The 70,991-nt window shown below is 39.8% G+C and overlaps 2 protein-coding genes across 2 annotated transcripts; one reads left to right on the top strand and one right to left on the bottom strand.

Moving 5' to 3' along the window:
• Positions 1-35,317: 35,317 nt before the first annotated feature.
• Positions 35,318-36,350, bottom strand: LOC122011679 (protodermal factor 1-like). Its single transcript, XM_042568053.1, has 3 exons — positions 36,155-36,350; positions 35,886-36,084; positions 35,318-35,821 (listed from the first exon to the last, which is right to left on the bottom strand). Exons 1-3 carry the CDS (start codon positions 36,294-36,296, stop codon positions 35,491-35,493), a joined length of 672 nt encoding a protein of 223 aa, XP_042423987.1. The 5' UTR covers positions 36,297-36,350; the 3' UTR covers positions 35,318-35,490.
• A 33,149-nt stretch (positions 36,351-69,499) lies between these two features.
• LOC122012745 lies at positions 69,500-70,193 on the top strand. The gene has a single exon (XM_042569386.1). It carries the CDS (start codon positions 69,505-69,507, stop codon positions 70,084-70,086), a length of 582 nt encoding a protein of 193 aa, XP_042425320.1. The 5' UTR covers positions 69,500-69,504; the 3' UTR covers positions 70,087-70,193.
• The last annotated feature ends 798 nt before the right edge of the window (positions 70,194-70,991 follow it).

Here is a 70,991-nt window from a genome sequence, read left to right as displayed (position 1 = left end):
ATTTAAATTTGGCATATTCCTCAAATTTTGACACAAATAACTCTTTTAAAGAGTAACAAATGTAAAATAAGGCTTAGACTTGCCTTTAACTTCCCAATAAAATACCAACATCTCAACTTGGCATTTCTTTAGACTTGATTTCTTGTGCCAACTAAGATTATATCAAAAAGCTCAAATTTTTGGCACATCTTACTCTTTCCAAGAGTAAGCCATTAATCCTTATCATTTTCAAAGGTTAACAATAACCTTGAAAATGCTCTCAGAGTGCCAACTTTATCATGATTTGGTTAACTACCCTTTCAATTAGAGTTGACACTCTCTAACCTATCTATGGGGTAGAGAAAATGCTCCTAGGAACCCAAAACCTATTGGTGCTCCTTGGATGCTCTAGGTACTCGCTAGGGATAACTTCCCTAGATACCTTCCTAGTGACATTGTTAGGCTTCTTAGAAGTCTTGGTCACATTTTCTAGATCAACTCTGGAGATTTCTTCCCTTGTTACCTTCTTTGTGACTTTCTTGGACTTCTTAGAAGTCTTAGTCACAGTTGTTGTAAAAATACTCTTAGGGATGACTTCCTTAGTATTTTTGACTTGACCATTTGACCTAGGGTTGGTTCCATAACTATATGGAATCCTATGGTAAGAAATTACATCCTTCTTAGCCTTAGGTTTGTATCCCAAACCTCTATGGCCATTGGATGGATTTTGTACTCCTAGACTTAGGCTATGCTCATTTTGCCCTTTTAGGATATTTTTCATCCTTTTTAGGGTCTTTTCCATGTTATCAAGTCTTAACCTCAAGACTTGATTCTCTTCCCATAAATCCCTAGATTTTGATTTTTCACTAAATCCTTGAGCATTTCTATTTCTAGGCTTATAACTAAAATCCTTAGAGTTATTGCCTAAATTCTTATCTACCTTCCTAATCCTAGGTGTGGTAGTTTTAGCATGAAGAGCCATATGATTTCCCTTAATGCTATCATGCTTCCTATGTTTATGGTAAATAGCATTAAAATGATATAAATTAGAACTAGCATGCTTTTTACCATTATTCAAAGGAGTAGACTCAATAAATGATACCTTTCGTTTTACCTTGGAGGCTCCCCCTTGACTTGTGCTTCCTTCTTGAGCCTTGACTGCTTTCTTCCCCTTGGGACATTGGCTCCTATAATGTCCCTTTTGATTGCAAGAGAAGCACACAATGTGCTCCTTGCTCTTCTTTGTTGTGGGGACGGTCTCCTTGGGCTTCTCCTTGCCCTTTGGTGTCACTTGGCTCTTTTTCTTGGCCAATTTAGGGCATTTACTCTTATAATGCACATGCTCCCTACACTCAAAACATATGATATGTTTTTTATTTTTATTTGAAACATTTATACCTTCATGTGTAGGGATGACATCTTCTCCTTTTGATCCAGAGGTAGAGGCTTCCTCTTGATCCGATAATGATGCTCCTCCAATAGATTCGACTCGACTTGTGGAGGTGGAAGCTTCTTCATCATCTTCTTCTCTTCACCCGAATGTGGAGACTTCTCCTTCTTCTTGATCCGGTGTCGTCGAAAATTGCTCCCCCTCAATCCTAGAGGCGGGGGCTTCTTCATCTTCATCTTGTATGTGAAACAAACTGTATGCTCCCTCTTTGCCTTTTTCATTTAATTCCTTTGAAGATGAAGCTTGTTGGACTTCTTCTTCGGAAGTTGAGCATCTCTCAACTTCGGAGTCCTCCTTCTCTTGGTCTTCCTCCAATGAGTCACCCTCTTTGAATTTTTCTTGTATTGGTACAGTGGAGGGGATCTCATGAATCTTGGCCAATTTTCTCCATAGCTCTTTGGCATTTTCAAAATTTCCAATTTGCTCCAAGATGTTGCTCGGTAATAAATTGACCAAAAGCTTGGTCACTTTGTTATTGGCCTCACATCTATGAATTTGGTCTTGGCTCCACTTGCTCCTCTTGAGAATTTTGCCCCTTGAATTCTTTGGAGCTTCGAAGCTTTCCATTAGAGCAAACCATTGCTCTATCTCCACCATTAAGAAATTCTTGATCCTTGATCTCCAAAGATCGAAGCTCATCATTGTGAATGGTGGAGGCACCCTTGTGTTGAATCCAAGACCATCTTGGAATTCCATTTGAAGTTGAGCTTGATGATGAAGTCTTTGACTTGATAGAATTTGCTCCAACTTCTACACCCTCTAGCTCTTTGCCCCTTCCGGCAATGATTCCGGTGAAGAGCGACCTTGCCCTGATACCACTTGTTAGGACCGATTATGTAGCTAGAGGGGGGCGTGAATAGCTCGGTGCGCTTGTCGTGCTTGACGTTGCTTGTTTCTTCAAAGATATGCAGCGAAAATACAAAGAACCAAAATACACAACGCTAACAAGAGGATTTACATGGTATCCACCTCACAAGAGGTGACTAATCCAAGGATCCACACACTCACGCGCCCTCCACTATGAAAACTCTTCTTTATGGTAACTACCAAAGGTGGAGAAGCCCTATAAGTTCACACTATAAGAAGAAAGCAAAGGGAAAAACAAATACACGAAATCTTACAGGTTTTACAACTGAAAACCCTAACCCTAGCTTTTCTTTCTTGCTTTTGATCCGCCTCTTGACTTGGAAGACCTCCAAGAACCTTCAAGGATTGGCGATCTGAACTTTTGGAGAAGCTGTGGAGTTACTCTGAGGATCTGAGATGAACAGTAGAAGTTCTGCCGAAGGAATCGAACGCCTGCAGCTAAATACGATGCCAACGGTCGGATCCCGATCGATTGGATTGCTCCCAATCGATTGGGGAGGCTTTGGATCGATCAGTGGATCGATCCAGAGTGCCTCTGTGCTCTCAAGAATTGCCTGGATCGATCGGCTGATCGATCGAGGGCTTAACGCGCAGAATCGAACCTCCCAATCGATCCACTGATCGATTGGCGGCTCTGGATCGATCGACCGATCGATCCAGAGACGTTATGTTCGCGCGATCCTTCTCCCCAATCGATCCACTGATCGATTGGGAGAAGACTTGTCGTGGGGACTCTCCCAATCGATCAGCTAATCGATTGGGCATGAGCCAATCGATCGGTTGATCGATCCAACCCTTGGTTTTTTCCCAAAACCAAATCCAAAGTCCCCCCAAACCAACATCCGGTCAACCATGACCTGTTGGTACATCATGCCTAGCATCTGGCCACCCTTGACCTGCTAGAACTCGCTCACCAAGTGTCCGATCAATCCCTTCGACCCACTTGGACTTTCCTTCTCGTGCCAAGTATCCGGTCAATCCCTTTGACCTACATGGACTTTCCTCCTCGTGCATGGCTTCACTCACCAGGACTTTCCCAATTGTCTGGCTTCACTCACCAAGACTTCCCATACTGCCTAGCTTCACTCACTAGGACTTTCCATACTGCCTAGCTTCACTCACTAGGTCTTTCAATCTGCCTGGCTTCACTCACCAGGACTTTCAATCTGTCTGGCTTCACTCACCAGGACTTTCAATCTGTCTGGCTTCACTCACCAAGACTTTCAATCTGCCTGGCTTCACTCACCAAGACTTTCCATACTGCCTAGCTTCACTCACTAGGACTTTCCAATCAAGTATCTAGTCAACCTTGACCTACTTGACTCTTCTTCACAATCTCACCACATGAACAATTGCACCTGCAATCTCCATGTCTTGTCTCCATGTATTGTCAAACATTGAAATCCAAACATCAAGACTCGAGCTTGAACCAATTCTAGCTCAGTCAAACAGACCAACCTTGACCTAGGGAATATTGCACCAACAGCTTCAAGGCGCCTCCATTCACATGGGAGGTGCCTCTGCGCCCTTCCGCATGGGGACTTCGACCAAGGCATCTGAGGCGCCTCCACTTGAACAGGAGGCGCCTCGAATCACTGTTCATCCAAGGCTTGAGTCACTTTTGGTTGGATCGAAAGCATGTGAGAGGGGGTGGGGGTGAATCATATAGTTTAAAAAACTTGTCTTTTTGAACTTTTAAAAACAAGGTATGCAGCGGAATTAAACACAGAAAAAGAACACAAGTACGTGAACTTTGTTAGTTTTACTTGGTTCGGAGCCTTCGACAACTCATACTCCAAGACCCAGGTCTCACGGACCTATCGACGGGTAATCCACTAAAGACCTCTTCTAAAATCGTCAGAAGAGGGGATCGAGTATAAAAAAGAATAGAAAAAGTAAAACAATCTACATTTTCCTTTATGCAACAATTAAGTACAAAATGAAACTTCGTTACCCAACACTTGTAGTTTTAACAAATCGAGCTCGGTGTTGGATTGCTTCTTTGTGGCAGCTGAGCATAGTAGTGTTATAGCAGAGAAACAACATGAAGTTGGAGCAGTTGGACCGTCGCACAATTGCATAGAAACTTGTAAATGAGGTGTGTTCAATGCTTTGGTCAAGTAGCCCTTTTAGAGGGGAAGGAAGGCGCCTTCAACACCACTGAAGGTGCCTTCAACTGCAACCTCTATCCCTTAAAAGCTGGCTCTTATTGTCGACAAAGTTTTCTATGTTATCCGACTGAAAACGCCTTCCAAACTCTCGAAGGTGCCTTCAATAGCCCTACTCATGGCATGTTCCGTCGCCTGGAAGGCGCCTCAGGCACTGTTCACCCGAGATATTTTGTGTTCCTTTACCCTGTAAAATGTGTTAGTCCAACATAAAATATCTAACCTATAAAACAAAGTTAGCAAAGTAATAAAATAGTAGTAATATTAGTTCCCGTCTTTCCAAGACCAGGAACTAGTCAATGTCTCAGTTTTGAGATCTAAAATGGACCTAAACTAAATTGACGCATATTGTTCCCTCAAATGGGATGCGTCCTCACTGCATCACTCTCCTCCAGTGACTAACCTCCACTTACCAAATGTCAAGTTACCTCCTTAACGTCCAATCTGACCCACCAGGTCTTCCTGCCAAAATCACACATCCTGGACTTCACTAATTAGGAATCGAACATCTCGATCTCCTGCTAGCATCGTACATCCGGACTTCAACCCATTGAGAATCGAACATCCCGACCTCCTACCAGCAACCCACATCCAGACTTCGCCAATCAGGAATCACACATCTTGACTGGACTTCCTGCTTGGTGTCTAATCCTCTTGACCCATCAAGTTAGTCAACCATGCGAACTCGGTAACAAGGTTAGATCAACAACACATTTAACTTTTATCCACTTATCATTCATCAAAACTTAGATTTGATCATTGGTATCAGCTGCACCAACAATCTTTCTCTTTTTGATGCAATGACAAACTGAGTTAAAGTTAGAAAAAAATATACAAACATATATAGAAATTAACTTTAAGAGAAATCTAACATGAAATAAGTTTTAATTTCTTGATCATTTTAGGGTTAAGTATTTTAGTTTTTCTTTGATTTTTCTAGCCCCAATCCTTCCCCTTAGCATTCATCTAAAAAAATATGCATTTAAGTATACCAAAGTATGAAATATTTAAATACACAAGTATATAAAATTTTTGAAGTATAAAAACTTACATGTTTATGGTAGAAAAGAGTAAATGATTTTAAGAAAAATATTCAAAGTAATTTGAAAGGAATTGTCAAAATTTACAAATGACTTTTAAAATTTCAAAAGTTAATTTTGTAAAAATAAAATATTTTGAAAACTAAATTTTACAAGAATTCTTTAAAACACTTGTCAAAAGTACTAAAGTGTAATTTTACAAAACAACTTTTGAAAAGAGCTTTTTAAATTATTTTTAAAAAAATATTTTTAAAGTAATTTTAAATAGAATAATTTTTCAAAATATTTTAAGTAATTTTTAAAATAAAGAAATTTTCAAAATGATAAAGTAATTTTCGAAATATTTTTTTCCAAAATATTTTCAAATAAATCATCAAAAAGTTTTTAAAGTAATTTTTAAATCACTTTTCAATTATCAAAGTTTGCAAGTACTTTTTAAAACATTTGCAAAGTATTTTTGACTTTTCGAACTATTATTTTTTCAAAAAAATTAAGTAGCACAATATTTTTTTAAACCACCCGTTTACAAACAGTAGCAAGAAAATTTTTTAAAATACTTGTAAAGAAAATTTCAAAACACTTGTAAAGCAAATTTTAAAATACTTTTCAAAACATTTTTGAGAGCATCGTTCAAGTATAAACGTTTTCAAATATTTTCAAAAATATTTTGCAAGTATTATTTATTTTTTAAAAATGGGGTTTTTAGAATAATTTTCAAAATGTTTTTTGATGCATTTTTCAATGAAACACATTAAAGCAATGGTGTTCCAAGGGAATTGTTTCATTAAAGCAATGGTGTTTCAAGGGAAAAAGTATTTAGATATTTTCTAAGATAATTTTAATCAGTTTTTAAAAATAGGTCCTCCCACTAAATTGACATCCCCTTAACCTGACACGTATGATCATCAAGGAGCTATCTAATTGTTTAAATGACTTGGTGTTGGAATACTAATTTTCAGAAGATATGCAATTTTGAAAAACTAAATAAGTTAAGTTTGATTAATTTAAGATTGTTTAAATTAATCATTAATTAAGTATTCTTGGAAGATTAATTTAGGATTTAAGTTAGTCAAATTAAGTTTTAGACTAAATGAAACAATCAATTACTAATGATTTATTAATTAAATTAAAGAAGTTCGATTTAAGTGTATTTAGTAAATTTTATTTTTTGATTGATAGTTTTCTTGAAACTAAATTGGATTGTTTCTTAACAATATTAAGTATTATTTAAGTTTTAATTGTATTAATTAAGTTAGGCTTAATTACATTGAGGTTAAATTAAGGAATACGTAGTAATTAGTTTAAGTATGAATTAATTAATTAATTTTCAATATAATTAATTGATCCGATCCAAAATCGGTGAAAATGGTAGGCTGAGAATGTGACGCTCTCTTTTACCGATGAAGATTTTTTGCGATCTGCATAATAGGGAACGTCAGTGCCGGGTTGGGAAGGAGTTCTCAGTATTGGTCCTCCGACGCTCAAGTCAGTTTCCAATGATGTGTAGAACAACAAAATCTATAGCGTAAGTGTGTATAAATGAAGTTGTGAATACCTCTTCCTATAGATGAGAACCCCCTTTTATATCGTCACTGTAGTATTCGTGCATGCATCCTAAAGCGTAAACACGTTTTCCTTGATATCTTAGGAAAAGACAAGTCTAAAAGTATCCCTGACAACATTCCTTAAGTAGCCATGCAGTCCTCTAATGTGACAGTTTGGAAGCTTCTAAAGTATGATTGTCTACTGGACATGCCTTGCTGTCAGCAGGACAAACTCCCAAAATGATATGATAAGATATTTGGTGGGTCATGCGCAGCCGGCCAGAGTCCACTCTGTTGGGCTATCTCCGCTCGACAGTATCCTTAGGGCCTACCAACCCGTCTCTTTCCTTGCTTCCCGACCCTTGTTGGTTATCCCCCTTTGACCAAACGTGAAGCCCGGTTGGCGAGACCGCCTGCTGCTTAGCTCTCTTTATTGTCGGAGGGCAATTTTATCCGGCCAGGGAGAGCCTGGCATACTTGTCTCCTGAGTTAGTACCATCCGCTCGATAGTACCCGGTCTGCTCGGCCATACCAGGTCAGCTTGGCCGACTTGGCTACCCCGCTTGATTTTGTCTTCCACGTCAACTGGTCTTCCTTACTTTGACCTATCTCTTGAAGGACTCCCCATTATTACTGGATCACAAACCTCCTCTTCAAGTTTAGTCGAAGGAGGCTGCAAGTCCAATTGACTGGACCATTAGAATATTCCTGCGCCTCTCTCCCGGATCAGACTCTTGTCCACTTAGGATCTCCCATAGACTTTGTTGATGTCCTTACATGATTTATAGTCGTTGTTCAACTACTGATGGATAAGACATTCAGATTAATAGCCGCTGTTTAGCTGCTGATGGCGTAGACATTCGATTTTATAGTCGTCGTTCTATTCCTGATGGCGAAGACATTCGGTTTTATAGCCATCGTTCGACTACTGATGGTGAAGATATTCAATTTTATAATCATCGTTTGGCTCTATCATGCGTGATACTTAGCCAATTTTCTGACTTTTTGTTGAACTCTACTTCTATCTCAAGTGCTTCCTAATTACCACTGATGTCACCATAATTTCTCGAGAATCGTTCAAATCTTTACCCATTAATGCAGAGTATGCTTAGCCATGCCCTGTAATCATGCTTTCTATCTCATCATTAATGTCACCTGTAATAGAATGCCACGTGGTGTCTCTACATGTCGCGACATGCGTGATGTGACAGACGACTGTTTGGGATTGATGTGACTACTATCTTTTGAATTCAACGGTCGCGATGAACCCCCATTTTCCCAAACCCTGGATCAGACAGTCCAGAGCAGTTGTAGACGGGGTTTTTAAGCCCATACCTTTTCTTTTGGCTCCATCGTTTTCCTCACTCTCGCCTTCATCCTTCTTAATTTGTTTGCCAGCGACGGTCTCCACTTCTCCCTAAGTTCCTCCTCCTTTTCCACTCTTGATCCTTGATTTCTATTCGTGATCCCATGGCCCATCCTACTTCTCCTTCTCAAGCCATTGTCAGCTTGTGGTATACTTCCACAGAATCTGATTTTAACGGGGATGAGATTCTCTAAATGCAAATAACTTACTATATCCCCGATGACTACCAAATTACTATCCCTTTCGCCTATGCGCGTCCCCACACTCCGCCGGATGGCTTCCTTCCCTTTTTTAAAGATCAATTTTTGGCTGGCTTGCATTTTCCAATCCACCATTTTGTTATGATGTTTGTAGATACTTCCATATTCCTCTGCACCAATTAGTGCCTAATTTGTTTAGGTTACTGTGCGGTGTAGTAATACTATTCATTCTATATGAAATTCCACTCATGCCCCACATTTTTCATTATTTTTACTATCCCAAACTATCCAAGCCGGGCACCTTCCTCCTCTAAGACAGCATGGGCTCTGTATTTTTTGATAAAATATCTTCTTCTAATAAGCACTGGAAGGAGCATTACTTCTTTGTTTGTCTTCCCGACTAGCCCTCTTTCCCAACCGGTTGGCAAATGGAGTTTCCCAAGCCACCTGCCTTGAGAAAATATCATTGGGAGTCATCCTATCTCCAAGCAGCCTCTTGTCTAGCCGATCAGAAATATTACATCCAGAAATTGATGGTAGAGGGAATTCTGAACAATTTTGGGCTAAGTCCCATCAGAACCCGACTGGCCGACACTTTAGGTAAACTATCCTCTGCTCTACTGCTTTAGGGGCTAACTGATTTCATTTTTTTTTTTGCAGCCAAAGTCATGCTAAGAGCACGACTAAGTGGCAAGAGCAAGCTTGCCGATGTAGAGATCAATGCTTGAGGTGCTGCCGAGCTGGAAAGTCGAGGCTTGATAGCAGTCAAGAAGTTGGAAGAGATAACCGGTGAGGCAGGAGGAAGTCGTGTGGCAGCTAGCGAAGCAGGAGGCAGTCGGGTGGCAGCTAATGATGTGACAAACACAAATGGAGAGCTGCCTCCTGAGCGACAATGCATAGCGCCGATTGTGGTGCCATCGAAGTCAGCCACATCAGGTGAGCCGTTAATCCAACGCCGCAAAAGGCGCCAAGGGGAAGCTTCTTCCCACTCGGCAACCTCCGCTCTACAGACCTTTGCACCTACCACCTCTCGCCTTCCATCAGAACAGGGTGAGGATCCATACATCCTAGAGGCTTCTCTTCCAACGCCTCCATCTTCCGATTGAAATCCTTCACTGTCCATGCTGCCGACCGAGAAGATATGTGTGTCGCCGGTCACCTTCCCATTGCCTTTGCCAATCAACTCGATCAGCTAGATGTCCCTCATTCGCTCCTCCCTAATGTCCAAGTCCAAGGGCCCAACCTCTTCAGAGCCATCATCCCCGAGCGACCGGTGAAGCATCAAGGCCATTCTTCGCCTGCCCACTGATGAGTATCGTCACCCAGAGAGTGCCGAGCCACACTCCCCTCGGCACCAAATAACTATCGAGGGTATGCTTGCCCAAATGTGGGTAGATGCCTAGGCCAAAGCGGCGACCCTTCCGCCCGGGGAGATGGCTGACGACTTCACTTAAAAATCCACTCAGGTAAATTTTTACTAAGTCTTCCCTTTTCATTTCCTGATTGGCACCAATCCTTCTTCGAGTTTGCAGTTATGGATGGAGAGCTTGGCACTCTACCAGCAGCTGACATTTTTGGAGTACAAGAACCAACAGTTGTGCACACCTCACAGGCACAAGTTGAGCAGCTCACAGTGGGTGTTGGAACAGTTGTTGGGCTCCGAGCAAGTGCTCACCATGGAGAAGAATAAGAGTCAGGAGCAGGCCCTGCAGCTTGACCGGCTGACCAAGTAGGCCCACAATTTTGAATCGAAAATAAATTTTGCCAATGCTTGTAAACTTCGAGCCATTGAGGACTTTGACATTAAAAATAATGAGGCTCGGGTTTTGACCCAGTATCTCAAAGAGGCGGAAGCAACTCTGGCCATCGAGCGGGATATCCGAACTGCGGAGCAAGCAGTGAGCAAGCTCTAGTTCGAGGAGAAAGACACTGAGCTGGCTGCCCGAAAGGCTAAATTAGAGGCGTCCAAGGTGGCTTTCCATAAGTTCAAAGAGGAGGAACCCAGCTAGTTGGAATCATTCAGAATAGACTACCTCTGCTCTGACGCCTTCAACGACATGTTTGCTCACCATACTATATATCTGCCTCTTTAATTATGACATCGATGGGACCAGCAACGCAAGGACAATGACTATCTCTCACCGGATCTGATGAACATAATTATAAACAGGGATAAGATCACTGAGTCGCTACTAGATGAGGTCCTTGATTACTTAGCATAGTTTCCTCTTTAATTTTTCATCAACTTTTTGTACTCCCCCCTAGTTCTTTGTAAAAATCTCTAAGTATGAATGAAGGAACACCCATTCAGCACTTTTAAAGTTCTTTCGCCATAGTGTCTTGTTTAATATTCAAAGTATCATTTGATGAGCCTTCGCTCGGCACTTTATGATTATCCGGTTTACTGTTCTATAAAATTGTGGCTCCTCGTTAGTGTAGTCTACAAAAATCTTCTAAGTATGAATCCCCATGCTCCTGATCGGCGGTGTAAATCTTTTTGGCTACAGCAATATGCTTAACTCACCACTTGATTCAAGAGTCTCTGACACTTGGCTTGAGGAACTCTCTCGCTAATCACACAGTCGAATGGCTTGTGAGTTTTATCCACGCCCGATCTGTGGTTGATTATTTTCAAGGGCGAGAGAAATGCTTGCTTATAACTCACCTGATTGGGTCAAGAGTTTTTGACATGCCCGGTCTGCACCCCGCGTCTAATTATCTTCAGGCGAAAGAGCAACGCTCACTTATAACTTGCTCGATCGGGTCGAGAGTCTTTGACACGACCGATCTAGACCCTGTGGCTAATTATATTCAAGCGCGAGAGCAATGCTCGCTTATATCTCATCTGATCAGGCCGAGAGGCTTTGACAAGCCTAGTCTAGAGCCCATGACCAATTATCTTTAGACGCGAAAGCAATGCTTACTTATAACTTGCCTGATCGGGTTGAGAGTCTTTGATCCTTGGTGTGATAGCTAAGCTGCCTTATAACACGGCTGCTCGACACGTGAGTCTTTGACACTTGGTGTGAGGGATAAGCTCACTTATAACACGTCCGCTCGACACGTGAATATTTGATACTTGGTGTGAGGGCTAAGTTCACTTATAACATGACCGCTCGGTATATGAGTCTTTGACACTTGGCGTGAGGACTAAACTTACTTATAACACGGCTACTCGACACATGAGTCTTTGACACTTAGCGTGAGGGCTAAGCTCATTTAAAACACGGTCGCTCGGCATGTGAGTCTTTGACACTTGGCGTGAGAGCTAAGATTACTTATAACATGGGTGCTTGGCATATGAGTCTTTGACACTTGGCATGAGAGCTAAACTCACTTATAACATGGTCGCTCAACACGAGAGTTTTTGGTACTTATCGAATTTTTGTTTAAACTTTCTTGCATTCATAAAACAAATGGTGTTACAATTTACATCAGTTCTACTATCAGCTTACTATCCTGCCCGATATGGTTGCAAGTGGTTTGCGCTCCACGGTCGATCGAGCTTCCTTTCATTTTTGTCTTGCAGATATTATGATCCTGAGCTAAGCTTCTGTATCACCTTGTAGGGTCCTCCTCATAGTGCTTCCAGCTTGGTCACATCGTCAACCGATTTCACTCTCTTCCAAACAAAGTCGGTGACCTAGAACGATCTAGGAATGGCTCGCCTATTGTAATTTTACTTCATCCATTGCTGATACACCGCCAGCCAGATGGTAGCTTTATCTCTAATTTCTTCTATCAGGTCTAGTTCCATAAGCCGCCGCTCGGGATTATCTTCGTCATATAGCTGTCGTCGACCAGATTCTCTACCAATCTTGACCAGCACAACAACTTCTCCTCCATATAATAAGTGGAATGGGGTTACACCGGTCGCTTCTCGAGGCGTAGTGCAGTAGGCTCACAACACGCTCAATAATTCATCCGCCTAACTTCCTCCAACATGGTCAAACCTGGTCTTTAGTCCCTGGATAATTTCTCTATTGGTGACCTCTGTTTGGTCGTTGCTTTAGGGATAAGCCATTGAGGTGAAGGCTTACATAATACTGTAGCTAGCACACCATTCTTTGAGTCTCCTTCCTTGAAACTGCCTTCCATTGTCAGAGACGAGTTTATGAGGGATGTTGAACCGACAAATGATATTCTGTCCCAGAAACTTTATAACCATCTGTTCAGTTATCTTGGCTAGCAGCTCGGCTTCCACCCACTTGGGGAAGTAATTTACCACTACAAGGAGGAATTTCTTTTGTCCGGTCGTCGTTAGGAATGGTTTTACAATGTTCATGCCCCATTGGTCGAATGGGCAAGCTACCACGGATGCCTTCAGCTCTTCTGTGGGAATGTGGGGAATGTTTTGATGTTTTTAGTAGGACAGGCAAGTTGCTACTGTCTGTGTGGCGTCAGCTTACAGAGTAGGCCTAGAAATACCCTGCCAATAGGATTTTTCTAGCCAACGACCGGTTGCCCGGATGGCTGCCGCATGAACGGTGGTGGACTTCTTGTAAGATGTATTGAATATTCTCCTATTTGACACACTTGAGCAGTGACCTCGAGAAGGCTCTCTTATACAAGTGGTCTCCAATTAGCATGAACCGTCCGATCCTCTTTTTCAGTAGCCGAGCTTGCTCCCGGTCGGCTGACGTATTGCCCGATCAGAGGAAATCGATAAATGGTATCCTCTAGTCCCTCCTATAGTCGATCTCTCGATATGAGGCACCAATAGTACCTGCTCAATTGGCCCATCGAGTACTGCAGGGGCTAAGGAGCTTGCTAACTTTGCCAGCTTGTCCGCATATTGATTCTCCACCCAAGGGATTTTTTGGATACATATTTCTTGAAATCCAACCTTCAACTTTTCAAACGCCTTAGCGTATAGCCCAAGCCTGACATTATTTATTTCAAAAGTCCCCGATAGTTGCAGTGCTACCAATTGAGAGTTTGAAAGGATAAGGACTCGAGTGGTTCCTATGCGTCGAGCCACTTACAGCCTGGCGATCAACACTTCATACTCTGCTTTATTGTTTGTGGCCCTATAGTCCAGTCGAATAGACAACTACATTCGATCTTCACGTAGTGATATCGGAAGTATGCTCACGCCGCTGCCTTGTCTAGTGGACCGTCCCTGTAGATCTTCCAAGTTGCCTCCAGCTCAGTGTTCTGTGCCTCCATCACAAAATCGGCTAAGGCTTGCGCTTTGATCATTGATCTGGGTCGATATTGTTAGGACCCTTAGTGGCTGGTCAGAGGGAGATGTGAATAACTTGAAAAAGAAAACAATATCTTTCCTGTTCTTTCAACTCAAATTAAAAGCAACAATAATAATAACTTAAATTAATAACTAAAGAGACAAGGCACACTATTTACTTGGTTATAACTTAGGTGGTTGTTAATCCAAGGGCAATGAAAAGCTCTAAAAGATCTCCTTCATGTAGGTGGAGAAGCCTCTTACAATCGTTAAACGTTTAGACAGTTGCTAGGAAGAGAATGTAGGAGTTGATTATCTATTTCCTAGGTCTAGGGGTCTTTTTATAACCCCTAGAAAATCTTATCCATGGCTTGATGGTGCCTTCCATAGGACTAGAAGGTGCCTCCAGCGAGGCGCCAAATGATAAAGTTTTATCCTTTGGCAATGGCTAAAATCAGCTTGGTTGAAGGCACCTTCCATAGGGTTGGAAGGCGCCTTCGTACTATTCATCGAAGGCGCCTTCCAGCCATGGAAGGAGCCTTCCATAGTGAGGCGCAGAGGCACCACGGAAACGCCTCGGAGGCGCCTTCAATTCCCTTTGAAGGCGCCTCTAGCAACATCTTCAGCCTTCTTTCGTTCTTTTGCTGCTCCAATCGCCTGGGTGATCGCGGCTATCCGAAATAGAATTCACCCAGATACATTTTTCGGCCTTCTCCTCGAGCAGGCTTCCGCTCCAGCTTCTCGTCCCTCGGAACGTCGTGCACGTCGTTCTCGTCCACCGGTGTACTCTTCCGCAACACCTCGTCCCTCGAATGCACCGAGCCCATCAGCTCCCTTTCCGTGCCATCCTTCTCACTAGCTTATCTTCCGCTCGACTTCTTATGTTCCTAAGCTTCTACACACTTAAACACAAGGATCAAACAAAACAAGACATAACTTAACCTGGTTGATCACATCAAAACTACCACGAGATTCCAACAATCTCCCCCTTTTTGATGTGCATCAACCAAGTTCAAGTTAGGGAAAAAAATAAAAAAATTGCAATAATATAAGTTTTGTAAAGAAATTACAAAATTAAGTTAAGCATGCATTAAAAAAATAAATAAAATGCGATTTTTGTCCCTTACTCCTTACCCCCCCTAAACTTGTACATATTTCTCCCCCTTTGATCACATAAAAAATAGGAAAAATAATATAAGAAGTTAGAATATTTTGAAATTAATTTTGAGGGGTACTTTAAAAAAATAGTAAATAGAATGGTTAAAAATTTTCATAAAGGCATACTTTGTATTTAAAAAAAAATAAAAGAGTAAAAACAATTTTGAAAAAAAATTCTAATGTGTTAATAGATTATAACAGTAAATCATTTTAACAGTTAGTCAATTAAATATTTATTTCAATAATAGCCTTCCAGGCTATGGCGAAGCACTAGGTCTTCTTGGATATTGGAGAAACAACCACTTTCTTAGACAAAACTTTTAAAAGAAATTAATATTTAATTTTCTTTCTCACATTCAACCCTTTTAAAAAGAATTTTACTCTAATTATATTTTCAGAACCCAATATAAGTTCCTACTTACTGAGTTAATTAAAAATTTAGGGGGTACATAATTTTTAGGAATATTCCTAATTTACCTCTGGTGATGTCTAATATACCGGTTTAATCTATCATACTTTCTAGATTTTGGTTTCTGACAATTATTCAAATTCAAGTATGCATGGTCATTCTTCAAACTTTTGACTTGAATTTTCAATTTATCATTTTCTAATTTTAGTTTGTCATACATTTTTAAGGAACATGAATTTGCTAAGTTTAATTTTAACTTAGTATTTTCTTTTTATAATTTAAGAAGTTTTTAGAAAGCATTTTGATAAAATTAAAAGACTGCTCGGGAGATAGTGCATGTACCTCACTTACCTCATGATCTGACGCTTCCCCTTTGTCGCAGCTTTCCTCTAAGAATCATCCCCCTTCGTCAATGCTCATTTCTGAGTTGCTTTCATCTTCTTGATGGCTTTCCATTAGGATAAGTCCGGAGAAAGCCTCGATGTCAGACTCAGAGGATGATGATTCATCCCATGTGACCTTCAAGTTCTTGTACTTTGATCTGTTTCCCTTGTCTTTTTCCTTCTCTCGCTTCTTCAATTTTAGGCAGTCATCCTTGACGTACCCTTCTTCGTTGTAGTTGCAACATCAAACCTTCCTTTTGTTCCAATAATGCTTTTTTGATTGCGATTTAAATTTATTAGTTTTAATGAATTTATTAAACTTTCTTACCAGTAGTGTCGCTTCATCTTCGTCGATCGACGCTTCGAAGTTAGGATCTTCCATCTTGGCTTCCAAGGCAAGATCGTTGTTTGACTTTTTGATTTCTTTAGAATCTGCACATCGAGTTTTATGAAGTTCAAAGGTAGAAAACAAATTCTCTAGTGTACTTATCTCGAAGTCCTCAGAGATGTAGTATGCATCTACTAAGGATGACCACTCTGAAGTTCTTGAGAAGGCGTTGAGCGCATACCGAATTGAATCTTGATTCGTTACCGTTTCTCCGAGATTGTTGAGTTAAGTGATGAGCTCTTTGATCCGTGCTTGGAGTTGCGCTACCTTTTCTCCATTGTTCATTCACAAGTTTATCAGCTAGGCTCGGAGGATGTCTCACCTTGCCAATTTTGCTTCAGAAGTGCCTTCATGGAGTTCTAGGAACTTCTTCCAAAGATCTTTGGCGGAGTCGTAGCTGTCGATTCGATTTACTTCCTGGGGTGAAAGGACGCTGAGTAGATGGAATTCTGTTTTACCATTCGCCAAAAAGTTGACTTGCTCCTTCTTTATCCACTGATATTCTTCTTTGTCTTTCGGAACTGCGAAACTATATTTCATTATTAACAAAATTTCAAAATCCGTTTTAAAGAATACCTCCATCCGGCATTTTCATTGCACGAAGTCTCCCTCGAATTTTGGTGGGTGAATGCTTGCACCGACCATCATCTCGTTGCTTAAGTCAGCGGTTAGTCCTTCTGAGGCGTCTTGGCTCTGATACCACTTGTTAAGACCCTTGGTGGCCAATAACAGAGAAATGTGAATAACCTAAAAAAGAAAATAATACTTTTCCCGTTCTTTCAACTCAAATTAAAAGCAACAATAATAATAACTTAAACTAATAACTAAAGAGACAAGGCACACTATTTACTTGGTTATAACCTAAGTAGTTGTTAATCCAAGGACAATGAAAAACTCTAAAAAATCTCCTTCGTGTAGGCGAAGAAACCTCTTACAATCGTTAAACATTCAGACAGTTACTAGGAAAAGAATACAGGAGTTGATTATCTATTTCCTAGGTTCATGGATCTTTTTATAACTCCTGAAAAATTTTATCCGTGGTTTGAAAGCGTCTTTCATAGGGCTGGAAGGCACCTCCAGCGAGGCGCTTGATAACCATAATTTTGGCTATATTATCTTGATTCATAATGCAAGTTTTTAATGATTTTCTCATAGATTGAACTCATATCTGCATCACATTTCATAATTGCATTTAATCTTGAACTTTATTGCAAATTGTCTTAAAATCATGGCATTAGATGCTAATATTCGTTATATTCTTTATAGGCATCAAGAGGGTCATGGACCCGATCAGATCATACCACATTTGGGCTCAAATCTAAGACTAATCAAGTCGATCAAGCCTTGGAGCGATTTGGACCGTTCATTGAAGATCAGAGAGATCTGAGCCATCCGTCACGGATCTGGCCCATCCAAGCCAAGAGGAAGCGCATCACAGCCGTTGATGAAGATCCAACGGTTTTGATCCAGATTTGAGATGTATTCACCGTTGATCAAGACTCGACGCAATCTGGACCGTCCGATTAGATGTGAGGTTGATTTAAATCGCGTGAGAAGCTACAATGTTACCTGAGCTCGACATTTTCGTGACATCGGCATTGTTCTTCTTCTTCAGCGACGTCGAAGCTTCCACTCCTCATCTAGATTCAAGATCTACTCCTCTTCATCGACTAAGAGAGCTGAGTTTCTGGCGATCAGCAGCAAGGGTTTAGAGTGCGGCAGAGGGTGTTCCCCAGCTCACAATTTTGGCTTTTGCATTCATCGGCGGAGCACAATTCAGTGGGCGCTCCCCGAATTCAGTGGGTGCAGAAGCCAAAATCGTGAACGCCCACTGAATTGTGCTCCGCCGATGAATGCAAAAGCCAAAATCGTGAGCTGGGGAACACCCTCTGCCGCACTCTAAACCCTTGCTGTTGATCGCCAGAGATGTGCCAGAGGAAGCCAAAATTGAGAGTCCCCAAGGATGTGCCAGAGGACGTTCCCCAGCATTTCCGACTCCTCTACATCTTCGCATTCCTTCGTGACTCCAATCGACTGATGAATCGATCCGGATAAGCATTTGTAGACTCCAGTTCCTCTTAGCCTTGTGAGCTGAACGTTTCAGTTGATCTAGTGTTTGAAGGGCGTTCCCAGGAGCATTGTACATCTTCTGTTACTAGCAAGGAACGCAAATAATCTTTGTTGAGTGCTTGATGGGCGTTCCCAGATGCATCTCTGCTTCACGACAGAGAGGAGAGGTTCGTTTGCAGATTTTGGATTGTGGAGTGTTATTAGTTAGTGTTTTCTTTTAATTTGTCATTCCTTTGCTCATATCTGGTGATCTAATTCCTTTCTTTACCATTGTGATTTGTTAGAATTTTCTTTTCTGTAATTCCGTTTTTGATTTCTTACTTACAACTCTGATTTCTTTAAATTTCTGCAATTCCAACCATGTTCAGCTACTAACTTAATTTAGCAATCTATTTCCTATTTTGAATTCCTTATTTCAGTTTATACCAGCTAGTGTTTAAGTTACTTCTTGAATGTTTGAGGAATTCTTGCTTAATATTTCAAATCTAGTGGTTGTGGACTGTTTGAGACATTGAATGGTTACTTGAATTATGTTCACAATTTTCCTTTGTTTAATTTTGTTGAATTTGATTGAGAATTGAAGACTTGGTGATTGAGTGAGTGTTGAATTTGATTGTGATTGTGAAAGAAATGTAAATTTCGGTTTTGCAATTGTATTGAGTTCTTGAATTTAATGGCTACTGTGAATACGAATGATTAATGCTTGAATGTTTGGCTACTATGAATGTAATGGAAGCTATATTAATTGATTCATTGATTCAATGATACATGAGAATCAGATTTAATGTTTGTTTACTTGATGAGATAGAAGAGGATCATGTTTTGAGGAGAACAACATTTCTTTGACTCAATTAGTGATTTTATTAGATGACACCAATTTGTAATGTGAATCAAATGGAAAAGCTTAATTGACCTTGTTGATGAAATAATTTAATTTGAATCAATTCTAGAATTATCACACACACTAATTAGCTATCCTTGGAAAAATACGACTCGGGACTCGTTGCTACATCTCTTTTATTAAGTTTACTTTGGTTCCCAATCTTTACTAATTTGGAGCGCCTAGTGACATGTGAAAAAGGCTAACACCAAATTTTGGCGTTGTTGCCAGGGAGTTAATTAGTAGTGTGTGTTTATTTTGGATTGTGTTGGCTCTGATACCCACTTGTTAGGACCCTTGGTGGCCAATAAGAGAGAAATGTGAATAACCTAAAAAAAACAATACTTTTCTCGTTCTTTCAACTCAAATTAAAAGTAACAATAATAATAACTTAAATTAATAACTAAAGAGATGAGGCACACTATTTACTTGGTTATAACCTAAGTAGTTGTAAATCCAAGGACAATGAAAAACTCTAAAAGATCTCCTTCGTGTAGGTGAAGAAGCCTCTTACAATCGTTAAACATTTAGACAGTTACTAGGAAAAGAATACAGGAGTTGATTATCTATTTCCTAGGTTCAAGGATCTTTTTATAACTCCTGAAAAATTTTATCCATGGCTTGAAAGGGCCTTCCATAGGGCTGGAAGGTACCTCCAGCGAGGTGCCAAAGGATAAAGTTTTATCCTTTGGCAACGACTAAAATCAGCCTGGTCAAAGGTGCCTTCCATAGGGTTGGAAGGCGCCTTCGTACTGTTCATCGAAGGTGCCTCGGCTGGAAGGTGCCTTCCACAGTGAGGCGCAGAGGCGCCACGGAAATGCCTCGGAGGTGCCTTCAATTCCCTTTGAAGGCGCCTCTAGTAGCATCTTCAGCCTTCTTTTGCTCTTTTGCTTCTCCGATCACTTAGGTGATCACGACCATCTGAAATAGGGCTCACCGGACCGATTTTTTGACCTTCTCCTCAAGCAGGCTTCTGCTCCGGCTTATCGTCCCTCGAAATGTCACACACGTCCTTCTCATCTACCGGTGTACTCTTCTGCAGCATCTCGTCCTTCGGATGCACCAAGCCCGTCAGCTCCCTTCCCATGCCATCCTTCTCACTAGCTGCATCTTCCGCTCGACTTCTTATGTTCCTAAGCTTCTGCACACTTAGACACAAGGGTCAAACACAATAGGATCTAACTTAACTTGGTTGATCACATCAAAACTATCACAGGATTCCAACAGGTATTGTATGTCAAATTCACTTAGTTTTATGGTTCATTTGATGAGCCAACTGGACACTTCAGGTTTGAGAAGAACTCGCCCTAGAGCGCTGTTGGTTAGTAGGATGGGACAAGAAGTATGGACGTAACGTCCGAACGACGTGGACCAGCCAGTACGCCAACTTTTTTGAGACAAGTGTAGCGACATTCAACATCTTTCAATTATGGTTCAAAAAGTACATCGATTGTTGTTTAGTGTCATTCTGTCACACCAATGTGGAGCCAATCACCCGCTCCATGGATGACAATTACATCCAGAATGGTTCACCAGCGATGGGCTTTGTTAATATAGGTAAGGAGGTTAGATAATTCTTGAGCTCCTCCAACGCGTTATCGCACTCGATGTCCCACTAAAATTTTGTAGCTCAGTGTAGAACCTTAAAGAACGGGTGGCTCTAATCGGACGACTTAGAGATGAACCTTGATAATGCTATGATCCGTCCAATCAATCTCTGGGCCTCTTTAAGGTTGTGGGGAGGGGGAATGTCTTGGAGCACCTTCATTTGCTTGGATTCATTTTGATCCCCCTCTTGATCACCATATATCCAAGGAAGCGTCCACTCCTTGCTTCGAATAGGCACTTGTTTGGATTGAGCTTGATGTCATACTTCCTTAGCATTCAGTAAGTCTCCTTGATATCTCCATGTTCCTGCCAATCTGCCCTCGGAATACCTTGTTCATCAGCCTTTGGTAGCTGGCTCCATTACAAGAAAAAAGCTAATAGACAATGCTTTAAAAGCGTTGTCTATGTGGCTGAAAAAGCGTTGTTAAAAGCACTGTTGTTAAAAGTCTGCTCATATACAACGCTTTAAAAGCGTTGTCGTTTGTAGCAAAGACAACGCTTTTGCAATACTTTAAAAGCGTTATAAGTTTTTACAAAGACAACGCATAAAAAATGTTGTTTTTTTGTTAAAGACAATACATAAAAAGCGTTGTCTTTGTTAAAGACAACGCATAAAAACCGTTGTCTTTTTTAGCAACGACAATAGTTTTACAATGCATAAAAAAGCGTTATTTTTTTAGTAAAAGATAAGAAGTTTAAACTATTACCTTTTAATACCAAAGACAAATAAAAGATAAATGAAAATAAATATATTTTAATCAACAACATATTAATAAATAAACAACTAAGATCAATATAGAAATATCATCCTTACACTTCTATAACAAACATAATTACTTGCATACAAAGAAATTTTCATTAGGAGATACTCAAAACTACTCCTATCGACTACATCTTATTGCATGAACTCAAAGAATCTTGATAGATGCTACTTATCCACTTGACTTGAATGTTCTTTACTCATTGGCTTTAACCATCTTCTCGTTTAAATCCCAAAGTCTTCTTAATAGTTCTTCATTGAAATACTTTCCAGCCACACCCTTCAGGTTTGGATGCAGTGCCACATAGCATGTAGTTGTTGCTCCTATAATCATCCATATCCGAGCTGTTTAGCTGGAGTTTCTGAATACCTCCATTCACCATTCAAAATTTCTGAAAAGACACTACATGTAAAATTTTTTAAATCTCAATATTTAATGAAAGTCAACAGGAATAAGCAAACGACATGTGAAATTTTCACAATCTCAACTTCTATCATCCAAGAAGTCAAAATATTATTTCAAAAAAGTTAAGAAATTAATGCATCAGAACAGAGTCAACTAGAATAAAACTATCAACTAAACATAAAGGCAAACATAGGGAAAGTAAATACCTTACAGATGACATGTAAGATTGTTTCTGTAGTCCACATGGCAAGGTCTGACTAGGATAACTAGTATCTCTTCTATGTAGTTGTTTATAGATTCACAATGTTGAGATACAGACTCAGTCAAAGTTCTGTCACCCAAAAGTAACTCCAGCAGTGATGCAAATCCATTCCGTGGGGAAAGAAAAGAATATATGAACAAAGAAAATTCAAGTATCAGATAATAGACATGAAATATGAAATAAGAGAAAAAATAAGATTCAAAATATAAACCAATTCAGTATTCTTACACAACTTCTAGAAAAATAAAAGAACTAACAGATTCAAGATAACAAGAATTTGAGCAGACTGAATTCTTAAAAGAAACCCCACTATGAGATAATCATCCAATGACAAACTATATATGCATGTCAACAATTTGCAAGGGAAAGTAGGAAACTCACTTGTTCGTAGTCTGGATGTTTGATCCAATCTAACCTAGAGCATGGAAAGTAAAAACATATCAAGTAAACATCTAGTGAAACAAAAACTAGAGCATGTAACAAAACCTAAACTAATTGCATTCAAATAAAGAACAAATATCATGGGAACATAAATCACTAAACAAACAAGCATTACATGAAATTAAACTAAAGAAATTGTATCAACTAAAATATATATAATGGAAGAGACATTTAATCAAACACTTGATAGGCATGAGTCAATGAAATCATAATGTGTGCAAATTGAAACATAGGAGGTCAAATTAATACAAGCACTTAACATTCACATAAAACATGACTCAACATGAAAGACAACATGAAGTAAAACATAGAACGAAACCTAAAGCATGACATGAATTCTAATCTAACCTAACAACATCCAAATGAAGAACGAGGACTTAAAGAAATTGAAAGAACAAGACAAGAAAGAATTAAGCTAAGTAAAATGCATCAAATTAAACCTAACTACTTGAAGAGACATTTCACTAAACACCTACTATGCATGAAACAAATGAAGCAAGATGAGTGCAATTCAAACAGGGGGAATTAAGTTCGATACAAGCATTTAAACAAAACTCTGCTGGTAGCTGCACACTTCGACACAATGATGGTGAACGACTCTACACTTGAAGAAACCCTCTCCAAATGAAGTTGGCAAGCTGTGGAAATGCACTGTGAAATGGGATGAACAGTTGGACCTCTCTCTGCTCTGTTGCTTGAACCCCAAGTGGTGGAACTTCGAAAGGTTGCCGGAAGATGGAGGTCACATCGAAGAAACCCTCTCCGGCGAGGTGGATGCTCAGAGTCGTCGTCGCTACTTGCTGCCCCCACCCAGAATGTTGCTGCCGTCGTCACTAGAATCAAGAAGAAGGGTGGGCTGTGGAGGTTCGGTCGGCGACAGTGAAGAGAAAAAAGAGTCGCTGGCCGATGGTGAGGAAGAAGAGACGGCCAGCGGTGGGAGGTCGCGAGCCCTAGCTGCGCGAATGGAGATGTCGCGAACAGAAGAGGAATCGTCAACACTGTGTCATCGCGTGGGTAAAAGAAAACAAAGTTTTCTCCTCCTTTAATCTAGGTCGTCCATATTGTGATGAAGATGGATGAAGATCCAGCCATCATATCTTGACATAAGCAGTCCAGATCACTTAAGATTAACTTGAGATTGATTCTATCTTTAGTTCTGACGGTCCACATAGCTTCAAATCTTGATGGAGGGCTACATGACTAGATCTTAGTGAAGGAACAAGAAGCGTTGTCGTAGACACTAAAAAATTGATAATAGACACTTGACAATAGACAACGCTTTTTAAAAATCGTTGTCGTAGACACTAAAAAATTGATAATAGACAACGCTTTTCAAAAAGCGTTGTCTTTAACCCACAAAAATCACTAATAGACAACAGTTTTTAAAAAAATGTTGTCTATTAGTCAAAAAATAAAGAGATAAATATTGTTAGATGTATACTAAAAGTCTAGCTTTTTGTATGAATATTTATTTTGAAATGAGAATCGCATTGGTCAAATATCTGCATTTAGTAAAATGTAGTTGTCCATTTAATTTATATTATAGATAACATGGTATGTGGTGTCACACAGAAGATCATGTTATCAGTTCCTTATAAATTATAAATAGAAGCTCACGACTAAGATGGATAGGGACAAACTATTGGAACGGTCGTAGTATAATTTGGTATTAGTTTATCTTGACTATAAAATTATACTAGTACACTATGAGTGCATTGAGCAGGACTATTTGAGGTTGTTCTTTTTATACTGACTGCAAAAAGAATAGGACCTCTGTTATTATGGAAGTGTGTGCTCTTAATCCCAATATAATAACAATCACATATACTTTATATTTATTTCTTTAATTTATCAATGGGTGAGATTTATTCAGTTGGATCAATAGGCCCGATAAGTTGGGAAATAATATTATTTATATGACGTGTTGTTGATTATAGAAGGAACCTGTGTGCTAGTAATCTAGGTTGATGATGTCCCCTTGAGGAGCTCATAAGCATTATCATGTAAACCCTGCAGGTGGACCTAGTCCGGCATGACAATGTGTTGGTGCAGCGGAGGCCGGCAAGAGGGGGGTGAATTGCTGAAAACACAAAATAAAAATACCCTCCTCGGATTTGAACTCAATTAATGCAATAGTAAATAAGTAAAGACAGAAATAAAATTAAACTAAGCAAGGAAATAGAAATTAAGTAGAAAACAGGATTTAACCTGGTTACAACCAAGGAGGTTGTTAATCCAGGGCAATAAGAAAAAGCTCAGTAGAAAAATCTCCTTTGCTGAAGGCGGAGAAGCCTTTTACACTTTGGAAGCTTAGAACTATTGCTAGGAATGGCTACACAATGATTGCTTGAGTTGTTGTTGAATTCCTAGCTCCAGGGGCCTTTTTATAGCTCCTGGAAAGTCTATCTCGAGGGTCCAAGGCGCCTCCAACAAGGTTTAAGGCGCCTCCAACTCAATCTGCGGATAAAACTTTATCCGCAGCGCAAACGGTCAAACTGGACTGCTCAAGGCGCCTTAAACAATCATTCAAGGCGCCTTCAATGTGTTCAAGGCGCCTTCAATGTGTTTAAGGCGCCTTCAAGGTTACTGCTACAGTAATTTCTGCTACAGTAATTTCAGCCTCTTTTGTCTTCTTCTCCAGCTCGGCTGGGTGATTGTGACCAACCTGAATAGGGCTCACCCGAACCCAATTCGGCCTTCTCCTCGAGCAGCCTTCCGTCCGGCTTAACGTCCCTCGAACGCCGCACACGTCCTTCACGCCCACCGGAGTACTCTTCCACAGCCTCTCGTCCCTTGGACGCACCGAGCCCGTCGACTCTCTCCCATGTCGTCCTTCTCGCTAGCTGCGTCTTCCGCTCGACTTTTTGTGCTCCTAAGCTCCTGCACACTTAGACACAGGGATCAAAAAATAACAGAACTTAACCTAACTTAGTTGATCACACCAAAAACAACCTTGAGGTTCCAACAATCTCCTCCTTTTGATGTGCATCAACCCAAGTTCAAGTTAGGGTTAAAATAGACATAAAAGTAATTTTAAAGAAAAATTACTAAACTAACAAGTTAAGCATAATTTTTGCAATTAGTAAAATTGCAACACTTTTTATAATAATGAAATTTCAAAATTTTCTAACTCCCCTAAACTTGTATTTTCTCTCCCCCTTTCATCACAGCAAAAAATGGGGTTAAAAAATATAAATTAAATAATGTTTAATTTAAAATTAATTCAAAACGAATTTTTCCAAAAAAAAATTCTAAGTCAAATTTTGAATTTTAAAAAAATTCTAAGTCAATATGAATTTTTCTAAAAAATTTCTAAGTCAAATTTTTGAATTTTAAAAAATTCTAAGTCAATAAAAATTTCTAAGTCAAATTTAAATTTTGAATTTTCACAATCTGACTTTTTAGAATTTTAAAAGATTTAAGAACTTTTAAAGCATTATTTAATTCTAGTTTAATGCATTTTCGAAAGTTAATTAAACATTTTTTTTCAATATTTTAGCTTCCAGGTCGTGGCGAGGCACTAGGCCTTCTTGGTTATTGGAGCAACAACCACTTCCTTAGACAAAGCTTCCATAAAGAATTTCAATATTTAATTTTCTCACTTTAAGCTTTTAATTTTTGAAAAATTAATTAAGCACAGATTTTGGAACCCAATAGAGGTTCCTACCTACAGGGTTATTCAGATACTTAGGGGGTACATAATTTTTGGGTATCCTTCTAAGCTGGCCCTGATGGTTTCTAATATACCAGTTCAATTTTCCATAAACTTTAATTTTTGAATTTGGAAATCTATTTAAACATGTACTATTTCTTAATTTCTCAATTTCTAATTTTAGATTTTTATTTTCAGATTTCAAATTTTTATTTTCTTTTTCTAATTGATCTAATTCTTTAGACAAAGCTTTAATAAACTCAAAAGATTGTTTAGAGTTTAGGGCACGTACCTTACTTACCTCATCTTGCGATGCTCCCCCTTCATCATTGCTTTCTCCTTCTGATGTTCCTCCCCCTTCATCTATGCTCATTTCTGAGCTAGACGTTTCTTCTAGCTGATGGTTGGCCATCAGTGCTAGTCCCGAGAATTCTTCGATGTCTGACTCGGAGGATGATGAATCTGACCAAGTAGCCTTCAGGTTCTTGTGCTTGGAGGATTCTGGTTTCTTGCTTTTTGATTTTTCCCTTTCTTTCTCCTTTCTCTTTAATTTCGGGCAGTCATCCTTGATGTGCCCTTCTTCGTTGCAGTTGTAGCAGCGAACCGTCCTTTTTCTTTGTTGATGCCTCTTTTTCTGCGGTCTAAATTTATTAGAATTAAAAAACTTATTGAACCGTTTTACCAGTAGTGCTGCTTCGGATTCATCGCCCGAGGCTTCGGAGTCAGAACCGATTACTTTTGCCTTTAGAGCTATGTTCTGACCGGTCTTCTCTACTCCATTTGGCTCTGAAACTCGAGATTCGTGAAGTTCAAAAGTCGAAAATAACTGTTCTAACGTACTTACCTCGAGGTCCTTAGAGATGTAGTATGCATCTACTAAGGAGGCCCACTCTGGAGTTCTCGGGAAGGCATTGAGCGCGTACCGGATAGAGTCCCGGTTGGTTACCTCTTCTCCAAGGTTCGTTAGTTGCATTATCAGCTCCTTGATTCTCGCTTGGAGTTGCGCTACCTTCTCGCCTTGGTTCATCCGGAGGTTCGTCAACTGGTTCCGGAGGATGTCGCGCTTTGCTAGCTTCGCTTCGGAGGTACCTTCATGAAGCTCCAGGAATTTTTCCCAGAGATCTTTCGCGGAGTCATAGCTTCCGATCCGGTTTACCTCCTGCGGCGGCAGAACGCTGAGTAGGTGGAACTCAGCCTTTCCATTGGCGACGAAATCTGCTTGCTCCTTTTTGCTCCACGTGTTTTCTTCTTTGTCTTTAGGAGCTGCAAAACCATATTTCATAGTAATTAAAATATCAAAGTCTGTTTTAAAAAATACCTCCATTTTGCGCTTCCATGTTGCGAAGTCTCCGTCGAACTTCGGGGGATGGATGTTCGCTCCGGCCATCGTTTTGATCGTAGTGCTTCAGTTGGCGGTTAGTCCTTCTGAGGCAACTTGGCTCTGATACCACTTGTTGGTGCAGCGGAGGCCGGCAAGAGGGGGGTGAATTGCTGAAAACACAAAATAAAAATACCCTCCTCGGATTTCAACTCAATTAATGCAATAGTAAATAAGTAAAGGCAGAAATAAAATTAAACTAAGCAAGGAAATAGAAATTAAGTAGAAAACAGGATTTAACCTGGTTACAACCAAGGAGGTTGTTAATCCAGGGCAATAAGAAGCTCAATAAAAAAATCTCCTTTGCTGAAGGCGGAGAAGCCTTTTACACTTTGGAAGCTTAGAACTATTGCTAGGAATGGCTACACAATGATTGCTTGAGTTGTTGTTGAATTCCTAGCTCCAGGGGCCTTTTTATAGCTCCTGGAAAGTCTATCTCGAGGGTCCAAGGCGCCTCCAACAAGGTTTAAGGCGCCTCCAACTCGATCTGCGGATAAAACTTTATCCGCAGCGCAAACGGTCAAACTGGACTGCTCAAGGCGCCTTAAACAATCATTCAAGGCGCCTTCAATGTGTTCAAGGCGCCTTCAATGTGTTTAAGGCGCCTTCAAGGTTACTGCTACAGTAATTTCAGCCTCTTTTGTCTTCTTTTCTTCTCCTCTTTAGCTTCCGAAGCTCCGTTCTTTTGGGTGATTGCGACCAACCGGAATAGGGCTCACCCGAACCCAATTCCCGGCTTTCTCCTCGAGCAGCCTTCCGTCCCGGCTTAACGTCCCTCGAACGCCGCGCACGCTCTTCACGCCCACCGGAGTACTCTTCCGCAGCTCTCTCGTCCTTCGGACGCACCGAGCCCGTCGGCTCCCTTCCCGTGCCGTCCTTCTCGCTAGCTGCGTCTTCCGCTCGACTTCCTGTGTTCCTAAGCTCCTGCACACTCAGACACAGGGATCAAACACAGCAGGACCTAACCAACTTGGTTGATCACATCAAAACTACCACGGGGTCCAACACAATGAAGTTGAGTGGTACTACTCTTGGAACTAGATGTTAATTAAGTGAGTGTCAATAACTCATTTAATTAATGGACATTCGAATCTTAAACACAGGAAGATTAACACACTCATAATAAGAAGGAGCCCATAATGTAATACGAGATTGGTGCGGTAGTTCAATAATAACTCTTTAGTGGTATGAGTTATTATTGATGAACTTGAGTTGGGTGTTCGGGTCGAACACAGGAAGCTCAAGCTCGTCGGTAGATCAAAACCAATTCCTCCTCTCAGTCCCTGTTGTAGTCTTTATAAAACCTTGTATCCACAAAGTTCACTTCTTACTTAAGTAATGGGTCGGACACATCCTTGCTTGGTGCAAGGGGGTCGACCAAGCATTTGCTTGGAGCCCAAGAGGTGGTCGACCAAGCTTGGTGCCCAAGCAAGGGGCCGACCACATAGGATTAAAAGGAGAGATTTTATTTTTTGTTAAAATCTTTCCTTTTATAGTCATCCGCATGGTTTTAAAAGAGAGTTTTAAATTTTAAAATATTTCCTTTTATAGCTATCTACAAAGGTTTAAAAGAGAGATTTTAATTTTGTTAAAATCTTTCATTTTTTTGTAGTTATCTATAATGTTTAAAAAGAGATATTTTAATTTTGACAAAACTTTTCTTTTTTGTAACCATGATTTAAAAGAGAAGTTTTAATTTTAATCTTTCCTTTTTTGTAGCCTTCTACATTGTTTAAAAGAGAGAAATTAATTTTAAAACTTTCCTTTTTTTAGTCATCACAATAGGAAATTTAAAAGAGAAAGATTTTAGTTATTATTAAAATTTCTTTTTTTGCCATGACCAAGAATTATAAAAGAGAGGTAGAGGGTGCCTTAAAAATATACACATATCTCTACAATTTCTCTCCTCTCTTTTCCTTGGTAGCCGACCTCCTCTCCCTTTCCTCTTCCTAAGGCCGACGGCACCTTGTTTCTTCTCTCCCTTTCTTCTTTCTAAGGCCAGCACCCATCTCTTCTTGGTGGCCGAAACTTGAAAGAAAAGAAGGAGCACTTGGTGGTCGATTGCTTGAGAGGAAGAAGAAGAGAAGAAAGTTTCCTATTTTGGTATTCCTTGGTGGCCGAAATTTCTTAGAGGAGAAGAAGTGGTTCGGGTGGATTTCATCTTGGTAGATCGTCGCCCACATGATGCCCAAGAAGAGGAGAGGAATATAGCAGAAGATCAAGAGGTCTTTGTTTACAAAGAAAGGTATAACTAGTTCTTAATTCTGCAGCAAAACTAGTTTTTCTTTGTATGGATCCTGAAATACCAACATAAGATGCTAGTGATTTCGTGTTTCATTTTTATGTTTCGATTTAGTGTTTTGATCTTGTGCTTCTGTTGAAGTCTCTGTAGTTAAACCTAGGGTTACTGTAAGAAGTTTAAATATCCAATTTCTTTGAAAGGCTTTGTCTAGGAAGTGGTGGACGATCCCATACCAAAGAAGGTTGAGTGTCTTGCCATGTTTAACCTGGAAGCTAATCCTTGAAATAGATATTTAATCAACTTCTGTAACATGGGATGAACTTGGATTAATGATGTTAAGTATCGTTTGCAATCCAAGTTTTAACTACTGAAGAACATATGAGTTGAACTTGAAGTAAAAATGTTAAGTTCTGTTTCCAATTCAAGTTTAACTCATGAGGAACACATAGGTTGTTAGGAAAGGTCTGTGCTTGTACAAATTTTTGTACAGGGGAAGCATAATGGAATTCCAAATAGTGATCAACAGCTTTTCACTAAAAGCGTTGTTAAAAAAACAAAGACAACGTTTTTAAAAAAATGTTGCCTTTTAAGTGTTGTAAAATCTCAATTTTCTTGTAGTGCTCCCGTATTCTTTAATCTGAATGACATTACATTATAACCAAAGGTCTTGTTGACTGTAATAAAACTGACCTTCTCTTGATCTTCTTTGGCGAGCAGGACTTGATAGTAGCCCTGGTACACCATCCAACATGTAGATCAGCTCGTAGCTTTTCGTCGAGTCCACCATCTGATCAATGATCGACAGTAGGTAGTAATCCTTTGGACATGCCTTATTAAAGTTTCGAAAGCCCGACTTAGAGACTAGTACTACATTATCTAGCTAGCTCAAAAATTGTACCTCAAGTATGTGGCCGACTTCCAGTATCTTTTCTACTTTTGCTTGGATTATCTGATTTTGCTCTAAGCTGAAGTCTTGTTTCTTTTGTTTCACTGGCCTTGCGTCTGGCCGGACATGCAACTCATGTTGGGCAATGGCCGGTGAGATGTTAGGTAACTCGTGCGTTGCCCGTGCGAATACATTATAATTTTTCCTTAGACAGGCAATGAGTTCCTTCTTCTATTCCTCATCTAGGTCGGTAGCAATAAAAGTCGTGGTTTCTAGCCGGCTGGGATGCACTTGGACCTCTTCCTTCTCGTCATACACCAGGGCGAGAGGCTCTTACAAAATTGTGTTTACCTCTAGCAGTGGAGCCTTCCGTGTGGCCAGTGATTCCGCCCTTACCATCTTGACGTAGCGTTGCTGAGCCGTCAATTGGTCGCCCTTGACCTCTCCGACCAAGTTATCCACAGGGAACTTGATCTTCTGGCAGAATGTGGATACGACTGCCCCGAACTCATTCAACATCGGCCGACCCAAAATGACATTGTAGACAGACGGGACATCCAATAAGATGAAGTTCGTCGTCCTTGTCCTTTTCAGCGGCTCTGCTCTGAGGGATATGGCTAGCCAAGTATGGCCAATTGGCAATACCTCATTGCCCATGAACTCGTATAAGGGAGTCGTCCTGGGCTGCAGCTCACTCCGATCGATTTGTAGTTAATCGAAGGCTTTCTGAAAAATGATATTTACCAAACTGCTTGTATCTACAAAGGTATGGTAAATATTGTAATTAACAATTACTACTTTGATGATCAGGGTGTCGTCATAAGGGACTTCCACTCCCTCCAAGTCTTGAGGACCGAAACTGAATTTTAGTCCTTCCATAGCCGCTTTGGTGCATCTGATGGCGTGAATCTTTAACTACTGGGCGTGCAACTTCCGAGCCCGGTTAGAGTCCTCTCGTGATCATGCCAATATCACCCTGAGCGACATTGTAGTGATTCTCTTCCTCTCAATCTGATTGATGCGACCGCTTTGCTGAGGCTCGCTCATGCCCCGATTACTCCCAAGTCGAGCATGTGAATGATGTCGCTCGGCTGAAGCCTGACTTTGTCCCTGCTATCTCTCCGATCGATGATAGTGATAGTGATCGAGAGATGGTGATCAGTGGTGAGTTGTCGTCGATTGGCGCTGCTTAGGATTTAGATGATAACAATCCTTGGTATTATTCGTTGTCGTATGGTGGAAAAAACACAATAGAGGAGTCCATGGTCGAGAGGCTCCTTCAATTTTGCCCGGTCGGCTTCCACATGCTGGACGGCTTGAGCTCGAGGCTCTTGGTGCTATTGAGCGGTCCCATTTCAGGGCTCCTTTGGTGGTTGATGGGCGTGCACTGTTTGGTGCTCCGAGACGACAGTTAGCTCAGGGACTGCTTCCTTTCTCCGAGCCAATTGTGCTTCCTCCACGTTCATGTACTTTGTGGCTCTCTTGAGCAATTGGTTGAAGTCCCTTGGCGGCTCCATAATAAGGGACCTAAAGAATCACCCTCGGTAAGTCCTTGGGAGAAAGCACTTACCAAGATTTCCTGAGTGGTCGATGAGATATCTATGGCCACTTGGTTGAATCTTTCAATATAAACCCTTCACCCTTCCTTGGGTCCCTACTAGATGGTGAATAGGTTCAAATTCGTCTTCTCATAGTGACGGCTGCTAGCAAAGTGTTGTAGAAATGTCACTTGAAAGTCCTTAAAACAGCAGATGGAGCTGATCGATAGACGCTTGAACCACCTTTGTGCTAACCCGGACAAGGTGGTGAGGAAGACTCGACATTTAACTCCATCAGTATAGTAGAGTGCAGACATATTGTCAAATTTGACAAGGTGGTCTTTGGGATCGGTTCCATTGTATTCTCCAATTGTCAATAGACGAAAATGTGCAGGAAGCTGATTGTCTAGAATCTCCCGGGAGAACTGCCTGTTGACCCACTTATGCGACTCGTCTGATCGGGGCACTTTACCTTTTCGCCTATCCTGAATGAGCACCTCCTCTGAAGATGACCCCTATGTCTTCTCCGCCCGACCATGCTCCTCCAAGGGCGTACAAAATAGCGCTCGATGATATGGGATTGGAGAGTTTGGTGCTTCCTATGGAGCATCCGTATATTGATGATGCGCTCGTCTGTCGATCGGTTCCCCGATTCTCACTCCTGGGTCAGCTTGTTGTCATGTCGCTGACACAACAGGGTCATGCGGCGCCCCTCCGTCAACAACAACCTCCATTTGTTGCTATATCATCATTGTAGCCCGGGCGTTTATTAGCATCTCCAGCTCCTCTTACGTTAGCATCATGGTGGAGAGTCGTCCAACGTCTTCTATCTTCATGTTTTGGATGCAGATGAAGTTTCCACAAACGACACCAATATGATCCTATCCAAAATCGAAGAAGATAGTGGGTTGGGAATATGACGCTCTCTTTGACGATGAAGACTTTTCGCGATCTACAAAACAAGGAATGTCAATGCCGAACTGAGAAGGGGTTCCCAACATTGGCTCTTGGATGCTCAAGTCAGTTTCTGGTAATAGGTAAAATAGCAGAAACTATAGCTAAGTGTGTAGAAATGAAGTTGCATATACCTCTCCTTGTGGATAGGAACCCCTTTTTATAACGTCACTGGAGTATTTGTACACGCATTCCAAAGCATAGACACATTTTCATAGGTGTCTTAGGAAAAGACAAGTCAAAAGGTATCTCTGACACCATTCCTTAAGCAGCCATGCAGTTCTCTAATGTGACAGCCTAGAAGCTTCGAAAGTACTGGACATGCCTTGCTATCAGCGACACAAACTCCCAAAAGGATATAACAAGATATTTAGTGGGGTCATACTCAGTCAGTCGAAGGCCGCTCAGCTGGGCTATCTCCTCTCGGTAGTAGGCTTAGGGTCTGCTGGCCTGTTTCTTTCCTTGCTTCCTGGCCCTTGTCAGTTATCCCCCTCTGATCGGACGCAAAGCCCGATTGGCGAGACTGCCTGCTGCTTAGCTCTCTTTGTTGTCAGAGGACAATTTTATCCGGTCGAGGAGAACCCAGCGTACTTGTCTCCTAAGCTAGTACCATATGCTCGACAGTACTCGGTCTGCTCAACCATACTCAGTTCGCTTGGCCATACCCAGTCAGCTCGGCAGATTTGGCTACCCCGCTTGACTTTGTCTTCCACGTCAGCCGGTGTTCCTTATTTTGACCTATCTCTGGTGGGACCCCCCATTATTACAGGATCATTATTTATTTATTTTAGATTAATAATACTTAGTTTAAATTAGGGTATTAATTAAATTTAGTTTTCAATTAAGATTATTCCAAATTATAAATTTAGGTTAGATTAATTAAAGTTAAGTTTATGTTAAGTTAAATTAATATTTTGACCTACAACCTCCTATAGTCTTTTATCTCCATTGTTAATCTTTTCTTGACAGGTACTTTTAATTATAACCTCCTACGGTCTTTTATTATCGTCGTTGATGAGCTTTAATGATGGGAATCACCCCCTTAATGACAGAAAATCCCATCATTAAAGGGTCCTTTTTTTAGTAGTGAGTCAAATAGCACGGGCATATTAGAATATCGGGGAAGTTGAGCTCGTGAGTTAGGTGGACCGACTGGAGGGATTGGAGGACTTGATTTTACTGAGCGGAGCACTGAGTTGGAGGAGTTGAGCCCTTGGAGTCGAATGTACCTTTGAAGGTCATTCGTAATGTCTATTCATCTAGGAGGAGTTGGGGGAGTGGAGCCCTTGGAGTCACTTGGATTAACTAGAGGAGCTGAGTGAGCTGAGCCCCTGGAGTCGGACGAGCTGATCTAACTGAGCAGATCATTGAGTCGGAGAAACTGAACCCTTAGAGTCGGATGCACCTTTGAAGGTCATTTTTAATATTTGTTCATCTGGGAGAAATTTGGAAAGCTAAGTCCTTGGACTCGGATGGATCGACTCTAGGAGTCAAGCGAATTGATCTGACTGAGCGGAACATTAAGTCAGGGGATCTAAGTTCCCAAAGTCTGATGTACCTTTGAAGATCATTCTTAATATATGTTAATCTAGGAAGAATCGGAGAGTTGAGCCCCTAAAGTCAGATGAGCCATCTAGAGATGGGCAAAGAATCGTCCCGATTTACCTGAACCGAAAGCCACTTCTTTTGTCTCGGTCTCTTATACTTCTCGATCATATCAACGATCTTATTCATCTACTGAGTAAATTTAAACTTCAATTTATACACATTTAGAAGTCGATTTAAAGAAGTGTTCGAGTCGCTGTAGCATAACTCTTCATGATGATGCAAATTAAATGTTCATGAGAATAGCTATAACATGGGTAAAATTTAGGCTCTCGGACGATTTTATGTATGGACATTTGTGTCCACGTGGCTTTAACTTGAGCAAAATAGAACTAGATAGATTTGGAAAACTATCCAGCTAGCAACACAAAATAAATGACAAGGATTAGCTAATTTAACTGAAAGTATATAAGATTTTTTTAACACCTTCCAACAACCCTTCAACCTTCACCACCTCACCACATTTAATTTAACGACATTAATTCAACTCATCAAATATAGATATATAACGACCACCACCACCGATTCTCACGCGCTAGCTATTCATGATTTGGCAAACACCTGATCACTTAACGTAATTAATGCATCATGCATGCATGCAATAGAAAATTCAAAGCAAAGCAAACAAATCCGACGATGTTGGACCGATATTCCGGCCGGCGACGATACGATTAGCTTAAGACCTTGATCTTGCCCTCGTTGGCTTGCTTGAAGATGTCGGCCTGGGCCTGCGCCATGCCGTCGGAGGCAATCGCGCCGGCGAAGGCGGACTTGACCTGGGGCGTGGAGTAGGGGAACTTGCTGTTGGTCATGGAGTTGAGGAAGGAGGCGGTGCCCTCGCGGAAGAGCGCGCCGTACCCGTCCTGCCTCGTGTTCGTCAGGGCCGCCGGGAGGCTGGGGTTGCTGCCGAAGATGGCGGCGCAGCTGTGGCCGAAGAGGTCGCCGATGCTGCCCCATGAACCCACGACGGCGGTTATGACATCGGGGTGAGACCCCCAGTACCTGCACCAGATCATCCCATTCATGGAATAGCCACGAGACCACCAACTGAAATGGTAGAACTCACTTGCATGTGCCGGTGAAGAAGGGAGAGTTATGCGGGTCAAACGCCGGCGTGGAAGGCGAGGGGTTGACGGCCGGACTACTGCCTCCTCCAGTACTGCTCGGAGGCGAGTGGTATGAGCCGCCGCCGCCGCCGCCGCTGCCGCTGGGAGTGCTCGGCGCTCCATGCGATGGCGTCGCAGTGCCGTGGGAGCTTCCGGAGTCTGCAAAGGCGAAATGCATGAGTGATTCGCTGCAATCCAATAACAGGGAACACCAAACTGTCCAGCCTACGAGATGGAGAGCCCCCAGTTGAGGGAGGATAGTAGTTCTTCTGCTCGGCGAACTCCTGCTCCGGCAGACTCCGACTCATGGCCACATTCTGAGAAGCCAACTCCAGTACAAGAAAGCAAACCAGAAAACCCTTCCACTCCATGCTCCACCAATTCGATAACAACAGAGGAGGAGGAGAAGAAGAAGAAGGTGGTGATGCAGTGAAGAGGAGCAGTGTGACTGCATGGGCATAAATACCCGGAAGCAGTGTTCAGATCTGGCAAAGAACATTGATGAGCATAAAGTTTGGCAGCAAGTAGTTGGAAGACATTTACTTTAAGCCATTGGCCAGCTGGTCTTTGCCGATAACATGACATGCTAAGCGTTCATGTGATGCAAAAAGTGAAAATATATATTCCTACTTTGTATCTCTAATAGTGGTAAAAGATGAACATATTCATCTTCAATACTCTCGTCAATTTATTTTAGGATTAACACGGAGAAGTACTTTGTCCATCTAAAGATCTTATGGAAAGAAAGTAAATTATTGTACTAAATGATCTTCTAGACAGGAAGAACTTATTTCCTAAGGGAATAAATTACAAGACATTCGAATATGTGATGTAAATTTATCGTCCGAATACCAACAACTTAGCTACGCCCGTTGTAGCAAAATATGATTATGCTTGTTTTAGACGTCTCTTATAATCCATCTTTATATTATGTGGAGGGAGATAAATCACGGAATCAATTTAAAGTCGACTGTCAAATTGATTAAGGAACATTCATGGTGACAAAAGACGAATATGTTTGCCCCCAGCTCAAACCTCGTGGTGACAATACCTCTTGTGTTATCCACTAAATCGTCCCGAGGAGACGATTAAGGAGCGTTCATGTGGCAAAAGGCGATTCGCTCGCCCCCAGCGCCCCCGCTAACCCGTCCCTAGGCCAACACGGAGGAAATAAATCACGGATGACTACTAGCCATTAGTGCAAATGGCCAAGACATGGGGGAGATTATGCTCGGTCACGCCGAGTTTCGACTCCAATACCTCATGTGACAACACCCCATATTTTAACCATCGCACAGTCCCGAGGGGACAGATTAAGGAGCGTTCATGATCATTACGTGAATGCAGTATTTATTCACATTAAACATACCTAAACCTAATTATTTTCATATGTTATGGATTTAGAGATCAGTGTGTTGTATCCAGTCTGCATTCATTCATAAGTTGAAAGGTAGTGGAAGCGAGATCAGAATGAGGAAGGCAGAAAGGAGGCATTAACTGCTGCAGTTGGCGGTGTGGGGTGGTGTGGTGTGGGGTGGTGTGGTTTACAGCAGTACGTACTTTGAATGATGTGAGTTGGCTCTCGAGGTTCACAGTGAGCAGCAGGAGAATGATGGACTTGCCTGTGCAGTAATTAACTTCCAACAACGAACTGATTTAGTGTCTGCTTTTATATCATCAGTTCCTTTATTGTGACATTTATTGTCATTTTGTGTTCTTAATTTGAAGTGACGAAGCCAAAACAATCTTCACCTTGTTAACTGCTACTTCATCTAAAACCCTAGTTAAAGTGATATTACACAAACTATAATGTGATTGGGCAATAGAAGGAGATGCCCTGCATCATTCCACATATTGATAACTTGTAGATTTGCTTTTTAGCTGTTTGGTGTTACAGTGTATCTTGCTACCATTTCATTGTTTGTAATTGATTCCCACTTTGTACATAATCAGATTGTTAATATCCTTACTAGCTATTATTAACCTACGGTGAGTTTGTGAAGAGTACAGTCAAGAGTACGTACAGTAGGATAATGGCCATGAAAAAGATAAAAGGCAAACAATAAAGTTTGCCATATATATCATATTAAGTCTTTTAAGTTACTTTCATTACATCTTTATTGTGATTGGAAAGACTGTAATTATGGTTACCACATTTAGAGCATCTTCATTAGTGGATGTTATAACACCCACCACTTAATCAAAGATACATATTATATTAACATCTTCATTCTCTCACATTCATTTTAACATTAACATTAATTATTTATAAGTCTCACTGTCTATTCATTCATCTTTATTTTTATTATACATTAAATGAATACAATTTCAATTTTATTTACCCAATTGAAATGATTATTATTTAAAATAAATAATAATAATAATTTTAAATATATTTAAAATGAATATTATTTTTTTACGTAAAATATTTTTTCCTTATTTTTGAGTAGCATTTATTAAGATTAAAATATTATTATAAATTTGAAATGAATGAGTACAATATATAAAAAAATTACATTTGCATAAAATTAAAATACAACACTTTCAAGGATTGTTGTTATATTGTGACCAAATATATTCAACTAAGTCTGCATGAAGCTGGTGATGCACATGATTGTCATGTAGTTCGGAATTTATCCGGAGATAATCATGAAATCCTCAATTTAAACCCTAGACAGGTTGTGCAGGTTCGTTACCTTCATCGTTATATCAATTTATCATTTGACCTTCTTATCTTTAATAATCATGTTGTGTAAAATAATACATGTTAACATAATATGTTTTAACTTTTTTCTGTACCAATAACGAACTGGACCTTGAACAATTGTCCATTGAGCTTAGAGAATCCCAAATGATCGTTCAACATCTTTTCTTGCAGCCTCTTGCCTTTCTTTAAACAACCTCCTCTTAGGATCTTCTAGGCAAGGAAAAGTCTTCACGAAAGTAGCTCATTCTAGATGTATTTCATCTATTAGATAATACCCCTTCGTATATTGAGTCTCGTTGACTATGAAATTAATCTCCGAGACATTTCCTTGCAAGACGTTATTAAATAGGGGAGATTTGTACAACACATTAATATCATTATGTGAATATCTACTACCATAGAATGCATGACATATCCACAAGTCTTAAGACGCGACTACTTCAAGCACGATTATTGGTGATCCATAATCTCTTGTAAATTGGTTTTTCCAAGCAACTGTACAGCTTTTCCATTCGAACGCATGCAATCAAGGCTGCCCAACATTCTAGAAAATTATGCCTCTCATCATGCATTTGAAGAAGACGTTGAACATCGTTAGCATTCAGCCTTCTCAAGTATCGATTACCAAATAGTTCAACTACATAACCGCAAAACTTGAAAAGACACTTGATGGAGGTTGATTCACTCATGTGTAGGTACTCATCAAGATGGTTGGCTAGGACTCCATAAGACAATTGATGAATCGTAGTCATGCATTTTTGTAATGGTGACAAGCCTTCTCGCAACATCGTGCCTTTGCTGAAAATATGAAGAACGACTCTCGAGTGCATTCACTATACGACAAAATAAATCTCTTCGCATGTGAAATCATCTTCGAAATAGTTGATCTGGATACACTGGATTTGTGGAGAAATAATTATTGAAGAGCCTCGTATGCCTGGCTTCACGATTTATTTAGATGAACTTTTTTTTCGCTGCATCTCGTTATTACATTAATATGCTCAACTATTTGTCAGCATTGTTAAAGTATTAATGACATTAGCTCATTCCCCGAATTATAACCTTCATCAACAATTTCAACTTGGACTTCGTTTTCACTTATCGAATCAGAGATGATGCTACTTGAATATTGAGACATTTTGGAGGAAACTAGTTAAAGTCTATGTTTAGAATGAAGAATTGTAAAGCACTTTATTTATTTATTTTTTCTTGTCAACTGCCATATTAAAATGAATATATTTCAATAGCTACTTTCCATTAATCGAATTGTACATTAATTGTACACATATATTCCAATGGCTATATTAATAGAATGATTCTCATGAATTGTGGATACTTCTCAATTCAACTAATTGAATCAAATTAATTAAGAAAAAAGGAAATGAAATAAATAATTTGAATATACTAATTATAGACTATTCATAAGCATAAGGAAAGAGCAATAGGTTGGACCAACCTACAAAAATGAAATGGTCTGTGCGTAACTAATCATCCATAATATCAAATAGATCATTTTCTTCTTTGGTAAATTTACCAATGGCTATAGTTATAGCGATCCTCCTATTTAACCACTAACCATTTCCGAACACCCCATAGCATTTCCAAGACATTGGTTAGTTCATTTGGGTGGGCCACCCCATTTATTTATTTAATCTTTCTAAATAAAATATTTGAAAAATAAAGGAGCCAGGACAACTAAGAAAGCATTAATTAAAAAAGTATAATAATGGAAAATTACATTAATTAAAAAGTACAATAATTAAAAATTGTATATTCCATCTCTGCCTAATCTCTTGACATAGATGTTTGTGGATGATAAATTACTCCTCAGTCATTTGTGAAGTGTCATTCGAAAGGATTGCATATTCCTTTAGTTGAACTTTGGCTAAGGCAGCTTTTGCTTTCATCTCGACAACATTTGCTTTCATCTCCTCAACTTAGAGTTTTTTTTTTTCATTTCAACTTTATCCATTTTTATGCTTGTATGCTAAGTAAACTTTGCAAACATATTGTCTAAATTTATTGTCATACCTTCAATGTCTGATTTCATTTTGCCTTTTCCCTTTCTTTTTGTTGCCTTCTAACCCATTGGACGAGTTTCTTCTTTATTTAAGTTTGTATGCAGACTCGCATCTTGGTTAGATGAGGTGTTGCTTGCCCCCGACTCCAAGGTCTTTGCCTTCTTCGTGCTAACAAGGTGATCAACAGACTATGGAGTAAACATTGGACAATCTTTTACAATTCTCCATACACGCTTGAGATTAAATGTAATACCATTATTTTCCTCGCGATATTTTTCATATGCAAGCTACAATATGTCCTCATCACTGTGGCTGCTATGATACACGCTATAAATACTATTGTAATTTGCATTGAAATGATATACCTTTTTTTGTATGGTATTGTGTCAATGTGATTGTATAACACTTGCAATTCTAATGGGTGTACCTGGAGAATGATTCTCATTGTAGTAGATTGCAATACGTTCCTAGAAAGCATCCGCCTTCTGATCATTGTCGATGATTGGACCATCGTTGATAGTAACAAACGATCTCGCTAAAACTTCGTCTTCAACCTTACTCCATGTTTACTGTTTTCTTCTACCTACAGCGCCAAAATCCGCCTTCTCTAAATTTGCGATTTCAATTGTGGATTCACAATAAGATAGTTGAGTCTCTGGAACAAAAGTCGGAATAAACAGATCATTTTCCACCGAAGATGTAAAATGCATACCAGTTGCACGTGGATTATATGCATAATTTTGTGGATATGGATTATATGGATAATTTGAAGGGTATGATTATATGGATCTGATGGGTATGGATTATGTGAATAATTTATTGGATATAAAAATATGGATAATTTGGTGGAATTTGTGAATTTTAAGAAAAAGCATTTTCTTTCGACGATTTTGATAATTCATAACATTTCTAAAAAATCCTTGATTATTTTCATCCATTTCGAAGAAAAAATAAGAGAAGATTTTTAGAGTGATTTAGGTGTTTGAAAGATTGTAATAAGGTGATGAATATTTATAGATAAAATTTTGATTTTTTTTATTAAAACTAGCCATTAGTTTTTAATTTTAAAATATTCCATTTTTATTTTTTTTATAAAAAACATATATATTAATAAAAAAAAATAAAATGGACCCATGTGGGGGGTGGGCCAGCCTTGCGCCCACCATCACGTAAGCAGATAAAGTAAAAAAAGGCAAAGAAAAATTCAATGAACGTGTTCATTGAAATGAATGTGTTCATTAAAATGGTGGGTCAGTCTCATTCAAACTTTACTCTACATCAGTTTTGACACCTATTGAATGTTATAACACCATATTAATTTATTTAATGTGGATGCTCTTATGATAATACATACAAAAAAAAAAACTCTTTCTATAACCAACCTGTAAATATAGGGTTATTCATCTGTCCTTTATTGTTTTTTTTATAATGCAAAAGGATATGTAGATTATTATTATTATTTTTAGTAATTTTTATTTTTATATTTAAGGTATTTTATATATATTTTTATAATTTCTATCTTCTCATTTATTTTTTTTTATTTTGAGTAAGTTTAGAATTTTTAGGATTGTGAGTCCCTTAATAATATTTTTATTTTTATTTCTTTTCTTTTCTTTTCTTTACAATTTAGTTATTGCAGTAAATATATCATGATTTTTTCCCTTTATTTGGGTTTTAAAGTTTGAAGTTTATATAAATATGTGTTTAACTGATTGAGGAATTATTTTTAAATTATTAAATAATTTTTCCTTTTTAAAAAAAAATCTAGAGGACAATGGTCATCTCTTCTTGCATTCTCTCAAACCCTCCTTTTCATCAACCACAAGAGAATCATCATCAAATCCGACATCACTTTCTATTTCTATTGATCAACTTTAATTGAGTCGAGGCTAGAGTTAGACTCTATCTCTTTAAGACAAATTTACCCCACACACGGTGCTCACGGAACACTACAATCGTCTCCCAAGATACAACAACTTTATCTTGCGATAGTAGCACTACAAATCGCAAGACCTCCAAACCAAAGAAGGCTTCTCGAACTCTCCAATGCAAGTATGGAATGCAATGCTTGCTTTGCTTGGAAGGAATTGAGTGAGTGAAATGAGGATGTGAGGGACTTTATTTATACTAAATGAAGGGGGTATAAGAACCTCTTGGTTCAATTAGATCTCATCCATCCATTTTGAATTAGATGATGTAGATCGCATCCTTTCCTAAGAGGCACACTACCTCTTCATAAGATACCACCCTTTAACTATCCAAAAGGCACTTAAACCTTTTAATTTCTTATTTATAATTTCTAACAATCTCCCACAGAAATGAAATTTAATGCATGCATGTTATCACCTAAAGAGAGTTCAATCGATAAGTTAATACATCGGGAGATGTAGCTTGTGGCTTTGAACCTTCCGTAGTGGAATGCTATTGAGCATACTAGGCTACGTAGTGAACGTGATATCTTGAACTGCTCAGCTATTTGTGTATACTAAGACAATAACGCCCACACAACTCACCTACTTTTGGTTCTCATGGTTGGTTCCGATTTGGCCATGGACACCATCTTGGATTCATGAGTGCTTCATTGAAGCGACCAGTCTTCACACTCATATAGGTGGCACTTCTATCAAGAGTTTCCTACCATACTCCACCTTATAAAGCTATAAAAGTCATTAAAAGCATACGCTTAACCTCACTACATGTGGTAGGATAACACAAGTTCATCCTAGAATTGGAATAGAGATAATATATCTCGTGTGCTATAACATAACTTCTGTAACTTCGTTGTCCCATTGAACCAAGATCTTAGGATATCTAGTCAACAAGGTTGGGTTGCCGCTACAGTCATTTTAGTTGTAGATTTTTAGTTACATTCCTCTCGATGAGCAGTATACTTGATCTTGACTTAGCTCCTTCGTAAGAGGGTATGCCAAGTTATCTTTTGACTTGATATAGTTGATTGCAATCACTCCGTTCGAGATCAACTGCCTAATGGTATTGTGTCCGCAACGTATATGTCGAGACTTACCATTATATATACTACTCTGTGTCCTTCCAATCATCGATTGACTATCACAGTGTATAAGTACGGCAGACACAGGTTTCGTCCAGCTTGGAATATCTTCCAAGAAATTCTTCAACCATTCAGCTTCTTCTACTCCTTTGTCTAGTGCTATAAACTCGAATTCCATAGTTGATCGAGCAATGCATGTTTGCTTTGTGGATTTCCAAGATACTGCTTCTCCACCGATTGTGAATACATACCCACTAGTGGATTTGGAATCTTTTGTATCTGATATCTAATTAGCATCATAATATCCCTCTAAGACAGTGGGATATGTTCCGTAATGTAATCCGTAGTTTATAGTATATTTCAAATATCTAAGAACTCGCATCAGTATTTTCCAATGGGTGTCGTTTAGATTACTCGTAAAATGACTCAGCTTGTTTACCACACAAGCAATATCTAGACGTGTGCAGTTTGCGAGATATATCAAACTGTCTATTAACCGAGAATATTCCAATTGCGATATGGGTTCACCATGATTTTTCATTAAGTATTGACTTAGATCCATAGGTGTTTTTACTGTAGAGAGATCGTACTCATTGAACCGTTTCAATACTGACTCTACATAATGAGATTGTGTCAAAACTATCCCATCGGATGTCTTGAGAATTTTAATTCCCAATATAACATCTGCTAGACACATATCTTTCATATCGAAATTCTTGGTCAACATTTTCTTTGTATTCATGATTACTGCCCATTATAAACATGTCGTCTACATATAGACAAACGATTACATGACCTTTAGGTGTCTGTTTGACATAAATGCATTTGTCACATTCATTTATTTTGAATTCGTTTGATAGTATTGTTTTGTCAAATTTTTCGTGCCATTGTTTAGGTGCTTGTTTAAGTCCGTACAATGACTTAACAAGTCGATACACCTTTTCCTCTTTTCCTGGAGCTACGAACCCCTTGAGTTGCTCCATATAGATTTCTTCTTCCAACTCACCATTTAAGAATGCAGTCTTAACATCCATTTGGTGTATTTCTGTTAGGATGTATACTAAAAGTCTAACTTTTTGTATGAACATTTATTTTGACATGAGAATCACATTGGTCAAATGTATGCATTTAGTTAAATGCAGTTATCCATTTAATTTATATTATAGATAACATGGTGTGTGGTGTCACACAGAAGATAATGTTATCAGTTCCTTATAAATTATAAATAGTAGTTCACAACCAAGATCGATTGGGGCAAACCATTAGAATGGTTGTAGTGTGATTTGGTATTAGTTTATCTTAACTATAAAATTACATTAGTACACTATGTGTGTATTGAGTAGGACCATTTGAGATTGCTTCTTTTTATACTGACTCCATAAAAGAACAAAACCTCTGTTATTATGGATGTGCATACTCTTAATCCCGATATAATAACAAACACATATACTTAGTATTTACTTCTTTAATTTATCAAAGGATGAGATTTATTCAGTTAAATCAATAGCCCGATAAGTTGGGAAATAATATTATTTATATGATGTGTTGTTGATTATAAAAGAAAACTATGTCCTAGTGATTTAGGTTGATGATGCCCCCTTGAGGAGATCATAAGGATTATCATGTAAACCCTGCAGGTGGACTTAGTCCGATATGATAATAAGGTTGAGTGATACTTCTCTTAGAGCTAGATGTTAATTAAGTGAGTTGTCAGTAACTCATTTAATTAATGGGCATACGATATCTTAAACATAGGGAGACTAACGCACTCATGATAAGAAGGAGCTCATATTGTAATATGGGATTGATGCGGTAGTTCAATAATAACTCTTTAGTAGTATGAGTTATTATTGATGAATTTGAGTTTGGTGTTCGGGTCGAACACAGAAAGCTCAAGTCCATCAGGAGGTCAAAACTAATTCCTCCTCTCGGTCCCTGTTGTAGCCTCTATAAAGCCTCGCATTCATCCGTTTTGGTTTTGCTTCCTACCCAAGAAAGGGGTCGGCCAAGCCTTGCTTAGTACCCAAGCAAGGGGTCGGCCAAACCAAAAGGAAAAGAAAAAGAAAAAAAAAAGGAGATTTTTTCTCAACAGAATTAGAGATTTTTCTAAAAAGAATTACATTGATTCTTTCTTAGAAATTTTCTAAAAAAAATTATATTAATTCTTTCTTAAGAAATTTTTCTAAAAAGAATTATGTTAATTCTTTCCTAGAGATTTTTCTAAAAAGAATTATGTTGATTCTTTCTTAGAAATTTTCTAAAAAGAATTATACTAATTCTTTCTTAAGAAATTTTTATAAAAAGAATTATGTTAATTCTTTTCTAGAGATTTTTTCTAAACAAAAATCTATTACTTTTTCTCCTTTTTTATCTAGGGCAAAGAGTTATAAAAGGAGAGGAGGTTGTGCCACTACAATCAACAATTCAATTAAGAATTGATAAGTTTCTCTCCATAACTAAAAACCCTCTCCTTTCCCTTAAGGTCGGCGCCCCATTCTTTCTTTTGTTTCCTCTAGGGTTGGCGTCCCACTTCTTTTCGTCTTTCCTTTTCTTCCCTCTAGGGTTGGCGCCCCATGTTCTCTTGGTGGCCGGAGCTTGGAGGAAAAGAAAACAAAGAGACGAAGCACCTTGGTGGCCGGCGGTTTGGAGGAGAAGAAGAAGAAGGAGGCTTTCTTTTCTTTGCATCTTTTGGTGGTAGGCGGCTTGTAAATAAATAGGGTTCGGGTGTTTTTTTTGTCTTGGTAGATTGTCGCCCACACGACATCCAAGAAGAGGAGAGGAATAAGCAGAAGATCAAGAGGTCTTTGTCTACGAAGAAAGGTACAACTAGTTATTTATTTCACAGTACAACTAGTTTTGTTTTTTTTGTATGGATCCTGAAATATCAACACGAGAGGCTAACGATTTCGTGTTTTCATTTTTATGCTTCGATTTGTGTTTCGATCTTGTGCCTTGATTGAGGTCTCTATAGTTAAACCTAAGGTTACTGTGAGAAGTTTAAATATTCAATTTCTTTGAAAGGTTTTGTCTAGGAAGTGATGGATGATCCCATAACCAAGAAGGCCTAGTGCCTCGCCTACGACCTGGAAGCCGATCCTTGAAATAAATATTTAATCAACTTCTGTAGTATGATTTAACTTCAGAAGAACACAAGGGTTGAATTTGGAGTAAAAATGTTAAATTTCGTTTCCAATCCAGGTTTAACTTTGAAGAACGAACTTGGAGTAAAAATGTTAAGTTTCGTTTCCAATCCAAGTTTAACTTCTAAAGAGCACATGGGTTGCTAGGAAAAGTTCTGTGCTTGTACAAATTTTTTTTGTACAGGGGAAACAGAATGGTATTCCAAGTAGCACCTAGCAATTTCAAGGTTAAACAGTGTTGTGATGGCTATCAGCACTCATATGGACGTAATCCTTGTCACTGGTGAGTAGGTATCGAAGTAATCAATACCTTCCTTTTGCCTGTATCCTTTGGCTAAAAGTCTAGCTTTATACTTGTCAATTGATCCATCAGCTTTATACTTGTGTTTTAGTATCCACTTACAACCTAATGGTTTAGTACCAGAAGGAAGGTTCACTAATTCCTAAGTATGGTTATTCATGATGGACTCGATTTCATTATTGACAGCTTCTTTCCACAATGGGGCATCGGGACTAGAGAGAGCTTCGCTTAATATTCTTGGGTCCATTTTCGACATAAAAGTCATGAAGTCTGGTCCAAACAATTTCTCAACTCTAGCCTGTTTGCTCCGACATGACTCTTCGCTTTGATTGTCAATAGTCTTTTTATGACAACTAAGTTCAAAAAGATCATTTTCATTAGAACTTTCATTGTTATCATTTTGAATGTTTTCCTTCTTATTCGGGAATATGTTTTCAAAGAATATCATATTCCGAGATTCCATGGTTGTCCCACATGAATATCAGGAATGTCTAACTTGTGAACTATGAAACAATATGCCTTACTATTATAGGCATATCCGACAAATATGTCATCGAACGTTTTAGGTCCGATTTTTTACTTGCTTTGGCTTGGGTACTTCAACCTTTGCACACTTTCAGGTATCTGTACGATGGCTCGCAGCCTTTCCATAGCTCATATGGTGTTTTATCAGTTTTCTTGTGAGGAATTTTGTTGAGAATGTGGTTTGCTGATAATATAGCTTACCCTCACAAGTTTTGGGGTAAGCCTGAAGTTATCAACAAGACATTCATCATTTCCTTTAATGTTCGATTTTTACATTCGGCAACACTATTTGATTTAGGTGAGTAAGGCGTCGTTGCCTGATGGATAATACCAGATTCTGAACAAAATTCATCAAATGGTGCACCATATTCTCCACCTCTATTGCTATGAATTATTTTAATTCGTTTATTAAGTTGATTCTTAATTTTCGTTTTATAGGTTCTAAAAGCTTTTAAGACTTCGTCTTTACTTCTTAAAAGAAAGACATAACAGAATCTCGTGTAGTCATCGATAAAAGTAATAAAATATTTTTTACCTCCTCTAGTTTGCACGAATTTTAAGTCACATAGATCACTATGTATTAACTCTAGAGGAGTCGTTGACCTTTCCACTGAATGAAAAGGTAGTCTCGTCATTTTTGCTTCCATGCACACTTCACATTTGTGTGTTTTGTTCATATTGACATTTGGTAATAAATTTAACTTGACGAGACGTTTAAGAATATTATTATCGACATGCACAAGTTGATCATGCCATAAATTAAAACACTTAACAACGTAGTTGGAAGCTTTTATTTTATTACCATCAAAGTCAAGGTGTACAGTCATTACAACCATTTTGAATAGACTCTGTTTTAAGTACCTCTTACCTATGAATACACCATTCTTCGTAAGTACAAAGTTGTTTGACTGGAACACTAGTCTGAAATCGGCTTTAACAAGTGTCGATCCAGAAACTAGGTTCTTCCTGATGTCGGGAACATGGAGCACATCAATGAGCGTTAGCTCTTTCTCAGACGTCATTTTCAGAACAACCTTCCCGAGTCCGACAATTGGGGATGCCGTGGAATTACCCATATAGAGCTTTCTTCCACTTATTGGAGTATACTTGGAGAACATCACCTTATTAGAACAGATATGACGTGTTGCTCCAGTATCGATCCACTATTGCTTCGTGTTATCCATCACCGTGTTGGCTTCAAACACGACCGCAGTGAGATTCAATTACATGTCGTTAGAAGTTATAACTTGGTTAGCAGCATTCTTTTAACTCTTGGTTGGTTTCTTCGGGTGTCTGCAGTCTTTGGACATGTGTCCTAGCTTTCTGCAATTGTAGCATGTGCCCTTGAATTTCTTGCCTTGAGCCTTCTTTTTGGATTGGTTCGGCTTTTTGGCTTTTAGCTCAGCTAGGTTCGACATCTCGTCGACTGCCCACTTTGTTCCTCTGGAGTCGGACATCTTTCGATTATCTTCCTCGATTTATAGCCTTAGGATTAGGTCTTCAAGTCCCATCTCCTTTTGCTTGTGCTTCAAGTAATTTTTGAAATCCTTCCATGACGGAGGGAGTTTTTGTTAGAGTGTATACTAAAAGCCTAGCTTTTATAAACATTTATTTTGAAATAAAGAATCACATTGGTCAAAAATGTCTACATTTATGCCAAGTGTAGTTGTTCAATTAATTTATATTGTAGATAACATGGTGTGTGGTATCACACACAGAAGATCATATTATCAGTTCTTTATAAATTATAAACAGTAGCTCACGACTAAGATGGAAAGGAACAAACCATTGAAATAGTCGTAGTGTAATTAGGTGTTAGTTTATCTTGACTGATAAATTACACTAGTACACTTTGAGTGTACTGAGCAGGACCATTTAAGATAAGTTCTTTTTGTACTGACTTGATAAAAGAACAACACCTTAGTTATTATGGAAGTGTGTGCTCTTAATCCTAATATAATAACAAGCACATATATTTAATATTCATTTCTTTGACTTATCAAACTCCGCCCATGATGACCGATCATGGCCGGTCCCAAGCCCGGATAAAGGAGGAGGGTTGCGTTAGGTTGTCAGCCAGCGTCAAACTATGGCAAATATTTCATGAATGAATCCATTAAACTATTGTGCTAATGCTAGGTTGTTCCCCGGAAGGAACGCGTTGCAGGGTCCGACTGTAACGTCTCGGCAAGGACCGCTACATCTCCAGAACTCGGGTGTAGTGATAAATATGCAAGAGTTCACGTTACAGGGTCCGACTGTAACGTCTCAGCAAGGACCGCTACATCTCCATGAGAATTTGGGTGTAGTGTTAAATAGGCAAGAGTTCTCACACCATAGGTTAGATAAGAACAAATATGATAGGAAAACTAATAATCTAAGATTTGGGACATGGAACATAGGAACTCTCACTCGTAAATCAATGGAGGTAGTAGATATGATGATTAGGAGAAAAATTAATATTTTATGTGTACAAGAGACAAAATGGACAGGTGAGAAGGCAAAGATGATAGAGAACTCGGGTTTTAAGTTATGGTACACTCGAAAGAGTAAAGCAAGAAATGGAGTGGGTATTATTGTAGATAGTTTGTTAAAGGATGAAGTTGTAGGAGTAGTTAGAAAAGGGGATAGAATTATAACCCTTAAGATAATAGTGGCGAAAGAAACTATGAACATAATTAGCGTATATGCACCACAAGTAGGATTAGATGAAGCTACCAAATTAAGGTTTTGGGAGGACTTAGATGAAATATTACAAAATATTCCACCAAATGAAAGGATTTTAATAGGAGGTGATCTAAATGGGCATGTCGGAGTGAAAAATGAGAAATATGAGAGAGTACATGGGAGTTATGGGTTTGGAACGAGGAATGAGGAAGGGAAAACTATATTAGATTTTGCGATAGCATATGATCTTATATTAGCTAATACGTTTTTTAAGAAAAGAGAAGAACACTTAGTCACATTCAAAAGTGGGAATAATAAATCACAAATTGACTTTCTTATGGTTAGGAAGAAGGATAGAAAGATTTGTAAAGATTGCAAAGTCATCCCTGGAGAAAGCTTAACTACCCAACATAGGGTAGTAGTGTTGGATATACGCCTCAAACATAGTATCAATAGAAAGAAAATATATACAATTCCTAGAATTAAGTGGTGGAAGTTAAAGGATGGGAAGCAACATATATTTAAAGAGAAGGTAGAAGTACAAGCATTAGGTGAAATATACGATGACTCTAATACAACATGAGATAAGATGGTATTAAAGTTGAAAATAGTAGCTAAGAGTGTCCTCGGTGAGGCAAAGGGGCATGCACCGCTAAATAAAGAATCTTGGTGGTGGAATGAGAAAGTACAAGAGAAAGTGAAGGAAAAACGAATAGCTTATAAGGAATTATATATTTGTAAGAACGAGGAAAATTTAAAAAAATATATAATAGCCAAGAAAGAAACTAAGAAAGTAGTGAGTGAAGCAAAAAATGAAACTTTTGAACGGTTATATCAAAAATTGGATACAAAAGAAGGGGAAAAAGACATCTATAGAATAGCTAAAGTGAGAGAAAGAAAAACAAGAGATCTTAGCCAAATAAAATGTATTAAAGATAAATGTAATAGGGTATTAGTAAGCGATGGAGAAATAAAAGAGCGGTGGAAGAGGTATTTTCATCAACTTTTTAATGAAGGTTTAGGAGACCAACTTAACTTAGGTAATTTAATTAGGTCAAATGAGCATCAAAATTTTAATTTTTATCGTAGAATTTAAACTTTAGAAGTAAAACAAGCTTTAAATGAGATGCACAATCGAAAAGCCGTTGGACTAGATGATATTTTGATAGAGGTATGGAAGTGCTTAGGGAAACAAGGTATTGAATGGCTTACAAAATTATTTAACATGATATTGAAAACGAAAAAAATGTCTAATCAATGGAGGATAAGTACTCTAGTTCCCTTATATAAGAATAAGGGAGACGTACAAAATTGTGCAAACTAAAGGGGTATTAAACTAATGAGTCATACTATGAAACTTTGGGAAAAAGTAATAGAAAAAAGATTAAGGAAAGAGACCATAGTGACAGAAAATCAATTTGGGTTCATACTTGGAAGGTCGACAATAGAAGCTATACATCTTCTTAGACAATTAATTGAAAAATATCGGGAGCAAAAACAAGATCTACATATGGTATTCATTGACTTAGAAAAGGTATATGATAGAGTCCCAAGAGAAATTATATGGAGAATTTTAGAAAAGAGAGGTGTTAGCGTAACATATATTGAACTAATTAAGGATATGTATGAGGATGTAACGACCAGAGTAAAGACTTCAGGCAGAGTAACTGAAGCATTTCCAATAAAGTAGGGTTACATCAAGGATCAGCTCTAAGTCCCTATCTTTTTACATTAATTATGGACGAACTCACTGCACACATTCAAGACACAGTACCGTGGTGCATGTTATTTGCAGATGATATTATTTTGGTAGATGAGACACGTGAAGGAGTAAATGCTAAGCTAGAATCTTGGAGGGAAACACTAGAAGGGAAAGGTTTTAAGCTTAGTAGATTAAAGACGGAATATATGGAATTTAAGTTTAGCAATATTAGAAATAATGAAACAATTGTTAAGATAGGAGAGGACGAGTTGCCTGGAACCGAGAGATTTAAATATTTAGAATCATTTTTATAAAATGATGGAGGGATTGAGAGAGATGTCTTACATAGAATACAAGCAGGATGGGTGAAATGGAGGGGAGCGTCGAGTGTTTTATGTGACCGTAAAGTACCTCTTAAACTTAAAGGTAAGTTCTATAAAATCGCAGTTAGACCTGCTATGTTATATGGAGCTGAATGTTGAGCTATTACTCGAGAACATGAGCAGAAGATGAGAGTTGCAGAGATGAGGATGTTAAGGTGGATGTGTGGACATACGAGGATGGACAAAATAAGAAATGAGAGCATTAGAGAGAAAGTCGGATTTGCATCTATTGAGGAAAAACTCAGAGAGACACGTTTAAGATGGTAAGGACATGTACTTAGACGACCAATAAATGCTCCAGTTAGGCGATGTGAAACTATGATAAACATGCATATAAAACGAGGAAGAGGAAGACCAAAAAAGACTTGGTTAGCAACAATAAAACAAGATAAAATTTATTTAAATATAGATGATGCTATAATAGGAGATAGAGCTCAATGGCGTAAAAGGATTCATACAGCCGACCCCACCTAGTGGGAAAAGGCTTGGTTGTTGTTGTTCTTTGACTTATCAAAGGGTGAGATTTAGCTCGATAAATCAATAGACCTGATAAGTTGGGAAATGATATTACATATAGTGTGTGTTGTTGATTATAGAAGGAAATTATGTCTTAGTAATCTAGGTTGATAATGTCCCCAAGAGGAGCTCATAAGGATTGTTATCTTAAACCCTGCAGGTGGATTTAGTCCGACATGACGATAAGGTTGAGTAGTACTACTCTTGGACTAAAATATTAATTAAATGAGTTGTCAGTAACTCATTTAATTAGTGGGCATTCGACATCTTAAACACAGGGAGACTAACACACTCATAATAAGAATGAGCCTAAAATGTAATTTGGGATTGGTGCGGTAGTTCAATAATAATTCTTTAGTGGAATGAATTATTATTGATGAAATTAAGTTGGGTGTTCGGTGTTGGGACCTTAGATGGCTAGAGGGGGGTGAATAGCCTCTTTGAAAAACACTAAACACAAATTTCTTCAAGAACTTTGTTAGCACAGCGGAATTAGAAAACTAAAACAAGAAAGCACAGCACACTAACTCAGAGATTTACGAGGTTCGGGGATAACTTGCCCCTACTCCTCGGCGTGTCCGTAAGGTGGACGAATCCTCTTGATCTTTCGGTAGATCACACCCCGGAAGCTATCCGGCTAAAGGATTCTCCTTCTCGGTGGAGTAACCTCTCCACAAAGTCTTTAACAGCAGTAAGAAATTAAGCACAAGACTTACAGTAGTGGCTCAAGTGAAATGATCAAAGGAAGCTCACAGCCACAATCAGCGAAGAACAAGCACACTGCTTCAATCTTCCAGAGAGTTTTTTCTCCACAGTGTTTTTCACAGCAAGAGCACAAAAAGCATTATCTCGAGAGCCTCTCCTCTCCACCTTCATATGCCTCTCTGCTCTGTAACGGATCTCTGCCAAACCTGCAGCAAATCCCTGCAAATCCCTGCAACCGTCCACGACGTCGCCAATCACGCTTCTTCCTTGTCTGATTGTCTCAGCTCCCACCAATGGCATCCTCGTTTCCACTGGTACCTCTGAGCTTGAACCTATCAGCACAAGTCAAGCTGATTTCGACCAAACGGCTGCCAGCAGATCGCAAACGAGACGTTGCTACCAAAACTGGTTTGTCCGCAGCGAGACACAGCAAAAGCTTTTTCGTCGCCTTCTACTAATGATCCTTAATTTGAATTCACCCAACATCAAGTAATCTGTAACCTGTAACTTCGTGAAAGCTTACAGCAGATGGTTAGAAACGAAATAGGTAAAAAGCAATTGCGAATCAGAAACAATAAGAGAAAGCGCATGCAAAACAAGCCATACTGTGGATCGGTCAGCAGACCGATCCACGCTTCTATTTATCGTCACTGATCGGTCTGGTGACCGATCAGGTGCTTGTCTGATCGGTCCCAAGACCGATCCACCCCTTCACGCGAATCTGCCACCGAAGCCTGATCGGTCTGTGGACCGATCAGGACTCAGCTGGATCGGTCCGTAAGACCGATCAGTATCCACCCAGCGCTACTGAGGATCATCTGATCGGTCCCCGGACCGATCAGTATCCACTCAGTGTGCTACTGAGTGTTATCTGATCGGTCCCCGGACCGATCAGTATACACTGCGGTTATCGAGTTTTGCTCGATCGGCCCCGGACCGATCAAGATACACTCGATGTGCTCATCGAAGTTTTACGATCGGTCCCGGACCGATCGAGATACACTCGATGTGTTATGAGTGTTGCCCGATCGGTCTGCGCAGATCGATCAGAACCGGATCGGATCTCTGCACCGATCACCGTACATCATGCCCGGATCGGTCGCAGACCGATCCAAAGCCGTGAGTCTCGAGTCAAGCTTCCAAGCTTGCTGCCCTCACCCCTGACGGTCCAGAGAGCGTGCTACCGAACCCTCTCCGACCATACATGCCAAGCTTCCACACTTGGACTTCCCAATTGCCTGGTTTCACTCACCAGGACTTTCCAATTGCCTGGCTTCACTCACCAGGACTTTCCAACTGCCTAACATCCCAGTTAGGACTTTCCCACTTCACTCACCAGGACTTTCCAACTGCCTAACATCCCAGTTAGGACTTTCCCACTGCCTGGCTTCACTCACCAGGACTTTCCCGTGCCAAGCTCCTCGCTTGGACTTTTCCCAATCAGGTCAATCAGGTTAACCAAGTCAACCTTGATTAGTAATTAATCTGAGTTAATTTAATATCTGATTCAAACTTAAATCAGTGTCAACATCAAAACAACATCCAGGTCAGACTGTATCAACAATCTCCCCCTTTTTGTTGTTTGACAACACAATTTAAGTTTAGATCAGAAAAACTCTCATATCCATAATTTCAGGGAAATTAAGATCTCCCCCTAAGATGGATATAACTCAGTTACCTTCTCCTCCTTTTTTTTTTTTTTTTATATTGATTCAAAGAGGTCAAATCGTCTCTAAACTTAATTATTCTCTCCCCCTTTGTCAAACACCGAAAAGGTGTAAAATAATGAATAAGACTGACAAGCACCTCCCCCTTTTAACCAATAACGCCTCAATCTTAATCCACATAAAAAAAACGGTATATGAAAAACAATGGCATATGAAACATCATAAGTGTATCATGAATAGTGAAGCATCATAAATAGCATGAATATAAGAAACACAGCTAACATCCAGTTCAGATAAATGTATCAAAGACATAGTATCAACAAAACAATCAAAACATAGAGAATGTCAGCCAACATCCTCATCAAGAGGATCATCCGCAGCATCAGCTGGAAGAGTGGAATCCTGAAGAGGCATGCTGCTGCCTGAGGGTAGCTCGCCCGCGGAGTGCTGAGGAGGTGGATGGCCGGCCATCCATCCTAGAAATGCCTGATGTGTCGCCAACTGCTGTCTCTGTAGAGTATCGAAGCGCTGATCAATCTGGAGGCGCAGGCCATCGAACTCTGCAGCCACCATCTCCTCGTGGCGGTCAAACCGGCTCTCCAGCTCAGCGATCTGCCAGCGCAGATCTGGATCCTCCTCGCCATATGCAGCAGCAGCAGGAGGACGAGCAACCTGTCGTGGAAGTGGTAGCTCACCCAGTGCCCTCCCATCCTTCCACCTAACCTGCCCATCCTGACTTAGGATTCCGGACTTGGAAAACGCACGTTTCCCAAGTCGATAATCCTGCCTGACCATCTTCACTATCCTCCCCCTAGAGACGTCAATACCCATGGACTCGAGCCAATCAGTAATTATATGCCCAAAAGGCATATAGATGTTGTCGCCGCTCGGTTCGCTATGGGATATGATAGACATATAGACACTCGACATAATATCAAAATCTAGACGTCGACGTAACCCATAAAGCATCAGATAGTGATATGGTCGAATTTCTGCCAACGGTTTAGAGGTGATAGGTAGAAGACATTGTGTGACAACTTTGAAAAGGATGTAGTCAGGAGCAGAGAGTCTAAGGGCTGCAAATGTAGGAAAGTCGTCATCTAACTCATCTAAACCATCCAGTCTCGGATGACCAAAGAAGTACTCATGGATTGAGTCAGAAGAGACATTAAGAGGATGAGGTACGGGTTCAGGCAAAACAGGATAGATGGAGAACACCGTCCCCGAACACAAACGACAACCTAAATACTCAAAGAAGGCAATTATGTTGAGATCAACGTTTTGCTTAGCCACTCTTGTTCTATAACTACCATCAGGAGTCTGATGAAGGTTGTTATAGAATTCAGATACTAGATCAAAGTTGATGTCCCTTTCTAGAAAAACCAAAGAATCGAGCTTGTAGTAGGCAATGGTTTCTAAAATAGAGGGACAAGATTCCTGCATGAACTTCTTATCAACAGATCGACAAGGGAGTAATTTGAAAGTCCTCTCCTTAAATGATTTTTCAAATTGTTGGTTGGGGAATCTCCCCGAACTAGCCGGTTGAGGTCGGGAGGTAGCAGGAGCTTTGGACTTGGATTTGGATTTCTCGGTTGGTTCCTTAGAGGTACCCTCACCACTAGTGGGTTTCTTCCTAACCATTTGGACAATGGGAAACAAAGAGAGAGCACCGGCCATGGGCAAACCACCAAACACAAACCACAGTCACCGTAAGAAACGTGAACTGCCAAAGACAATAACAGTAGAGATTAGAGATCGAGAGATTACCTCGGTGCCATTTTGACCTTCGGCTTTTAGAAGACGATGGGTCGAGAATACGGGAGGAAGAAAGGGGCGTCGGTCGGCTAGGGTTGTGAGAAAGAAGAAGATCGGGAAGAGAGGAGGTCGAGGATTTAATGAGGGGTAGCGCACAGTAATCTGATCGGACGGCCGTCCGATCGATCGATTTTAACGCACACAAAGGGTCCGATCGGTCCCTTGACCGATCAGAAACCCTCGATCGGTGCTCGGATCGATCGGGGCCTTCGCGAACCATAGAGAGCTGATCGTCCTGACCGATCGAGAGATCGAACAGAGGTTGAAGAGGTTGAGACTCTCCGATCGTCCCTGGACCGATCAGATGTGAATCGTCGTGTGATCCTGATCGGTCCTCGGACCGATCATTTGTGATTGTCGCGTTGCGAACCTCTGATCGGTCCTCGACCGATCGGTGAGCCAATGAAGCACGAAGATATTCGAGGACCCCATCGGACCGTGGACCGATCAGAGTCTCTGATCGGTCGTGAGACCGATCGATGTCTGATAATTCAGATTTCGATATCTGAATTCGAGCAACCGATTTCGCAGTCGTTTCTCTCGAGAATTCTGAAAATTCAGAACTTCTCAAATTCAGAACACGTAACTTAAACATCTACGAACAAGAACATTTTCTAATTGCAAGCTCTGAAAGTCCTAACATTCTAGGTTTTTTTTTTATTAAGTTACAAGTTAGTTTCAGACATTTCAGAGTTTCAAAACCTGAAATATCCAACCCTGTCATGTTTAGTTTCAAATTTGTCAAAATATATCCTAAATTACTATTCTTACATTATCAACTCATCTTATCATTAAAGATACCAATCCAAAGTATCAATCAACACATCAATCATGATTAGATAATTTCTAGACAAAAGTCCAACCAAGATTCCTGGTTGGAATATATGAGTAAGATCTAGGAGTCAAATACACATGAATTATGTAATGACCTTCCCCATACTCAATTTATGTCTCTTCAACCTACTTATTCAAGGGATGCATAGTACATTTTGAATAAATTGGTTGTTCCTAGCATCTCACCCCATTTCTAGCAAACAAAAACAATTTGTTAAACCTTATCGTTTGTGTGAGATGTCCCCAAATTGCCCAAATCAGTTTCCCAATTACTCTTGTCATTTTAATAGTCCTTATTGATCATGGTGAAGTTCTAATGACCTAAGGAGCCAAACACATTCCCAACTCCCTCCTTAAATGACTAAATTCATTCTCCGGAAGGGGTTTTGTGAAGATATCGGCTAGGTTTGACTTTGACTCAACATATGTGAGCACAATGTCTCCCCTAGCTACGTGATCTCTTATGAAGTGATGACGCACTTCAATGTGTTTGGTCCTCGAATGATGGACTGGATTTTTAGTTAGGTTGATTGTGCTAATGTTGTCGCATAGCACTTGTACACCCTTATAAGAGAGTCCATAATCCTCTAGGGTGTGTATCATCCACAACAACTGTGATACACTCTCTCCCATGGCAATATATTCAGCCTCGGTCGTGGAGAGAGCAACACAATGTTGCTTCCGACTTGACCAACTAACTAAACATGAACCTAAAAATTGGCAACCTCCACTCGTACTTTTCCGATCCAATTTGCACCCAGCATAATCGGAGTCGGTATAACCTATCAAGTCAAATGATTCAGTACGAGGGTACCAAAGACCTACTCTAATTGTGCCTTTAAGGTATCTCAGAATTCTCTTAACTGCAATTAAGTGAGATTCCTTGGCACAGACTTGATACCTAGCGCACATGCCCACAACAAAGAGAATGTCTGGGCGACTAGCTGTGAGATATAGAAGACTACCGATCATGCTTCTATATTGCGTTAGATCAACTGATTTTCCACTCTCATCATTGTCAAGACGAGTGCTCGTCGCCATTGGAGTGGATACTTCCTTAGAATCACTCATTTTGAATTTCTTAAGCATCTCTTGAGTGTATTTTGCTTGATGGACATAAATGTCATCTCTAGTTTGTTTGATTTCTAGTCCAAGGAAGAATGTCAATTCTCCCACAAGACTCATTTCAAACTCACTTTCCATGTGAGTGATAAATTCATTTAAATAGCCCTTGTTATTTGAGCCACAAATTATGTCATCGACATATACTTGGGCTACAAAAATATTTTCACCATCTCGACGAAGAAATAGTGTTGGGTCTATTTGACCCCTTACAAAACCCTTTTCTAATAGATAAGTCGACAACCTTTCGTACCAAGCTCGAGGTGCTTGTTTTAGCCCATAAATAGCTTTCTTGAGCTTGAACACGTGGTTTGGAGCTTCGGTATTCACAAACCCCGGTGGTTGTTCAACGTAGACTTCTTCTTTAATGAAACCATTTAAGAAGGCCGATTTAACGTCCATTTGATAGAGCTTGAAACCTCTATGTGCAGCAAAAGCTAGCATTGAACGAATGGACTCCAATCATGCCACAGGAGCATAGGTCTCATCATAATCGAGGCCTTCAACTTGACTATAGCCCTTGGCTACTAGTCTTGCCTTGTTTCTTACTATCTCTCCCTTTTGGTTTAACTTATTTTTGAAGACCCATTTAGTTCCAATAATGGTGGTCTTCTTAGGTCTAGGAACCAAGTCCCACACTTGGCTTCTTTCAAATTGACCTAACTCATCTTGCATAGCTATGACCCAATCAGGATCATGCAATGCCTCATCAACTAGTTTAGGTTCGATTTCTGAGATCAAAGCAACCTCATTCGACTCATTTCTGAAGAATGATCTAGTCCTAACCCCTTGTTGGATGTCTCCCACAATCTGGTCTTGTGGATGACTAGAGACTATCCTAGATTGCCTTGGAGTTGGCGGTGCCTCATGAGTGGTCTCACTCGGCACAGGCAAGAGATCAGATTGAGCCCTTTCTTGCCTTTGCTCATCATCTTCAGAGTCAACTTCGACTCTTCCAATGTTTTGATCATTCAAACTTAGATTTCTAAGTTCGAATTGAATTTCTCCTACATCCCTTGATTGATCATTTGATTTAGGGATTTCTTCAAATGCTACGTCTGAGGACTCTTCAATCAATTTAGTCCTCTCATTGTAGACTCGATAGGCTTTCTTGGTAAGAGAGTACCCGACCAGTATCCCTTGATCAGCCTTAGCCGTGAACTTCCCAAGATGGTCCTTGGTGTTTAAGATAAACACTTTACAACCAAACACCCTAAGATGTTTAATTGTAGGCGGTTTCCCAAACCAAAGTTCATGGGGAGTCTTTCCTAAAAACCTATGTATTAAAACTCGATTTTGCACATAACAAGTCAGTATTCACCGCTTCAACCCATAAGTAGCTCGGTAGTGAGTACTCATGAAGCATGCTTCGTGCAGCCTCTTGTAGGACTCGGTTCTTTCTCTCCACAACCCCATTTTTTTGTGGGGTCCTTGGAGTAGAGAACTCATGCCTATATCCCTTTTCTTGACAAAACTCTAAAAACCTATGATTTTGAAATTCCCCACCATGATCACTTCTAATGGTTTTAATTGTTGTCGATTTTTCATTTTCAGTTCTTCTACAAAAGGAAATAAAAATATCTATAGTTTGGTCCTTATGTTTCAAGAAGAAAGTCCATGTGTATCTAGTAAAATCATCAACGATTACCAAACAATATCTACTTCCATTCAATGATATTACACTACTGCAATCAAATAGGTCCATGTGCAATAAATCTAAAGCAGTAGATGTACTTACATTGCTTTTACCTTTATGGACAGCTTTTGTTTGCTTACCCTTTTGACATGCATCACATAGTTTGGTCTTGTGGAACTTGATGCTTGGTAAGCCTCGCACTAATCCTTGGTTGGCCAACTTCGAGATGTTCTTCATGTTTACATGTGCCAATCTTCTATGCCATAACCAAGACTCTTCTTCTTTCGACATGAAACACTTAATCAAAGCATTAGTAGCACTTTTAAATGATACTTGATAAATATTGTCAACCCTTGTGCCTACTAGTACCGTGTCAAGTGTGTCAATGTGTTTAACCAAACATTGACTTGAATGAAATTCAATTGTGTAACCCGTATCACACAATTGACTGACACTTAGGAGATTAAAAGTCATCCCCTTGACTAGAAGGACATTCTTGATATGAAGACATTCGGATATATGAATGTCTCCAATTCCTACAACCTTAAGGCTACCATTATTACCAAAAGACACATTACCTCTACTTTTGTTTTGAATGGTAGTAAACAGTGATTTGTTCCCAATCATGTGCTTGGAGCATCCACTATCAACAAACCAAGTTGATAGATGCTCCCCCTCGACCAATGCCTACAATACACGAAAAATAGAGGTTTTAGGTACCCAAATCTTGGGACCTAATGCTTCTACAACGAAAGACCTAGGAACCCATGCCTTGGTCATACCTTTCCTAGTTCCATGAACTCTAGAAACATGTGATCTACTATTTTGAGTTCTAGATATTAGAGAAATGAAACTCGACTCCTTGGGTTGATACCCTAACCCGGCTTTGTTGTAAACTGCCCTTTGGGCATTTAGAATCATGTCTAGAGTCTTAGAGCTAGTTGAGAATTTCTCAAGCATTTTCTTGAGTTTCTCAACCTCACCCTTTAAGGCCTTGTTCTCATCCTCAAGGACTTCTAGATGTAGGTCATCGACCTCATCTTCCCTAAGGGTCCTTAAGGTTTTTACTTCTTCTTTCAACAATTTATTTTCTGTTTTTGACTTTTTAAGCAATGTAGATAAGTGAGTGATAGTTTTATAACACTTTTCTATATGAGAAGAGGTTACCTCTTCATCATCCGAAGATGATGAAGCCGTGGTTGAAGCGCTTGAGTCATCACTCTCGGATTCTGACTCTTCCCTTGCCATGAGTGCCAATTGCCGAGTGCTCTTTTCCATCTTCTCTTCTGCCTCCGATGAGCTTGATGAGGACTCATCCCAAGTGGCCTTGAGAGCCTTCTTCTTCTTGGCTCTTTCCTCCTTCCTTTTGGCTCGTTCCTCCTTCCTCTTTAGTTTCGGACACTCGCTCCGAATGTGTCCTTTCTTGCTACACTCATAACATGTAACATTAGATTTATCAAAATTTTGATCATTAGTTTTACCTTTTCCTTTGTATCTTCGGCCTCTTCTCATAATCCTCCTTACGAAGTTCGCCATCTCGCTTGATGATGATCCACTTTCATCATCGGATTCGGAAGAAGAGGTGGATGAGGAAATCTCCTTTTCTTTCTTCTTTTCCTTCTTCCATCCTTGCTCTTTGGTCCTGCAAATAAAGCAATACCCTTCTCTTTTTGACCTTTGTTAGCAAGCTCATGAAGTTCCATCTCACAGAAAAATTCATCTAGTTTAACAATGGAAAGATCCTTGGATACCTTGTAGGCATCTACCATGGATGACCACAAGGCATTCCTAGGAAAAGATTTAAGAGCGTACCTTACTAGGTCACGGTTTTCTACCCGTTCATCCACGGAGTGGAGACCATTGATGATCTCCTTGAATCTCCCATGAAGTTCACTCACCGTTTCATTGTCCTTCATGGTTAGATTTTGGAGCTGATTCAAGAATAGGTCCCTCTTGGCAATCCGAGAATCTCGAGTTCCCTCTTGGAGCTCGATGAGTTTGTTCCATAGGTCTCTTGCACTTGAGAACGGACCTACCTTGACGAGTTGGTCCTTGGCGATTCCACATTGCAAGGTGACCATAGCCTTGGCATCGGCTTGTGCTTTGCGGAGTTGTTCGGTAGACCACTTTGACGACTCGAGTTCCTTACCTTCTTCATCCTTTGATGGTGTGAAACCTTCCTTGACTGAGAACCACATGGCTATGTCGGTTTTGAGGTAGTACTCCATGCGGCCCTTCCAATATTGAAAATCTGCTCCTTCGAAGTAAGGTGGACGGTTGGTGCTAAATCCCTCCTTCATGGCCATTGTTTTGCTCTTCGGGTTGTTAAGCCGAAATGAAGAGCACCAGGCTCTGATACCACTTGTTGGGACCTTAGATGGCTAGAGGGGTGAATAGCCTCTTTGAAGAACACTAAACACAAATTTCTTCAAGAACTTTGTTAGCACAGCGGAATTAGAAAACTAAAACAAGAAAGCACAGCACACTAACTCAGAGATTTACGAGGTTCGGGGATAACTTGCCCCTACTCCTCGGCGTGTCCGTAAGGTGGACGAATCCTCTTGATCTTTCGGTAGATCACACCCCGGAAGCTATCCGGCTAAAGGATTCTCCTTCTCGGTGGAGTAACCTCTCCACAAAGTCTTTAACAGCAGTAAGAAATTAAGCACAAGACTTACAGTAGTGGCTCAAGTGAAATGATCAAAGGAAGCTCACAGCCACAATCAGCGAAGAACAAGCACACTGCTTCAATCTTCCAGAGAGTTTTTCTCCACAGTATTTTTCACAGCAAGAGCACAAAAAGCATTATATCGAGAGCCTCTCCTCTCCACCTTCATATGCCTCTCTGCTCTGTAACGGATCTCTGCAAAACCTGCAGCAAATCCCTACAAATCCCTGCAACCGTCCACGACGTCGCCAATCACGCTTCTTCCTTGTCTGATTGTCTCAGCTCCCACCAATGGCATCCTCGTTTCCACTGGTACCTCTGAGCTTGAACCTTTCAGCACAAGTCAAGCTGATTTCGACCAAACGGCTGCCAGCAGATCGCAAACGAGACGTTGCTACCAAAACTGGTTTGTCCGCAGCGAGACACAGCAAAAGCTTTTTCGTCGCCTTCTACTAATGATCCTTAATTTGAATTCACCCAACATCAAGTAATCTGTAACCTGTAACTTCGAGAAAGCTTACAGCAGATGGTTAGAAACGAAATAGGTAAAAGCAATTGCGAATCAGAAACAATAAGAGAAAGCGCATGCAAAACAAGCCATACTGTGGATCGGTCAGCAGACCGATCCACGCTTCTATTTATCGTCACTGATCGGTCTGGTGACCGATCAGGTGCTTGTCTGATCGGTCCCAAGACCGATCCACCCCTTCACGCGAATCTGCCACCGAAGCCTGATCGGTCTGTGGACCGATCAGGACTCAGCTGGATCGGTCCGTAAGACCGATCAGTATCCACCCAGCGCTACTGAGGATCATCTGATCGGTCCCCGGACCGATCAGTATCCACTCAGTGTGCTACTGAGTGTTATCTGATCGGTCCCCGGACCGATCAGTATACACTCAGTGTGCTACTGAGTTTTGCCTGATCGGTCTGCAGATCGATCAGGCAACTGGATCGGTCTACAGACCGATCAGCCGTGCCACTGTGCCACTGGATCGGTCTGCAGACCGATCCAAAGCTGTGAGTCTCGAGTCAAGCTTCCAAGCTTGCTGCCCTCACCCCTGACGGTCCAGAGAGCGTGCTACCGAACCCTCTCCGACCATACATGCCAAGCTTCCACACTTGGACTTCCCAATTGCCTGGTTTCACTCACCAGGACTTTCCAATTGCCTGGCTTCACTCACCAGGACTTTCCAACTGCCTAACATCCCAGTTAGGACTTTCCCACTGCCTAGCTTCACTCACCAGGATTTTCCAACTACCTAACATCCCAGTTAGGACTTTCCCACTGCCTGGCTTCACTCACCAGGACTTTCCCGTGCCAAGCTCCTCGCTTGGACTTTTCCCAATCAGGTCAATCAGGTTAACCAAGTCAACCTTGATTAGTAATTAATCTGAGTTAATTTAATATCTGATTCAAACTTAAATCAGTGTCAACATCAAAACAACATCCAGGTCAGACTGTATCAACATTCGGGGCAAACACGGGAAGCTTAATTTCATCGGAAGACCAAAACCAATTCCTCCTCTCGATCCCTATCGTAGCCTCTTATTTATAAAGTATTATACCCACCTATATCCACCTTTATACCCACCTTTATACCCATCCTAAGGTGGTCGGGCAAGCCTTACTTGAAGCCCAAGCAAGGGGTCGGCCAAGTTAATCCTTGGATAAACCAAGTGGTGGTCGTCCCTAGCTTGAGTCCAAGCTTAGGTGGTCGGTCACATTATATTTTTCTTATGTGGATCCCATGGTTTTAAAAGAGAGTTTAAAATTTAAGTCTTTACTTTTTATAGCTTTCTACAAAAGATTAAGAAAAGATATGATATTTTTCCTTATTTGTAGATTGAAAGGAAGATTTTAATTTTGAGAAAACTTTCCTTTTTGTAACCATGTTCATGATTTAAAAAAGAGTTTTAAAATTATAAAATTTTCCTTTTATAAGTTTCTACAAAGGATTAAGAAAAGATTAGATATCTTTCCTTATTTGTAGATTGAAAGGAGATTTTAATTTTAGAGATAATTTTCCTTTTTTGAAAACATCCACATGTTTTAAAAGAGATATTTTAATTTAAAGAAATTTCCTTTTATAACCAACCATGAAGGGATAAATTATTAGAGAAATTTTTATTAAAAATTTTCAGAAACAAATTAGGAAATTTTAATTCTTGTATTAAAACTTTCCTTGTTTGGAGCTTGTAGGTGGCCGGCCATGTAGATAAAGAAAAGGAAATTGATTTTTAAACAATTAAATTTTCCTTTTCATAGCAAAAGGAATTAAGGAAGTTTTTATTTAAATTTGCTTATTTGCCAAGACCAAGGATTATAAAAGAGAGGGTAGGGGTGCCTTCATAGCTAACAACTCTATTCTATTTTCCTCCCTCTCTTCCTGGTGGTGGTCGGCCCTTGCTTCTTGCTCTTCTCCTTTTCTCTTCCTCCTTTGTGGCGGACGGCATCAACACAAGAGGAGTCCTTGGTGGCCGGTTCTAGCTAGGAGAAGAAGGAGAGAAAGGAGGCTTTGTTTCTAGCATCCCTTGGAGCTTGGTGGTGGTGGCCGAACCTCACATCTCTTGGAGTTTTTTGTGGTGGCTGAAACTAGCTTGGAGAAGAAGGAGCTTAGGTGGTTCTCATCTCGGTAGATCGTTGCCCACACAATGTCTGAGATAAGAAGAGGAATACGGTAGAAGATCAAGAGGTCGTTGTATACAAAGAAAGGCGCTTCCTTGGCTATCAGGATTCATAAACTCTAGTACTTAGCCTGGAGGTCTAGAGTTCGAATCCTGGGGAAGGCAAAAATCCACTGGTCAGGGGTGGGAAGACCTAGTGAGTAACGACACGGCCGAGGGTTGTCGGTTGACGACATAAGGGGTCGCCAGTTGGGCCGCCGAAGGGGCCGGTCGTTACAATTCCGCTTGCGATCCAAATCTAAACTATTAAGAACAGATAAGTTAAATTTGGAATCAATAATGTTAAGTTCCGTTTACGATTCCTAATTTAATTTCTAAAGAACACAATAGGTTGTTTAGGAAAGGTTCGACACTTATACAAAATTTTTGTACAGTGGAACCGGTACGATCTTCCTAGGACCAACCAACAGTTTCTCGATTACCACAGTTACTTTGAACAACTCGTTCAGCTTCATGCCTTTGGCCTCCAAATCATGCATTATCAGTTGCATGTCTTGAACTTTAGATGTCACGCTCTTGGAATCCATCATCTTGAAATCTAGAAACCGTCCGATGATGAATTTCTTCAATCCTCATGTGTTTTCGGTTTTGTATTTCTTTTCAAGTGATTCTCACAGAGATTTTGTTGTTTCCATTGAACAATACACGTTATACAATATGTTGTCCAATGTGTTGAGAACGTAGTTGCAGCACATGAAATCTCTATGCGTCCACGTATCGCTGCAGCCTTATTATCGGACTTGCCTTCTGTAGCAACCGGCGGGTCTTCATGAAGAAACCGTACGAGGTTTAGCGTTGTCAGGTAGAATAGTATCTTTTGCTACCATCGTTTGAAGTCGGTTCCATTGAACTTCTCCGGCTTTTCTCCGTGTGGAATGACGGTCGAACCATTGTTGATACTAGCCATCAGTCTGCACGATTAGAATTCGTCTTAAAATTGTTGGGATCTTTATTTTAGTGCAATCTGAGTATGGGCAGAATGATGATATATCACCATTTTGGTTCAGTCGAGGCTAGAGTTAGATTCTATCTCTTTAAGATGAATTTGTCCCGCACACGGTGCTCACGGAACACGATAATCATCTCCCAAGATACAACGACTTTATCTTGCGATAGCAGCACTGCAAATCGCAAGACCTCCGAATCGAAAAAGACTTCTCGAACTCTCCAATGCAAGTATGGAATACAATGCTTACTTTGCTTGGAAGGAATTGAGTGAGTGAAATGAGGATGTGAGGGACTTTATTTGTACTAAATGAAGGGGTATAAGAACCTCTTGATTCAATTAGATCTCATCAATCCATTTTGAATTGGATGATATAAATTGCATCCTTTCCTAAGAGGCACACTACCTCTTCATAAGATAACACCCTTTAACTATCCAAAAGGCACTTAAACCTTTTAATTTCTCATTTATAATTTCTAACATTTTCTTGGGCACACTTCAAGGAAAACAACGATTAGCGTCCGAAATTTCGGTCGCTAATCGATTGCTAATTATACTTAATTTAATTTTTATGATTAATATTAGTGATGATGAAATTTAAGTTTCATCGCTAATATTATAACAAACTATTTATTTCTGTCGCTAAATCAGCGAAGGAAATAAAATTTTCGTTGCTAATTTTAATTAAAATTTTTACAAAATCTTCCTTACTTGAGATATTTCAATTATGTTTACATTTAACGATATATGATACATTCAATAACCATATTAAACATCAACATTCAATAGTTAACTCAACGATACAAGATACACTTCACGTTCAAATCAATTACATTCAACATTCACAAACACATTCAAATTCATTACAAACTACACTATCAACAAATCAACGTTCATGTTTAATAAAAATAATATGATGCTTTACCATCACCCTAATGACAACTAAACTAATAATTATAGTGCCACAATGTTTAATAAAAATAATAATATTTAAATCATCAAAATTAATATAATTCAAATCCATTACCCCCAACCCAAATCTAAATAATTAATACATCAATCATCATCACATCTCTTTATAGTAAGTATAATACAATACACTATTAAAAAAAGTAAACACATGATTTAAGCTACACTATATTTTCTATTTAAAATTAATTCTGCTCATATATTAATCTAAAGTTAAAACTACTTATCAAAAGATAAAATAATTGATCCACACAAATTTAAATACATATACTTTAATAAGAATATAGTATCAAATCCAATTTTTAATGTGCTAACATTTTATCTATATTATTACTGAAAAGATATAATACAATTAAAAATACATATAATATCAAAATTAATTGAATCATTTTTCATATTTTATGAGTGATAAACAAAAAAAAAAAAAAGTTAAAGGTAACATACATTAGAAGAACTGCTATTATTATGAGTTACTTATTTGGAGCGTTCGAATCTTGATTCTCTTATGTGTCAAAATCATGTGGCATTTGAAAATTTGGACTCCATCGATATATGAATTTTTGCATTTGCCGCTCTACTAACGTCTTGGTCTGATCTTAAATCGACTGCTCCCTACTTACTCAAAACTGCTCTAATGCTGTGAACTGATCTCTCAATTCTTGGTTTTCTTGTGTTAATGCTTCCACTTGAGTAGATGAAAAACTAGGATGACTCTTGAGCCTAGGAGCCATCACATGATATTAGAGCTAGATGAGGTTGCGACCAAGCTGAGGCTGGCCAAGATTGTGGCTAGGGCTAAGGCCATGGCCGAGCTCACAGCCAAGATGGGGTCGGCCGAGCTCGCCGCCAAGGTTGAGGCAAAGGCCCAGCTAGCATCCGACCAACAGCTACCGGCCAGGCGAGAGCCGGAGCTCACACAGGCCATGATCACCAAATGATATCTTAGACGTACACTACCTTTTAATTTACAATAAGACGATGTGGAGAAGGAAAACTGTCATTATCGAGTTAATGTCTCACATTGCTGCACTCCCCAAACTAAATCAAACCAGCCATTATTTTAAAAAGCCTATCTCCAAACACTTTCTGTGACCTAATCAAACCCTAGCTTTCACGTGAATCACTGGCATCGTAGCCCGTAGCCATGGCCATGCATGCATGCATGGCGGGCGTCGAGCCATGTCACCCTTCCAGTGCAATCTCTCCGTGCATGCCCACCCTCACATTCCATGCGTGGCCTTCGCAGGCTCACTCGTGACCCTTTTCCTCCATTTTTATCGAAACCTCTTGCTCAACTTGATGCCGTTTCGTTCCATCACGCACAACTTTTTGGACATGATTGGTCAGGAATCTCGGGCACGCCCTAAAAGATCACGTAAATTTTGATAAATACTATTGATTTAGTGCTATATTTTGATTATTTTCTGTAAGGTTCCTGCAAATTCGATCCGACTACATGATGCATGCGTGCATGAATGCATGCATGGCGTCTATAAATACGCCTTAAAGGGTTTGGTTGGGGTTATAGCTAAGACTACTGTTTAGGGTTTTATATATATGAAGTCCAATCCGATCTCAGCTGCTCAAACGGCGCCCAACGGGGAGATGCTCGTCGTCGCCAATTCCTACGCCAAGAGCAACTTCGAAGGCCTGCAGCGCGCCATCTCGGACCTCTCCCTTCAGATCAGTAAAGAGGCGGCGGCGGCGGCAGTGGCGGCGTCGACGGACGCGTCCAAGCTTCCGCCGATCGCCGAGGTGGAGGACGCCAAGTGCGAGTGCTGCGGCATGTCGGAGGAGTGCACGCGGGGGTACATCCGGCACGTGCGTGACAAGTTCGCCGGCCGGCTGGTCTGCGGGCTGTGTGGGGAGGCGGTGAAGGAGGAGGCGGCGAAGAATGGCGGGAGGCAAAGGGAGGCGGTGGAGGCGCACATGAGCGTGTGCCGCCGGTTTAACCGAACCCACCCGGTGCAGCTTCAAGTGGAGGCGATGAGGGAGATCTTGAGGAAGGCGGCGAGAGGTGGCCGGGTGGCGAGAGGCTGCGAGGCCAAGAAAGAATGCCTCACCAGGAGCTCAAGTTGCATCCCGGCCATCAGTAAGGAGATGAACAAGTACTGCAACTGCAAGAAGAGTATTAGTTAACTGATCATTAGGCACCTTCTGATCAAAGAATAACCTAATTAAACTTGGGGGTTTTTCCAAAGTTACTATAACAACTTTATCTAAACTTGTTACAACATGTAACTAAGTGTACCCGAAATTGTTGCAACATGTAGCAACTTTGGTATAGTCAAATTGGTTTATGTTGTAGTAGTTTTGAACAAAGTTGCTACAGGGATGTTTTTAAATGGAAAATAGATTGAAACACTGCTTTATAAAGTACCCATTTAGTTAGATGTAGATTGTCTATAATCTATTATCATGACTCAGCTATTGTAAAATAAATTACTTAAACTTGTGAAAAATTAATCTCTGAAATTTGAATTGATGCTTTGCAATTGGAATACAAACACAAGTTTGAAAACTCAAGAAACATTCTCTTCTCTTGAGTTTTCTTTTCTTCTCTGATTCTCTAAAGAGTTCATTTATCCCTCTCAACCGAAGCTCCACCTCAATCTCGTCTAAGCACTCTAGAGTCAAGATACCAGTATATTGTTTTATAACATGGGGAAGGTTTAATAACTTAATGGCAATAAATTAAGCATGGTGATCAAACAAGTAAGCATTATTTAAAGATTAAAAATAAGAAATTTGACATGATGAATGTGAAACAACATTTTTGAATTGACACTAGCTATCATTCTAGTACTATCAGATTTGTGTCTACTTGATTGAAACTCACATTTTAGTTGACTAGATTATATAAAATTTAGAATTCTAAATTAAAAAATATCTAAAAAAAAATCTTCTTTTTCTTCTTTTTTTGAAATTTTGCATGCACCATATTTAGTGCCATAAACATATAAAAAATAATTTCTCATGCAAATTCATCAGATTAATGATTTTGGCATACAATAAAAGTAGTTCAAAAGTTTCAATAGTTTCCG

The sequence above is a fragment of the Zingiber officinale genome, chromosome 8A (genome assembly GCF_018446385.1).
Source record: "Zingiber officinale cultivar Zhangliang chromosome 8A, Zo_v1.1, whole genome shotgun sequence".
NCBI classification, from domain to species: Eukaryota; Viridiplantae; Streptophyta; class Magnoliopsida; order Zingiberales; family Zingiberaceae; genus Zingiber; species Zingiber officinale.
The sequence above is the reverse complement of the archived record's forward strand: the minus strand, read 5'-3'. Positions and strand labels throughout refer to the sequence as shown.

Bases quoted from the DNA above. Each gene is read 5' to 3' on its own strand.
- LOC122011679 (XM_042568053.1), bottom strand. From the start codon at position 36,296: ATGGAGTGGAAGGGTTTTCTGGTTTGCTTTCTTGTACTGGAGTTGGCT. The intron at 36,085-36,154 runs GTAGGCTGGACA...TCGCCTTTGCAG, and splicing joins AACTGGGGGCTCTCCATCTC to ACTCCGGAAGCTCCCACGGC. The intron at 35,822-35,885 runs GTGAGTTCTACC...GATCTGGTGCAG, and splicing joins TTCTTCACCGGCACATGCAA to GTACTGGGGGTCTCACCCCG.
- LOC122012745 (XM_042569386.1), top strand. From the start codon at position 69,505: ATGAAGTCCAATCCGATCTCAGCTGCTCAAACGGCGCCCAACGGGGAG.